The 72089-nt window shown below is 43.5% G+C and overlaps 2 protein-coding genes across 2 annotated transcripts; both read right to left on the bottom strand.

The window, feature by feature from the left end:
- Nucleotides 1-30032: 30032 nt before the first annotated feature.
- IL26 (interleukin 26) lies at nucleotides 30033-42361 on the bottom strand. The gene is made up of 5 exons (XM_062202461.1): nucleotides 42191-42361; nucleotides 42049-42105; nucleotides 41737-41871; nucleotides 30233-30298; nucleotides 30033-30146 (listed from the first exon to the last, which is right to left on the bottom strand). The coding sequence occupies exons 1-5, from the start codon at nucleotides 42359-42361 to the stop codon at nucleotides 30033-30035; spliced, it is 543 nt and encodes a 180-aa protein (XP_062058445.1).
- A 21470-nt stretch (nucleotides 42362-63831) lies between these two features.
- IL22 (interleukin 22) lies at nucleotides 63832-69455 on the bottom strand. The gene is made up of 5 exons (XM_062202460.1): nucleotides 69276-69455; nucleotides 68800-68865; nucleotides 68533-68676; nucleotides 67152-67217; nucleotides 63832-63936 (listed from the first exon to the last, which is right to left on the bottom strand). The coding sequence occupies exons 1-5, from the start codon at nucleotides 69453-69455 to the stop codon at nucleotides 63832-63834; spliced, it is 561 nt and encodes a 186-aa protein (XP_062058444.1).
- Nucleotides 69456-72089: the final 2634 nt, after the last annotated feature.

Below are 72089 nucleotides of genomic sequence, written 5' to 3'. Positions count from 1 at the left end.
GACTCCTTCATTGGTTTCATCCATATATTCAATAGCATCTGAATATATATTCATTCATATATATTCAATAGCATCTGAGGTCTTTGGGCCTAGATTCTTGCCTAGAAACCTCTGGGCAAAATGACAACATTGGGGGCAATGGTCACCTGATAAAAACAATATTTCCCACCAGGGATTAAAAGCCTCAACAGAGAGGATTTCATTTTTTTCTCTTCACACTATTTGCTGAAGTCCTTTACTTAGAGTAGGGCTAACCATCTGATCATTAAGTATACTGAAAATAGATCATTGTAAAAATTAATAGCAGGAACCTGAGAGGGAGAGGGAGGAAGGGTTGGAATGTGAGTGAGAGAGAGGATGAGGGGGAAGTCCCACTGTGTTCCTAAATTTGTATATATGAAATATATGAAACTTGTATAACTTAAATAAAAAATTTTAAAGCCTCAACAATAGTCAAACCTGTTAACAAAGGAACCCTGTGGCTCACTAAATAGACCCAAGGACCCTGTGACGCTCTGCAAAATAATTTAATGCATATTGGAACACATCAGGGAAATAGAGGCAAGAGGCCATTCAGGAGACAAGAGCTCCAAGACTGGGAGTCAGAGTAGAGGGGCTAGCACTTTTCACAACTCATTTAGGCTAAATTCTCCACCCTCTGGCTTGTAACCAGGCCAGGCGGTGGTATAGAAAAAGATGAGGCATTTTTCTGTAAGTTCAGGGGTCAAAGGAGCCCCAGGTCTAAGGATGCATTCCCCAGGGAATTCATACTATAATGAGTATAAAAACAGAAGCACCTCCAATTCTTATCTCTCCTGAGTTTGAGACGTCACTCAAAACTCACTGCCTGTGGCATCCAAACGTGCTGAAGCCCCCAGGGAAGGGAGGAAGGTGAGAGTGAGAGTAGCTTATATTACCCACACTTACTCAGCCTTCCACCTTGTGTATATATATATATATATATATATATATATATATATATACAAGGTTAAATATATATATATGTATATTTGTCAGAAGAGCACATGCAAGGAGTGATCAGTTCCTTTCATCAGCAGTGTGCTAGACTGGGCCTCTGCCTGGTCAAATATATGCCATTGCTTTGTTCCCCTCAATGAAGAAAAATAGTTGTTCTATGCGTCTTAACCTTGAGTCTTATTTGATGGGCCTGATTTTGACAGTGAGCCTTCATGGTGAGGGTCTTAGCATACAAAGGTGTTTCAAACTAGTTTGGGAGAGGGTGCCAGTCCTAGTTACCACTTAGGGTGGTGACTAGGCAGATGAAGAGGTAAAGAATCAGAGTAGGGGAATAAAATTCTCTGAGATACATGGAAAGGACTGGGCAGAAGGGACCCAAAAGAGGGGACTTAAGGAGGAATGTAAGGGATACCAGAGACACGCTGAGGCTTGTCTACACACATTCAGGTGTAGCAGGGAGCTATACTTAATGGGAGTCTAGATCCAAAAACTGCCTGTCTGCAAAAAGAGATAATTAAACTTTAACCCAGAACTAACGAATGAAATATCTAGGAAATACCCACTACTGGGACCAGGAAACCAGGTTTGTAGGAATTGAGGAGACCTGGTTAGGTACAGAAAGCGTTTAGAGGAGCAGAGATGGAGATCTTGTCAGGACCTGGAATAAAGGAAAAACTCATTGAGGATGGAGCCTGGAGCCCATGGCCTCCATCCAAGCTGCACTCAGTCTCATCAACAAATTGATCTCCCAGGAGAAGAATAGAGTGCAGTTTTTAGCCCAACACCCTAACAGGCTGTCAGAGTCTGGTGTCTGGTCCTGGAGCCTTTGAAAAACACCAGAGAGTGGCCCTGGCCTGAATTTCAAGGTAACTCCAAGCCCTTCTCCCAGTCCCATGTGACAGGCCAATCCCCAGGAAAGGAAGCTGAGTCAGACCAGCCCAACATTCTCAGAACTGAGATCAGAAGTTTGAATAGTGGAGCCTCTGACTTTACACTTTCCTGCAGGAAAGTGCTTCTCCTGGCCCAACACCATTCCAGCTGTTGGGGGCTGGAAGCACTGGAGTGTAGCCCCAGCCAGAATCTGCTAGTTGTCTCAAGGCCTTCTCCCAGTCTCACGCAAAGGACCAATCCATGCAAGAGGGAAGGGAAGTGTTTCACAGCCCAATGCCCACACGGGTTTGTTAGGGACTAGGGTCTGGCTAAGAGATTTTCAGAAAACACCAGAGAATGCCCCAGACAGAGCCCTTCAGTCATCTCAAGGCCTTTTCCCAGTTCTTTCACAAAGGACTGATCCACACCAGTGAAGAGGGGTTAGAATAGCGTCTCAGCTCTAAGGGATTGCTCTGGCTAATCAGCAAGCCGAGCCCCGGAGTCTTAAGGCCAGCTTTTAACTGGCTGACAGGGACCTGGTGTTTTTGAAAAAAATGAGAGAGTTGCTATGGAGGAGAGTAAGACTCTCTGAAATACAGAAGTGAGAGAAGTCCACATGCTCACCTGTCCGGCAAGATGATAGGACGCTGGCTGGAGTTGGACTCAAGGAGGATCTGCGTTATGTTGGAGTTGCTCTCCAACTCATGGCACCAAAATGTTAAGGGTGAAATAGCAGTGGAGAAAAAATTATTACCTTAGTTCTTTGTCTCACATGGAAGAAGAATTTCCAAGTGGACAAGGCAAAGAGAAAAGCATTTAAAGGTATTAAAAAGCAAGATTTATTTAAGTCAGAAACCTCTGGGCAGAGTGACCAGGAGGGGCTCCAAGAGAGGAAAAACCAGAAGGGGCTGATGGTAGTGGGGTTTTTAAGCACAATTTTAGGAAAGAAAAAAAAAAAACTTGCTAATCAGGTTGACATTCAGTTACAAGGCAAGGACAAAACCTATCAAAGACCTGATCTGTAATCTTATTTGCCGAGGGATGGGGTAGGTAACTTGTTTTTATAGTATACTGTGAGATCAGAAGGATGGAATCGCCACTCTCTTGCTATTTTCATGGCGAAATTGGAAATTCCTAAGAATTGGGGCAGGCACTTTTGATCATGCTAAAGATAACTGTTGAGGAAAGCAAGCATTTTGCACCCTAAATTTCCATTGGAACAAACCTGTCCGCCTATTAACCCATCTGATTCCTCATGGAATCTTGTTTTTCACAGAGAAGCTAACAGCAATGCTCTCATAGAGTTACTGTGAAGGATGAACTTGCTGATGTATATAGAGCATTTGGATCCCTGCCAGGCATAGAGTGAGCTAGGATGTTGCTGGTGGTGATGGTGGTCATCATCATCATTATCAGCACTGCCAAGGCTTTATACCATTAGTTTGCAATGCAAACCCTATAAAAATGTTTTCCCTGTCATTTGAGATTCTGTCACCAGGTGCAGAGCCCAGGAGAGACAGCAGAGCACTAGATGTGGCCATGACTGGGGTTTTACCAGGAGAATATGAGAGAGATAAAAAAGGAAAATGGCAGACCTTGGCATTTAAGCTAAATAACAAGAGAAGTAAAGGCATAAAGGGGGCAAGGGACCACAGTGAAAAGACACTGTTGATCTCATTGGGGATGAATGAGAATGTGTTCCAGAGGAACAAGCTGGAAAGTCACAGACCAGGGTTCATGAGCTTGAGATAGTTTGGGGAATGGAGATGTTGTTAATATAATTCAAGTTTTAGGATCTGCCCATGGCTACAGTAAGATCAAGTTGGAAATCCAAGTGGGGAAAAGATCATGAAAGATCAGTGTGTGTGAAAAACCCCTGTATGGATACTGCAGTTTTGTGATTGGAGTGGTGCTGGAGAGACTAACAGTGAGCCAGTAGGCAAAAGTCTTTCTAGAATGAGGAGGAGTGACTGAGGGACCAGCAGATGATGACTACCAGGGACTAGTGGTGATGCAGTCTGAGGGTGTGACATTTAAAGCAGGAAGAGGCTAAGGAGTTTTCGTAAGAGAGGGACAATGCTGCAAACTCCTAAATAATGAGGAGGACACTTAAAACTGCTTCCACTCCCATAATCAGGGAGGCAAGAGAAAAGGGAAAAAAAAATCGCTGTAGATAGAGTTGCAAGGGAGTCACCGCACCAGGGAGAGTCACAGCAGGAAGGCAAAGTCCAGGGGAAGATGGGAAGATGAGAGGTTTTACAGGCAACTGATGTTGAGTTCAGAGGACACCATGAGTTTCAGAAGTTGAAGACTTCTGAAGAGATGGGGTCCAGGCAAAGAAAGTGCAGAGCCATTTTGGGAATGAAAGGCTGGACTGAGGGTTTCTTGGGGCATCTGTCTTAAAAAGGAATGAAAACATCATGAGATTATCCCAGCTGGTCTCAGAGTCAAGAGTCGTGGGGAAGCTGTGAGTGTTGAAGATCCTGCCAGGAGCACACAGAGTTATGGCTCCTCTCTTCACTTCCGCAGTGGTTACCAGGGATCTTAGTGCTCAGAGGGATAAGTACTCTGGGCTCCTGCTGCACCATCTGAGGATGTGCACTTCTACATAAATGTTTTTTAAAGATTTATTTATTTATTTGAAAGGCAGAGTTACACAGAGGCAGAGGCAGAGAGAGACAGAGAGAGAGGAGAGAGAGAGAGAGAGAGAGGTCTTCCATCCACTGGTTCACTCCCCAGATGGCAGCAATGGGTGGAGCTACGCCAATCGAAAGCCAGGAGCTTCTTCTGGGTCTCCCACGTGGGTGCAGGGGTCCAAGGACTTGGGCCATTTTCTACTGCTTTCCCAAGGCATAGCAGAGAGCAGGATTGGAAGTGGAGCAGCCAGGACTCAAACCAGCGCCCATATGGGAAGCTGGCACCTCAGGCTGCAACTTTACCTGCTGCACCACACTGTGGGCCCCTCTGCATGAATACTAATAGATGGACTGTAGGAGGCAGGGCTCCTAAGAAAGAGAACACACAGGAAGGAGGAAGTGAGTGTGACCCAGGACACAGACCAGCATTCCTAGAGCCAGCAGGACACCGCAGAGTTATGAGGGAGCTACAGAATCTCTGGATTGAACGTGCTCATTTCAGTGAGGAAGAAACCAAAGTTTGGAGCCCATTATAAGGAGGAGCCTATGTAACATAACTCAGACAGCTGTCTATACTCCACGTAAAGGAGTGTAGCTATATTTTTTGGGAGATTTGCTGATAGGAATTGGGCCAAACATCCTTTAAAATATTTACCACAATCTGGCCAAAATTTCTATTGACAGCATTTTTATCAGTAGCTGCTTCAGTAGTGTTACTAACAAATCCACATTACAGAAGAGTAGTAATTGGGTTTTCTTTCACATTCGGCATCATGGTCACCAATTATGGGTATAAAAGAAGATGTTGTCCTAAATGACAAATTAAAAATTATCAATTTTAGGACTTATCATTGTAACACTCTCAGAGAAGTTTCTTTAGATTCTTTGAAAAACTATTAAAGATTAAAAATCCAGCTGAATTGTATGCCTAAAAGCTGACTTTTTAGTGATGTTTGGGGGGGGGATGTTATCCTGAGATTTTTAGAAATTATACATTACTAGTGTAGAAATAGTTACAGAAAACACATCATTCTTAAACATATTTTATTTCAATTATATTTGGGAAATTTGACAAACTATTTGGTAAATCAAATTTTTCTGAGGTGCTTGACTATTTTCATGACCATAACCCTCTAACATGGGATTTGGGGTTCTGAATTGATAGTGTGAGACTCAAAATTATTCCCACCATAATTTAGAGTATTGCTTACAATAATATTTAGAAAGCGCACATTCCATACCTAGGATTCCATACCTAGGGTCTCTTTTAGTTATACATCTATATGTACATAGCACTTTATGCTGATATCTTTCATTTCTAACCAAACGTGTCTTACAAAAAGGCAGTATATTTAAAGTGTAATATGTAATTAGATCATAGAATTTTTGCCACAACTCTTATCCCTTGATTTGGAAACCACATTCAAGATAATCCCCTCTACCAAGAATTCGCCCTGTGATGTAGCTGTGAGGTGCCATTAACTATCATTTCCACCAGCAGCTGGGGTTGTGGTTTTACATACAGAACTTTTTCCTCATGTGGAGTATAGAACAAAAGATGTTACTAATGTAAAAATATGTGAGTAATCAACCAAACCTGCGGTTACTGCTGCCTTGAAAAGTCTTCTTTCTCAGTAGGAAAGTGTCATTGGCCATTCCCAAGTTGTTACGCATGAACAGAAAAAAAAAAAGTGAATACTGTTGGGTCTTACATTTTGTCTAGGAAATAAAGCTTAGTTATTCACTTGTGGTTAAAGGCTTTCTGCGGTGACACTCACCAGTTGTTCACTGGGAGATGAGCTAAGCAGGAAGCAGAAGCCTGAAACATGTTATCAGTGAATTTTACACTTAGGATATGTACTTTGTTTTAATCAATACAAACAGCTAACATCAAAATTAATGCCTACAAAAAATTTTCAAGCAAGTGTGTGAGAAATATGTATGATGAAAAAACTCTGCCTCATTTTCAAAAATTTTTGCACCGAAAACACCTCTTTCCACTCCATTTTCTATAAACTTTGAGGAGTATCCTCATATATACATACTAAATTTTCTCAAAACAGTACCTCATGCCATTGTTTTACATCCTTAAATGTTTTCTTTTTCTTTTAAAAGAAATCTAATTGTTTTTTTTCTCTTCCTCAATAGTACTCTTATTCTTCTCTTCTTCCCCTGTGTTGGCAAATCACAGAGACTATGAGAACACCTTTGTTTCTAGAATCAGGCTTCATTCTAGGGCCATGATGGGAGAACCTGGTAAAAAATGATTTGGAGTAGAGATCAAATCAGGAGTCCCTTAACTGGAGCTTAAACGACAGCTCCAGTTTAGATAACTCCCATCCTAGTCACTCCTGGAGCTTTCCAAGGCTTCCTGAACCCAACATTGTCCCATCTCTACTACCTTCTCCCTGGTCCGGGCTGCTATCATCTCTCATATGCAACATTGCAAGTGTCTTTTAATTGCCTTCCAAGGATCTGCTCCTAGAGCCAGAGCAGGGATTCAGTGGGTAGGTCTTCAGTTCTCTATGGCTGCTCAGAGCTCATGCCACTCAGGTTGTAAAATATTTTTATCACCATCCTTGCCTTTCACCACATAGCCAGCAGGTTTTTTTCAGCATAAATCATGACTTGCCAATTCCCTGGCTGTAACGGTTTTATCTGACAACACCTGAAACCGCTAAGCCATCTTAACACCAAGAAAGGAGGAGCAAACAAGCTTTCCAGCACCTTCTGAGCGACACAGCAGGGAGTTTAGAGCACCATCTTGAAGTACTCTTGCCCAAAATTAGAAGCTGAATATAATCATGTCCCTATATCTAATCACCAGTTTATAGGAAATTCTAGGGGAGAAAGACATGCTCAGTGTCACCATGGTGTGACAGGCATTGCAGAGCAGTGGGTTACGCCACTGGTCTGGACACTCACATCCCATATCACAGTGCCGGTTCAAGTGCCAGCTAACTCTGCTTCTGATCCAACATCCTTGCTATGCATCGTGGGAAGCAGCAGATGATGGCTCAAAGTGTACAGGTCCTTGCCCCCCACAGGGGAGACCCAGGTGGAGTTCTGGATCCATGGCTTCAACCCAGTCCAGCCCTGGCTGTTGTGGGCATTTGGAGAGTGCATTTGAAGGTGAATGATCTCTCTCACTCTTTCACTTTCTTGCCTCTCTTTCTCTCTGTTTCCCTCTCTGACTTTCAAATAGATGAAAAATAAACAAACATTGTATTAATGTTTATTAATTTTCTTTTAATTAATTTTTTTAAATTAAAACCCAGAAGACAAGAAATTCCATTGGACAAATGATCTGGTTTCTTCAACCAATAAATGTTGAGAGACAGAGAGAGAGGTGGGAACTGTTATAGATTTAAGAAGCACTCATGTATCTGAACATTTATTTTGAATTCCAATTCAATTGAACCAATTATTTTAAATTTTATTAGATGTTATTTTGCTGACATTATTGTGTGATTAATTTTTATATGTGATAGATATTTTTTAAAAAGTCCTTATTTCTTAGACTTATTGAAGTATTTATGAACAAACTATATCTGGAACTTTCTTTAAAATAATCTAGGGTGGGGGGAGAGATTGGTGAATCAAGATTGCCAAATATTAAGAACTTTTAAAATGAGAGCTAACTGCTTAGGGTTTGTTGTTGGGAGTTGATTGTGTTTACTATTCACAGTATTTTCTCAATCTCTGTCTAAGTTTCCAGATTTGATAACAGAGTTGAAAACATTAATAAAAAGAAAACCCCTCAAAGACGTCCCTTTATTATCAGCACTCAAACTCTGTACAACCCATTGCTCCATTCTCCCTGGGGCCACCCTGACCCCTTTCCTATTTCTTGAACACACCCAGGTCTTTCCCACTTCAAGGCAAAAGTGGGGATCTAAGTGCCTGGAAGGACTGAGGCAAGAGCATAACCTCAGAGTACTCAGAGGTGTCCCTCTCAGCCAGGAAAGGAATGACCATTCTCCAGGGAAGGCCAGAATTTCCAGAGTAGTGGGGTCATCACGTGGCTAGAACCGAACAGCTGCCAATATCAAAATACACGAATACCTCCCCTATCACACCACCAGTCCAAAAAAAGATGCAGGGGGCAGGGCCCAACTGATGTATTTCCCTACTGATTTTTCAAATGGAAAAGATTACTTTGGTTTTTTTCTTTTATTTAATAAATTTAAATTTTGGCCAGCGCCGCGGCTCAACAGGCTAATCCTCCACCTGCGGCGCCGGCACACCAGGTTCTAGTCCCGGTCGGGGCGCCGGATTCTGTCCTGGTCGCTCCTCTCCCTGTCCAGCTCTCTGCTATGAACCAGGAGTACAGTGGAGGATGGCCCAAGTCCTTGGGCCCTGCACCCGCATGGGAGACCAGGAGAAGCACCTGGCTCCTGGCTTCGCACGCCGGCCGCAGCGGCTATTGGGGAGTGAACCAATGGAAAAGGAAGACCTTTCTCTCCGTCTCTCTCTCACTGTCCACTTTGCCTGTCAAAAATAAATAAATAAATAAATTTAAATTTTGAAAGTACAACTTTTGGATTATTGCAGCTTTCCCCCCATAACCTCCCTCCCACCTGCAAACTATCCCATCTCCTACTCCCTCTCTCATCCCATTCTTCATTAAGATTCTTTTTTTTTTTTTTTTGACAGACAGAGTTAGACAGTTAGAGAGACGACAGAGAGAAAGGTCTTCCCTCCGTTGGTTCACCCCCCCCCCCCCAAATCGCCACGAAGCCAGGATCCAGGTGCTTCTCCTGGTCTCCCATGCGGGTGCAGGGCCCAAGCACCTGGGCCATCCTCCACTGCCTTCCCGGGCCAGGGGAGAAAGCTGAACTGGAAGAGGAGCAACCAGGACAGAATCTGGCGCCCCAACCAGGACTAGAACCTGGAGTGCCAGCGCCACAGGCGGAGGATTAGCCTAGTGAGCCGATTCATTTTTAATTATATACAGAAGGTCAACTTAGTATATACAAATAAAGATTTCAACAGCTTGCACCTACACAGACACACAAAGTATAAAGTACTGTTTGAATACTAGTTTTACCATTAATTCGCCTAGTACAACACATTAAGGACAGAGATCCTACATGCAGAGTAAGTGCACACCTCCTAAGGTGCATATTATCAGGAAGCTAGAATCAGGAGAGAGAGAGAGAAAGAGAGCGAGGAGAGAGAGAGCTTCCATCCACTTATTCACTCCCCAAATACATTTATTCCCTTTTACATTCATTTTAAAAATTATTTGAAATATAGTTTTCTAAGTTTTTGACTAAATAAGACCCCTTGATCTAACCTATTACGATATTTCCTACTATTTTGGTATTTATGACATTGATTCTCAATCATTCAGTTAGAGCTAATTCATCAGGTAGCTCTTCAGTTTTAGTTTGCCTGGAACACAGTATTTATATATTCAATTCTTTTGCTCCACTCTTTTCTACAGCTATGCTTTCATGTATTGCTGCTGTTGCTCTTTGACAATAGCTATATTTCTTAGGTTTTGTATTTGAGGACATGAAAATAGAACTCACATGTCACAGTCTATCTGGCGAAGATATTAACAGAGCACAAGATTGGGAGCTGGAAATTTTGAACTAGGAGTCCGAAGAACAAATCAGAACTGTCCAGTTGGTTGCAAGGTTACAAGAAGATTTGCCTTTTTCTTCCTTCATGTTCTGCTTGGGTTTTTCCACTAACACAGCTTCCTAAAGGACCGAGACCTAAGCTGGAAGCCTAATATTCTGATCTATGCTTCCTCCCTCCTGCCACCGTCTAAGGGAGAAGTTGCCCAGAAAGCTGCTATAGTAGACACCACATATCATGGGCAAAGGAGAATTTATTATTAACAAGATCATTTCTGAAGGAGTAAGATACTTTTTAGAATTTTTGATCTTTAATTGGCACCATCATAACTGTACATACTCATGGGTTCAGTGTGATATTCTGAACATATACACATGTAGTGATCAAAGCAGAGTAATTAGAATACCCAGCATCTGTATTCTTTGTGAGGGGAATCTTCAAATCTTCAGAATCCTCTCTCCTAGCTATGTTGCAGTAGGCAGTAAATTATTGCTATTTATGTTCACTCCACCATGCTACAGAACACCAGGAATTAATCCTCTTGTCCAGCTGCATCTTTGCCCCCATTCTCCAGCCATTCTCTATTCCTCCCACACCCCCACCACCTCCTGCCCATCATTTGAAAGCCTCTCTTCTAGGCTCTGTTTCTAGCAGGTCAACTTTTTCAGGGAAGAGTGTATTTTTGTCAAGAATGTGCTCAAATTGCCAACTCTAGCGTAAGCACCAATCACAATCTCAGGGACAAGTTTATTCTTTAAGATATTTGTTTGACTTTTACATCTTCTAAGATCCCAGAAGGCACTTGATCTCCTAAAGTGATGACAGAGGAGTCCCATTCTAGAAAATCTACCATCTTTAAAAAAATGTTATTTAAGCCAAAAAAAAAAAAAAAAGAGTCTACAACATCCCAGGTACCGTATTCAGACTGAGGATGAAACTATGAGTAAAGATCCTGTTGTCAGGGAGCTTATAGTCTGGGGAGGATGAAGATAAATAGTAATCAAATAAGCCAGTGAACATAACTCTGTAGATATTTGATTAGTAATTGTAGAATGCCTCCCACTTGCCTGGACCACTTTTAATGCTGAAAGTGCAGAAGTAAGCAATTCAGCAGAATATCTATAGCTTAATCCTGAGGAGGAGGAGACAGATGACGGCTAGATAGACAGATACGTGAAATTTTAAGAAGGAACAGAAAACTGTTATTTGAGAGCACATAACAAACAAACTTGCTGAAATTGGGAGTGGTTCCAAAAGGTTCGGTGAGGTCATTAAAAGTATGAACACTGGAGCCAGAAAGCCAGGACCAGCCACTGTCCAGGTACTGGATGACTTTGGGCACTCTGAACTCTCTGTCCTGGAGCAAGTGTTTGACATAGCAGCTAAGACACCCATTAAGACACTCATATCCTGCTGTGTATCCCGCTTCCCATGTTGGATCGTTTTTTTCCCTTTTTGATTCTATCAGTTAGTATTAGCAGACACTAGTCTTGTTTCTGTGATCCCTTTGACTCTTAGACCTATCAGAGTGATCAATTGTGAACTGAAATTGATCACTTGGACTAGTGAGATGGCATTGGTATATGCCACCTTGATGGGATTGTATTAGAATGCCCTGGCACGTTTTTAACTCCACCATTTGGGGCAAGTCCGATTGAGCATGTCCCAAATTGTACATCTCCTCCCTCTCTTTTTCCCACTCTTATATTTAACAGGGATCACTTTTCAGCAGACTCATAGAATGGCAGATGCCCTAAACAACACACTGGCCTCAGAATCAGCCCTTAAGGCATTTGGATCTGGCTCAAGAGCCCATGAGAGTATTTTAGGCATGGAAAGCCAAGACACTCTGGCAAAAAAAAACAAACATCTAAATGAAAGATCTCTGTGAGTGAGATCCCAGTGGAAAGAACGGGGCCATCAAGGTAGGAGGTACCTTTCTCTGAAGGGAGGAGAGAACTTCCACTTTGACTATGACCCTATCAGAATAAGATTAAAGTCGGCGAACCCTTCCATAGCCTTGGCAACTCATGACTAGAGCCTAGGGAGATTACTGACGCCATAAACAGGAGTGTCAAATTGTTAAATCAACAACAGGTGTCACTGTGTACCTACACCCCATGTGGGATCTGTCCTTAATGTGTTGTCCAATGTGAAGTGATGCTATAACTAGTACTGCAACAGTATTTTTATACTTTGTGTTTCTGTGTGGGTGCAAACTGATGAAATCTTTACTTAGTATATACTGAATCAATCTTCTGTATATAAAGATAATTGAAAATGAAAAAAAAACCTGGTGTTAAATTGGAAATTGCATAGAAAATTAATTTTTATAAAAATATCATGTAGGATCTCTGTCCCTAATGTGCTGTACATTGTGATTTAATGCTATAACTAGTACTCCAACAGTATTTTTTCACTTTGTGTTGCTATGTGGGGGCAAACTGTTGAAATCTTTACTTAATATATACTAAACTGATCTTCTGTACATAAAGAGAATTGAAAATGAATCTTGATGTGAATGGAAGGGGAGAAGGAGTGGGAAAGGGGAGGGTTGCGGGTGGGAGGGAAGTAATGGGGGGGGGGAGCCATTGTAATCCATAAGCTGTACTTTGGAAATTTATATTCATTAAATAAAAGTTAAAAAAAAAAAAAGATACCCATATCCTGGCCAGCGCCGTGGCTCACTAGGCTAATCCTCTGCCTGCGGTGCCGGTACTCTGGGTTCTAGTCCCGGTTGGAGTGCCGGTTCTGTCCCAGTTGCTCCTCTTCCAGTCCAGCTCTCTGCTGTGGCCAGGGAAGGCAGTGGAGGATGGCCCAAGTGCTTGGGCCCTGCACCCACATGGGAGACCAGGAGGAAGCAGGAGGAAGCACCTGGCTCCTGGCTTCAGATCGGCGCAGTGCACCGGCCATAGTGACCATTTGGGGGGTGAACCAATGGAAGGAAGACCTTTCTCTCTGTCTCTCTCTCTCTCACTGTCTAACCCTGCCTGTCAAAAAAAAATACCCATATCCAACACTGGAGTGCCTGCTCCTGGCTCCTGACTCCAGCTTCCTGCTACTGTACACCCTAGGAGGCAGTGGGTGATGATGACACGAAGGTGTGGTATAGCAAATACACAACCCAGTAGCATAGCTGCATATTATCATCATCAAGTAATATGCACTGTACATTGGTGTATGTTTTATATGTATATGCTGTACTTTTACACAACTGGCAGCTCAGTGGATGTGTTTACACCAGTACCACCACACACGCCCACACGCACACATACTACCACAGCTACTATTCCACTAGATGAGGACTTGTACAACTCTATTATATTCTAGTGGGACCTCTGCTGTACATACAATCAGTTGTTAACCAAAACGCCCTTATGTGGCACATGACCTTCTTGTTCACTGGGTGCTGACTTCTGTTACTTTTGTGTCCTCTTTGTACTTCAGAACTTTTGACAGTTGTTGCTCAATTTTTTATTCAGGAAGTGTATATGGGGCAGGCGTTTGGCCTCGCAGGTAAGCTGCTGCTTGGGACACCTTGAGCGCCTGGGTCCGAGTCCTGGCTCTGCTCCCAATTTCAGCTTCCTACTAATATGCATCCTGGGAGGCAGTAGGTGAAGAGTGCCAAGGTTGGGTCCCTGCTACCTGCATGAGCATCCTGGATTGAGTTCCAATGTCCTGTGGCTTATTCCTGGCGCTCAGCCTTCACTTTTGCAGGCATTTGGGGAGTGAGCCAGAGGATGGAAGTTCCTCTCTCTCTCTATCTCTCTCTCTCTCTACCTTTCAAATAAATAAAATATTTTTAAAAGGAAAATCATATTTGCAACCTAAATGGAGAAATACTTTGGCGAATGAAGAGAACATAGTTTTGCCTAGCTAAGAAATTGTTTCTGCCCTTTATTAAAAGTCACCACAGGCAACTGAGATCTCACCTGAGGCAAGGTAAGGTACAATGGGCAGCTCAGAGAAGTACAGCGTCTTCTAGGTTATGCTTTGGGTTTACTTCATAATAATTAAGTGATGAAAATACTTTACCACTTACCACTCAAGCCTCCATTTCTACATCCACAAAATTTATAAAAGCACACAAAATTGATAAAAAAAAAAAACACCTGGTTGTCATCTTCTTAGTCGTGGTGAGGGTTCCTCAGATCTGCAGGGCAATGTCATCTCCTTGGTGACCCTTTTCCTGACCACACTCTAGAGAATAAAGCAACCCCTGTTTGACGCCCCCATCCCCACCTCCCTCCCAGCTTGTGTGTTCTTGACTAACTTTCAAGTGACTTCTTCACTGGCATGTTGCATGTGTCCCCACAACTAGAGTGATATGTTCACACCTTTGCTTCCAAAACAGAGCCTGACACAGAAAAAGAAAAACAAACCTTTCTTGGTCAATGAACAGAAAAGGCAACAGCAACAGATCTGTAAGAACACTTGGAAAGCTATGTCAGAATAAATCCCCAGGTTGGAAGTGTTATTAATAAAATCAGGTACAAAAAGCTCAATATATTTTCACAGCCTATCTATGATAATATAGGAAATTAACTGAAAGGAAATACTTGTTGTGGGCTACAGTAGACCAGGGAAGACCATGCAGAAAATACAGAATTTGGCTTCAGGTAGAGAAATGAAAAGGACCCAGCAAATGGACAAAACAGCATGGACAAGGCCATGAAAACAGATGCAAGTTTATCTCATTTAGGGTTTTTTAATGTTCTAAAAACACAAAAATATAACTATCTTGACATGGGCATTTGGCCTGATGGTTGATGTCCATGTCCCACATTTGAGTACCTGGGTTTGATTCCTGACTCCAGCTTCTAATTCCAGTTTCTCGATGACATAGACCCTGGGAGACAGCAGTGATGGCTCAACTACTTGAGTTCCTGCTTCCCACATGGGAGACCTGGATGGAGTCTGCAGTTCCCAAGATTATGGACATTTGGAGATTGAACCAGCAGATAGATTTTTCTCCCTCTATCTCTCAAATAAATAAATACACATTTCTAAAGTGAACTGGTCTTGAGAGGAATGCACATGTCAAGGGTAATGAGAGATGGACTTGTAAACCCATCCAGTCACTTACCAACACACTCTTGTTGAGCATTCACAATGTGCTCAGTTTCTGGCTAGGAATAATCAGAACAAAGGGCTGATGGAAGACTCTAAATAACTGATATGTTAACAAGTGGAAAATACTTATGGCTGCTTCATGCAGTTACATTAAGGATTGACAAAGCAATGTACCAAAAAGCACTCAGTACATCATTTTGCTCCATGATAATGTGTCTCTGTGTCATTGTCCAGCTTGGGATGGGTCTAGTGAAAGGTGCAGGCTAGACCATGCATTAAGCCAGTTGCTACAATCAGTCCATCTCTCAAGAACATACAATGTGTCAGAAATTAGAAAGCACCATTGCAGGGAAAGTGGTAAAACCATAAAATAGATTAACCACCATCAAGAAACTGACTTGATTCATACCTGAAGAACAGAAACTTCAAGAAATATTGCATAAAGTCAATCTTTCCAACATTAGACCATACTCAAACAAAAAAAAAAAAGTCTATTCTGAAACTAATAAAAGGTTCTTCTCTTACCTCATTTAGCAGTTACTAAATGGAAAATTACAAGAGACTAAAAGAAACAAGCAGTTATCTACACAAGATCCAACATCTGCCTGAAATAGACAGAAAAAGAAAATCTATGCTATGTTCCCCAAAGCACTCTTCTACTACTGATTAGCCAGTTTAATAGCAAGGATCATTTTCCTCAAAACATTTCTTAATATGAGAATTATTACTTTTATGCTCAAAGAACTAATAATGTCTCTTTTCATTCTGACAAACTTGTCAAACCCTTTAGTGTGCCTAATAATTCATCTCTTTGACTGTTATGGGCCCCTACTCTATTCTAGGCTTTTGTTTCAATGTTGGCAAAACAAAAATCAACAGGACATAATCCCTACTCTCATGGAGCTCTGGATTTGGTGTAAGACTCAAGGAATTCAAAGGTTTAATATGAGGGACAAGTGGCGTATCCCAAGTATGCAGCCACTTCAAAAAGTTTATGGAAAATAGAATTAAAAGATAAGCATATTTAAGTGAAAAAAATATTTTAAGTCCTTGCACAGATTTTTCATAATACATATTTTCCATGAACTTTTGGAAATCCCCAGTGTTTAGCAGATACTGTGACAAGAAGAATCCAAAGACGAAATCTAACTGAGCCAGTAAAAGAGTTGAAAGATGAGAAGTGGCATCAATGAATATAAGATGAGCTTGTCAGCATGGTACACAAAATTCCTGTTCTCATGAAGCTTACATTTTGATAGTGTCAGAGGTAGCAAGATAGCAAGCAATAAAATCAACAAATGAACATGATAATCTCACGGGATTAATAATGGATAATGTGAAGGCAATAAGCAAGCTGATTCTATTAGAAGTTGATATATATATATATATATATATATATATATATATACACACACATATATATATATATATCCCATAATCTCTTTATTCAATCTTCAATTGACAACCATGTGGGTTGGTTCCATTTCTTAGCTATTGTGAATTGAGCTGCAATAAACATGGGGGTACAGATAACTCTTTCATATGCTGATTTCATTTCCCTTGGGTAAATACCCAGGTGTGAAATAGGTGGGTCATATAATACATCTATATTCAGATTTCTGAGGTATCTCCATACTGTCTTCTATAGTCACTGTGCACTAACTTCCCATGCAGGACCTCAGTCCTCAGAGAGTTGTAATATGGGACTTAATTGTAAAATTTGATCTCAAAGAATAACTTCATGTTAGTGTATTAACTGGAGGATATTCTTATGTCTCATAAGTGATAATTAAGTCTAAGTGCTCGCAAAAGATGTATCATTCTTGGGTCTTCTTTATGTTCCTAATGTTGTATTCATAAGATGTATGCAAATACATTTTATTTTTTTAAACTTTTATTTAATAAATATAAATTTCCAAAGTACAGCTTATGGATTACAGTGGTTCCCCCCCCATAACTTCCTTCCCACCCGCAACCCTACCATCTCCCGCTCCCTCTCCCATTCCATTCACATCAAGATTCATTTTCAATTCTCTTCATATACAGAAGATCAATTTAGTATATATTAAGTAAAGATTTCAACAGTTTGCACCCACATAGAAACACAAAGTGTTAAGTACTGTTTGAGTACTAGTTATAGCATTAATTTACATTGTACAACACATTAAGGACAGAGATCCTACATGGGGAGCAAGTGCACAGTGAATCCTGTTGTTGATTTCACAACTGACACTTGTGTTTATGGCATCGGTAATCACCCAAGGCTCTTGTCATGAGTTGCCAAGGCTATGGAAGCCTTTTGAGTTCACCAACTCCAATCTTATTTAGACAAGGTCATAGTCAAAGTGGAAGTTCTCTCCTCCCTTCAGAGAAAGGTACCTCCTTCTTTGATGACCTGTTCTTTCCACTGGGATCTCACTCACAGAGATCTTTCATTTAGGGTTTTTCGTTTGTTTGTTTTGTTTTTCTGTTTTGTTTTTGTTTTTTTGTTTTGTTTTTTTTTTTTTGCCAGAGTGTCTTGGCTTTCCATGCATAAAATACTCTCATGGGCTCTTCAGCCAGATCTGAATGCCTTAAAGGCTGATTCTGAGGCCAGTGTGCTGTTTAGGACATTTGCCATTCTATGAGTCTGCTGTGTATCCCACTTCTCATGTTGGATTGTTCTCTCTTTTTTAATTCTATCAGTTAGTATTAGCAGTCTTGATTATGTGATTCCTTTGACTCTTAATCCTTTCATTATGATCAATTGTGAACTGAAACTGATCACTTTTATTAGTGAGATGGCATTGGTACATCCCACCTTGATGGGATTGAATTGGAATCCCCTGGCACATTTCTAACTCTACTGTTTGGGGCAAGTCCTATTGAGCATGTCCCAAACTGTACATCTCCTCCCTCTCTTATTCCCACTCTTAAATTTAACAGGGATCACTTTTCAGTTAAATTTTAAAAAAGAAGTTGCTGGGGATGAATGGGAAGCTTTGTTGAACTGGGTCAGGGGTGTCATCTGGAAGGAAGGAACATGTGAGAGGAAACCTGAACGGAAAGAGCAGACCATGTGAAGACCTGGGGGAAGGTATTCTAGGAAGTGAAAGGGGCAAGCACGAAAGCCCAATACAGGACTGAATCTGCACTTTTCAGCAGAGCGATTAGGACAGTGAAGATGGCCAGGAAGGCCAGGCAGTCCCTCTTGGTCAGATAATAAGGTTTATTCTCAGTGCAAGGGAAGCTGTTAAAGGTCTCAAACAGGAAGGAATATGCTTTGTTTGCTTTGCTTTTCAATTTTTTTTCTTTTTTTTTAACTTTTATTTAATTAATATAAATTTCCAAAGTACAGCTTATGGATTACAATGGCTTCCCCCTCCCATAATTTCCCTCCCACCCGCAACCCTACCATCTCCCGCTCCCTCTCCCATTCCATTCACATCAAGATTCATTTTCAATTCTCTTTATATACAGAAGATCAATTAATATATATTAAGTAAAGATTTCAACAGTTTGCACCCACATAGAAACACAAAGTGAAACATACTGTTTGAGTACTAGTTATAGCATTAAATCAAAATGTACAGCACATTAAGGACAGAGATCCCACATGAGGAGCAAGTGCACAGTGACTCCTGTTGTTGACCCAACATATTGACACTCTAGTTTATGGTGCCAGTAACCACCCTAGGCTGTTGTCATGAGTTGCCAAGGCAATGGAAGCCTTCCAAGTTCGCCAACTTTGATCATATTTAGACAAGGTCATAAAAGACAGGGTGAGGATAGTAACCAATGATCCTAAGAGTGGCATTAACCAGGTCTGAACAATTATACAGCATTAAGTGGGGAAGAGGACCATCAGTACACACAGGTTGGGAGTAGAGCCATTAGTGGTAGAGTAGAGATTATGATTATGAAGGAATGAGGCCCAAGTGCGCTTTGCTTTTCAATTTTTAAAACATGTTTTGAGAGAAGCAGAGCAATAGAGAAGGAAAGACAGAGTTCCCAACTCTTGGATTCTTCCCCCCCATCCCCCACCAAAAGCCCACATCATGTTGCACTGAGCCAGGTTGGAGCCGGGAACTCAATTCAGGTTTCCCATATGGGTAGGACGAATCCAATCACTTGAGCTGACTGCTGCTTCCCAGGGTCTGCATTGGCAAGAAGCTGGAGTCAGGAGCCAAAGCCAGGCATCAAACTCAGGCACTTTCATGCAGGACATGGCCATCTTAACAGACATCTTAACCTCCAGGCCAAACACCTGCCATGATCTACACACTTTTAGATCTCTCTGGAAGCTGTGATGAAGCTGGACTCGGGATAGGAGTAAGCAGAGACAATGAGATCCATTAGAGGGAGAGACTTTTCAGTGTCCAAGTAAAAAGTGGCAGTGAAATGGGCCAGGCTATAATGGGGTAGGAGAATCAGGACTTGAGGTATACTTGGGACGCAGAGCTGAAAGGATGTGAGGATAAATTTGGTTTGTGATATGAGGAAAAAGAAGAAGTCAAGACCCTATCAGTGGAGTAGGTTGCATTAATCAGGTATGACCAATAATTCGTGGTCTAACCACCTTGAATATATTTCCCCCATGTAATCTCCCAACAACCCTATAAGACACATACTGTTGTCATCGCCCCTGCCACACGGATAAGGGAAGACAGAGACTGACTCACTCGCCTGCTAAGTTACGCCTTGTGTTTGAACCCAGGCTTTATTGTTTCAGAGTCTGTGTGCTTACACACGATATCATTCTGCTTTGTCGTTCCAAGTGTCTGAAGACTAATGCATAAGCTAATTTTAAAAGGAGAAGCAGAGTTCCTGTTTTTGAGAAGTTTTGTGGAAATATCAAGCACACAGTGTAATGTAAGACAAAATTCAAGAGATATGCCATGCTGGGGTACATGAGTATAGCAATAGTGTTTAAGGTCATGGGATTGAATTAGATACAGGGCACCAGAGTACACAGAGATTAGAAGAGGCCACAGACCTGTGCCTGTGTCCTGGGTCCTACGATTTGTAGTGTTCAGATAAAAAAGAAATTCATTCACAAGACCAAGAGGCAACATCCAAGAGAAGCAGAAAGCATCACAGGAATGGGGCGGGTATTTGGCACAATGGGTACTATGTCACTTGGAACACCTGTGCCCCATACATAAGTGTCTGGGTTTGAGTCCCATCCCCACTTCTGAGTCCAGCTTTCTGCCAATGCAGACTCTGAGAGGTAACAGCTGATGGCTCAATTACTTGAGCCCCTGTCACCCACATAGCAGACCTGGATTGTTTCCAACTCCCAGTTTCAGCCTAGCCCAGACCTGGCTATTGCAAGCATTTGGAAGATGAGCTAGCAGATGGATACTCTCTCTGTCTGACCTTCTTGTCTCTTTGTCTCTCTACTTTTCAAATATATTTTTAAATAATTTTTTACAAAAGGTTTTCCAGAAAGAGAGATTGAGAGAGAGAGAGAAAAGAAAGAAAAAAAGAAAAAGAAAGAATGAAAGAAAGAGAGAGAGAGAGATTTGGATTTCCAGAAACTGAGAGATGAAAATGTTGGCTTGATTCTCAGCCAAGTTCTGTCTTCCTGGTGGAAAAATGGCTACAAGAGTTCCAGCCTATATCCTTTCAAATCTAAGGGTCATAGAAAAATAAAGGGGGATGAGATATTCTTTTTTTCCAGGGCTCATTTACTGGTCTACAAATTCACTCTGATTGGGCCTTCATGGAGCACAACCCCTTCCTGAATTCTGCACCAATCACTGTGACTAGGAATCCCCAGGGTAGGATCCTATCCACAACATTTGGATGGAAATCTGGGATTTTTCATCCACTATACATTTTACCTTGCCAAAAAAAAAGTCACCAAATTTATGAAAATTAGCAGAGATGCCTGAGTTTCATGCAGAGAATGCCTTCTCACCTGTTCTAAAAAGTCTCACAAGATAACCTTACAGAGTGAGCATTTGGCCTAGCGGTTAAGATTGCAGTTGAAATGCCTTCATCCCACAGTGGAGTACCTGAGTTCGAGTCCTGGCTCTGCTCCCAACTCTAGCTTCCTGGTAATGTACTCCCTGAAGGCAGGTGATGGCTCAAGTGACTGTGTCCCTGCCAAACATGGGACATGTGCATTAGGATCCTGTCTCCTTACTTCAGCTTGGCCCAGCCCCCGCTGTTACAGGCACTTGGCATTTGGTGGGTGAACTAATAAATGGGAAATAGCTCTCTCATTCTCTCGCTCTCTCACTCTCTCCTCTCCTCTCTCAAATAAATTCAGTTAACTATTTTAAATCATCTTAGCATGCAAAAATTAGTGACACTTGTGGCTGTCCATCTCTATCTCCAAATACGTCTTTGTGAGCCAGGCCACCCTAAGTCTAGTCTTAAAGGAGTCAACCATAAGTGATGGGGGAAATGGAAAATAGAAAAATCATCAGCCCTCATGTTGAATCAACTACTTTGAAAGCACTTCTGTTTAAAGGAAATGCAACCACAAGGTTGGGAAGTCGTTTCACCCACTCCTTGTGAGAGTTTCTGTCCCGTCACAGAGGGCGAGGCTAGGAACCAGCCATGGCTAAGATTTTTTTGCATCCTTGGCAACAGTGCTCTGTTGATTTTTTCTTCTCCTTGCCTCTGAACACATCAAGCACCTGCTCAACAGAAGTATACAGAGCGCCTTTTTGGGGAAGACACTATTTAGATATAGATACAATAGTGAACAAAATACATGAAAATCCATCTCATCAAAAAGCTTATTTTCTAGCAAGGAAAAATGGATGATACTAAATGAAAATACTACTTACGTGATTTTCATCGTGTTTTTGAAGGTAATATGTGTTCAGGAAAGGAAAAGCAACCCCATGCAATGTCACGGTAGGAAGTTTGCCCTTTGACAAACAATGGCCACCTCTCTTTGACACTGCTTTCTAACTTTATCTGTGAAGAATTCTTTTCCCAATTGCTTAAAGACACAAAGCCAGTGAAACATGAAGATATTTAATGCAAGGGATGAGTGGGGCTCCAGGTGACACCAATGCACCAGCCCTGGTCCTTATAAGCTTCTGGGTGTTAATGGATCAGAGTTCATTTGTGGGAAAGTGGAGCAAGCATCCATTCTCTTGGGGAGGTAAGGAATAGAGGGAGCTGGGAGAGTCTCTGAACAGGACCAGAATAGGCAAATAATAAAGGGTTTCTTGAGGATTCTCAGTCTCCACCTACACCTCCCACAGCAGGTGCCAATGCTTCCCGTTAGGGATGGGTCTCTGCCTCCACATTGAACACCCAGAGCAGCATAGTGGGAAAGCTGGTGTGGACTCCCCAACCCCATCTGGCTTGGAGCTTCAGGGAGAAGCCAACCGCAGAATCTCTTACAGGAAGCTACTAATCTTACAGGGATGGCATCGAGGCATGAGTGTGTCTTCAGGGTGCTTCTCTCTGTTAAGTTGTTTGAAATGTTAGAACTGTTTAAAATGCATCATTGTCACCAGATTTCAAAATCATAAATAAATGGCACATAGGACATTGTGAGGTCAATCTCAGAAAAAAAAGAATGTCAATGGAGTAGACCTGAGAAAGGTGATCAAATTAACCAGTATTAAGCAGAAACGCAAACTGAAACAGTAAGATATCATTTTCAGCCACCAGACCAGACCGAGAAAAAACTTCAAATATTGATAATATGCAAGAATGCAGTGAAATTGGCAATAAGATGGTTATGAAAAGGAACTTCGCAGTGTTTAGCATAACTTACAGCCCCACAATCCTGCTTCTAGAAGACATTCCTGTAAAATAAAAGCACAGATCAGGATATTCAATATGGATTCTCATTATAGCTCATCTTGTATATAAAAAAACTGAACAAACTGGAATATTTCAATAAATTGTATTGCCTTTTTCCATGGAATATTTTTTAGCTATTGAAATGAATTATGTGTGTAAAATATATTACTGGGCTGGCACTGTGGCGTAGCGGGTAAAGCCGCCTCCTGCAGTGCCAGCATCCCATATGGGTGCCGGTTCGAGTCCCGGCTGCTCCACTTCTGATCCAGCTCTCTGCTATGGCAGAGAGCAGTGGAAAGCAGTGGAAGATGGCCCAAGCCCCTGGGCCCCTGCACCCACATGAGAGACCTGGAAGAAGCTCCTGGTTCCTGGCTTCAGATCAGCACAGCTCTGGCCGTCACAGCCAACTGGAGAGTGAACCGGGAGATGGAAGAACCCCCCCCCTCTCTCTCTCTGCCTCTCCTTCTCTCTCTGTGTAACTCTGACTTCCAAGTAAATAAAATTTTAAAAAATAAATAAAATATATTACTTATCCGCATATACATAAATACAAAAAAAAAAAAAAACTATGGATGGATTTCAAAATCTTCTTGCACCAAACTAAAGTTTCCTCCATAGGTGTGTGTGGGCTGGGGGTAGGAGTACAAACACAGACGCTTATATACTTGGAGAGATGTCCTTGGTATGCTCAGAAAAGGCAGGTAAAGGAAGTGGTGCGATACCAGTTTTGTTTCTGAAACAGGGAGAGAAATTTTATATGCAACAGAGGTTTTTATTGTGGAGGGTTAAAACAGAAAAATTATGGAAAGAGCTCCAGCCAGCTGACAGCCTTGACCTACTGGGGAAAGTAGAAATGGAAAGGCAGACAGATATAATTATTTTTTGTTGATATGCCTTGGTGTTATTTCAGTTTTACAACAGTACATATTATTTTTATCATTTGTGAACATCTTAATAAATTATAAAAGAGAAAATCAAAAGCACTGACTGTGGGAAATGAATTAACCCTTGTTGGTTCATTGAGGACGATGGGAATGCCTTTGGAAGAGGAGAAAACTGTCGGTGTGGAAAGCCCCCCTCCCCCACCCCCCAGCCCTGGAAACGCATCCCCACACATTGGAGAGCAGGTGGAAAGAACTGGAGCGACGCAGCCTGGAGAGGGGACATTTAGGTGGGATGCGGTGATGAACCTGGGGGGAAACAAGGGGAAAGGATGGCTGTCCACAAACTTTTCTTAAGATTATTTATTGGGGCTAGAGCTGTGGCACAGCCAGTAAACCCGCTGCCTGCAGTGCCAGCATCCCATATGGGCACCGGTTTGAGTCCCAAGTGTTTCTGATCCAGCTCTCTGCTATGGCCTGGGAAAGCAGTAGAAAATGGCCCAAGTACTTGGACCTCTGCACCCACATGGGAGACCCAGAAGAAGCTCCTGGCTCCTAACTTCGGATCTGCGCAGCTCCGGCTATTGAGGCCAACTGGGAAGTGAACCAGCAGATGGAAGACCTCTCTCTCTGTCTCTTACCTCTCTCTGTAACTCTGTCTTTCAAATAAATAAATAAATCCTTTAAAAAAGAATATTCTGATACAAGAATTAGACAATATGGTTTCACTGGTTCTTTCAAAATACGAGATCCGCTCTTCTGTGAAGTCCAAATTTTAAAGCATTTCTGTGTTTGGCTGCAAAGAGATACCAAACTCTCATTGCATTGCATTGTTTAAGTCCTCACTTGCTGTAAGTCAGTAGAAAATGCAAGACCCGAGAGTCACCCTAGGTTACTCCTTTCACACTGGTCCCCTCTCAAACAGTTGGTCACCATGTCCTGCCTCTTTTACCTCCTAAATATTTCCCAAATACTTTTCACCCTTTCTGACCTTGCAGTCAGGTTTTTTTTTTTTAAGATTTATTTTATTTATTTGAAAGTCAGAGTTATAGAGAGAGGTAAAGAGAGAGGTCCTTCATCCGCTGGTTCACTCCTCAATTGGCCACAACGGCCGGAGCTGTGCCAATCCGAAGCCAGGAGCCAGGAGCTTCTTCCAGGTCTCCCATGTGGATTCAGGGGCCCAAGGAGTTGAGCCATCTTCTACTGCTTTCCCAGGCCATAGCAGAGAGCTGGATCAGAAGAGGGGCCCCGGTTACCCCTCTTCCAGGCCAGCTCTCTGCTGTGGCCTGGGAGTGCAGTGGAGGATGGCCCAAGCACCGCATGGGAGACCAGGAGAAGCACCTGGCTCCTGCCTTCACTGGCCACAGCACGCCAGCCATGGCGCCAATGGAGGGTGAACCAACGGCAAAAAGGAAGACCTTTCTCTCTGTCTCTCTCTCTCACTGTCTACTCTGCCTGTCAAAAAAAAGAAGAAGAAGGGCAGCTGGGTCTTGAACCAGCACCCATATGGGGTGCCGGCGCTTCAGGCCAAGGCTTTAACCCATTGTGCCACAGCACCGGCCCTGCAGCCAGTGTTTTATTCCATTATTTAATTTGAAAAAAAAAAAAAAAAGATTTCCTGGATGCCTGCTGTGCAAAAAATGCTCTGCTGGGCACCAAAGATACAACCCTGCGAATGACTCAATCTGTGCCTTCGTAAAAAAGAGGCAAGGAAACTAAACGACCTTCCAGTATGATAAAGGCTATTCTGCAAATCCACTGTGCAAGAGGCAGCTACCCAGCCCGGCCCGGCAGAGGCGGAGAGCACAAGGCAGAAAGGATCCAGGGAGGCGTGCTGGCGGAGGTGAGCCGCGCCTTCCAGGATGAGTCATCGCAAAGCTCACCTCCGCCCACCACGCCTTGTACCTCTCTCCACCACTGCTGCCAAGGCATCTGATGGTGTCTTCCTAGCTGTCTTGCTTCCTAGGTTCCAAACTGCTAGAGAGAAAGGCTGAGCTTCATGTGGGGACTTCAGAAAGTTCACGGACAATGGAATTAACAGGTAAGTTTACTATGGCGCAAAGACTTTTGAAACTCATATATACAGGAGGTCTTCCAAAAGTTCACTGAAAACATGCGTTATGGAAAAACTAGGCATGGATTTCAAAAACGTTTGCACCTAAATAAACTTAGCTTTTGATCCATTTTCCATCCACGTTGTGAAGTACCATCATAATTATCATTATTACTTCCTCCGTGGCTGTGTAACAGACAAACATGCATTAAATGTAGACAGGATCAATTGGCTTTCATTTCAGTGGGTAACACGCAGCCACACAAAGGTCATTATTAGTTCCTGCGAGTTCCTAGAATGCATCATAATTCACAATGCCGTGGATTTCAGATTTTTCTGATCAGCCTAACTCAGCTTTCACTTTTGTTCCTACCACTGTGCGGAACAACCCCAAATCCTCACCAACAGAAAGGCAGGGACTCCTACGGCGTCCCTGCTTGGATCTGCATCCACCATGGCTACCTCCTCAGGGCTGCGGGGGAGGACGAGGGCCGCGCGATCAGCCCAGCGTCCTCTGCGGAGAGCCACAGTCACCCGAACCATGGAATGACTGACTAGGTGCCGGTGCTCGCATCCCGCCACCTCCGGAAAAAGTGACAGGAGTTCTGACACCACTTTGAAACCTGAACATCATGGCTTGACTTTTTCTGAGCAGATATCTGTGGGTAGGTTAAAATAATCTGGTTCTAATTTTTGCGTATTTCTAAACTGGACCAGAATGAGACAGTGGAAACTCATTATAATGCAGTGTTTCCCAATGTGTGAGACACAACCTACCCCGTGCCTTGCAAGATGGTTCCCCAGGGTACACGTGGCACCTGGAATGTATTTAAGAATGCATTGATGCTCAAGACACCTGTTCTTAGAGTCATATGCTTATTGAACTTTTTATCAGGTGTAAGTAAAAAATGAATTTATTCAAATTAATGCTACACATGTTATAGGATAGGTGCTTTTCAGTTAAGTTGGGAAGTATTTTATATGCCATTCCTCCAGGTTTACAACAGCCAGTGAAATGATGGCCACAGGGACAGGGCATTTGATACAGCAGTAAAGACCCTGCTTGGGACACCTACATCCCATATCGAGAGTGTCTGGGTTTGAGTCCCAGCCCTAGGCCTGAATGCAGTTTCCCACCAATAGGCACCATGATAAGCAGTAGTAGATGTGAGTTCAAGTGCTTGGCCCTTGCCACACACATGGGAGACAGGAATGGAGTTCATGGTTCCTAGTTTCAGCCAGGCCCATCACTGGCCAGGCAGTGTGCAATGTAGGGAGTTGGCCAGCAGAAGGGAGATACCCCTTTATCTCTCTCTCTCTCTCTCTCTCTCTCTCTCTCTCTGCCTTTCAAGTAAATTTTTAAAAATTAATTTTTTTAATTTTTAAAAGAAATTATTGGGCCAGCACTGTGGCGTAATGGGTAAAGCTGCTGCCTGCAGTGCCGACATCCCTTATGGGCACCGGTTCGAGTCTTGGCTGCTCCACTTCCGATCCAGCTCTCTGCTGCTCCACTTCTGATCCAGCTCTCTGCTGTGGCCTGGGAAAGCAGTAGAAGATGGCCCAAGTCCTTGGGCCCCTACACTCATGTGAGAGATCCAGAAGAAGCTCCTGGCTCCTGGCTTTGGATTGGCACCGCTCTGGCAGTTACGGCCAGTTGGGGAGTAAGCCAGCAGACGAAAGACCTCTCTCTCTCTCTCTCTCTGCCTCTCCTCTCTCTGTGTAACTCTGACTTTCAAATAAATAAATAAATCTTAACAAAAAAGAAATTATGACAGCAGATAATGCTAGAGCTGGAAGAAACTTTGGAGACTGTCTAATCCAATTCACTATTTCATTCCATTCAACAAATATTTGCTGTGCACTTACTATGCATAAACTTCTAGGATGAACTGCAGTGAATCACAGAGTGACAGTCCAGTGGGTGAGGCAGACGTTAAACATAAACCCAGTAAAGGAATTCTGATAAGGTCTACGAGGACACATAGCACACATGAAACCATTAAGAGCAAGATGATGTTTGAATGAAATCTTTAAAAGATCAGGAAAATTAACCAGGCAAAACAAGGCTTGGGTTGGTACTGGAGTCAGGTGGTGCATGAGACCCCGAGAGGGCCGGGGCAGCTGAGAACACAAGGCCTGAGTCCCTCATCGTGCAGATGTCTGGATACAACCACCGGGGTAGCTCACATCAGTCAGGACCAGTCCAGAAACAGAGACCCAGGAAGTGACATGACCTGACACTGGCCACACTTCCTGTCCACAGTCAAGCCAACGTCCACTCATTCTCTCGTGGATTTGCACACTCACATCATGCTTTCACAGTGCCTTGTGCTAAGGCTGTGTTCTAGGTGCTGGAGATGCTGCAGAAAAGAGCCAACATTCCTGCCCCATGGAGCCAATATTCTGATATGGTAGAGACCCCAATAATTAAAGAAACAAGCCAGGGGTGGGGGAGGGTGGAGAAGTGAAGCAGGGCTGAGGGGTTAGCTTGCCGGGAGGACCAGTGTTTCACGGGAGTGACCTTGAGGATGCAGCTGGGGCTGGCTCCATCTCTCAACTCCACTGATGTCCCTTCCAATACCCCATTGTGCTCCCTGGTGCTTGGGCTCCTCCTGTTCCACCCGGAACTAGGATTTGTTCAATGCTGACAAGCAAAGCATTCAAATTTACTTTCCTAGGAATGATCCAAGAGGGGTCTCCCCAGAGGGAGCTCCTGTTATAAATGCTAAATGGATTGGGGGTTTACACAGTGTCTTATGGGCACCTCAACCATTTTCTGAGGTGTGATAACTTCTGGCTCCAACAAAGCCCAGGATGGGGTATGTACCACAGACTGCCTCACCACTGGGTCCACACTCATTCCGCTGAGACAGTCCCCTCTCGACTTCTCCCTCTTCAATACACCAGTCTACCCAAACACAAAAAATTGTGCTTTCCCCCAACCCTGAACTCCAATAAAAGCTTGTTTACGAATAGGCACCCATAGGTGGATATTGCTGTTTTACTCAGCAATGACTTTTTAATTCCTATTTTACTCCTGATGGAGTCTAGCCACCTTTTGACTGTCCTACACAAAGGAAAGAATTTTAAAACAATCCATCATGCAAACCCACTGAATTCAATCATCCCAAGCATTAGGACAGCAGGTGAAATGCTACCCATAAAGACCAAAAGTTCACACCATAAATACTTCTTTGCTGACTGTCAAATGAATGGTTCCCAGTCTCTTTGATGTCTGGAGACCCTGAGCAAAGGGGTGGCTTAAGGATGATTTGTAACCAAGACTGACACAGCAGGGGTGTGATGAACGCCCGTGGAAGTGAACTTGCTGGCTACCAAGGACGCTCTGTCAGAAACTGCCTGTGTCTCCTATGCCAGTAGCAATGAAGCAAATCTCCTTTAGCAAAAAATGATAACCAGGACATAGTACTCATTTAACTGAAGGGCTGATTATGCAAATGAGGCTTTAGAATTATGAGGACTTGACTTGCAGTCTCAGCTGAGTTTGATTTGGCCTCTTGTCAACTTGCTTAATCGTACAGTCCCCAGGAGGGGACTGCCGCGTGTTCATGGCGTTTCAGTTTGCTGACCTATGAACTTAGTGGCCAGGGTTGGCTGCCAGAAGCATTCCTGGGAGATCGGGCCAGGCAGTTAGTTGACGCGTGTGTCTTCATTGGTCTGATCTCATCGTCACCCATTGTACTCAATGAAATCCTAGCATGCTGGCATAGGTAGGGCGTCCAGGGAAACAAACAGCCTATTTGATTGAAATCAAAGTCTGTTAAGAGCTAACTTCATTCTCAGCTCAATTAAAATTCATCAAACCCCTGAGTAGGTAATAATCATAGACATGGCATTTACTTGTCTTAATAACATTATATGCTATCCCAAAAGTCTATCATTTTTTGCCACTGCTATGATGAGAGTTAATTCAGGTTAAATATATTTAAATTAAATGCATACAATGCACTTGTGAATAACAAAACATGAGCAGGACAAAAACATTCTTTGAAAACACAGAAAAATATATAAATTTGTGAAGTTATTTATTTCCAAAGCTTTAATACATTAAATCTCTCTAACCTAGTCTAAATCCTTTAACTTGCACTCAGCAATATATATTGAAAGAAAGCTACTTTTTAAAAAGCATGTCATCAATCAATTTCTATTGGTTCTCATATTTTGAAATGACTATCAAATCTCTATGCTTGGCTTCTTGATTTCTGGAATGCTTTCCAAGAACTTTTTAATCCAGGACAGAAGAATATCCAGTTCACCAATCGCTTTGTAGATTCCTTTGTTTCCAATCTGCAGATAAAGCACAGATATAAAAGCAGAAATATTTCATAGTTTTAAAAAACAAAGTATTCAAAACAAGGATTTGGAACACTTACCCCATAAAACGTTCTTTTCATCCTGGTAATGGATTTCATCTCTCTGACTGAGGAAGCACAGGCAATCTACAAAATCCACAGGAAGAATAGATGATATTGCTGAAAGAGGCACTGAGGATACTTTTCCATCTGTTCAATAAATATTTATTGAGCAGATACTATGTTCTGGACACTGGATATGCACTGGTTCCAACCAAAAAATAATAATAATAATAACACCTGACCACAGAGCTCATAGTTGCAAGCGAGAGGCTGATGATAAAGTATGGTGGAATGAGAAGGCCATGCCAAGATGGCGGCTGGCAAGCAAACATCAGTTACTCAGGAATGCCTTTGAAACCCACCTGGCAATGGAGCCTGCATGGCAACAGGCTGTGATTGGATGGCTTTGGAAACCACATGGCAACGGAGCCTGCCTGGCAACAGGCTGTGATTGGTTAGGGCATTAAACCACCCCTTGACCGGATTGGCTGCCTTGGCTATTTAAGCTGCTGTACCAACTGAAATAAATGAGTCTGCGGGCTGCTCGCCTCTGGTCTGCTCTCACCCAACTCTGGGATCTGCATGATGACTCCATCTCTTGCCCCCACCATGCTCCTCCTCTCAGAATGAATCCACCACAACAATAAAGAAAAGAAAACAAAAAATAAGAATTTACACATTACAACTAAAGTTATGCTTGTAGTGCACAAGGCTCTATGACAGAGTGGAGGAAAGATGTACCTTCAATTGGGTGGCCAAAGAGGGCACCCTGGAAAAACCCGCACTGGAATTGAGATCAGGAGAACGCGAAGAAGCCAGGTGTGTGGGGAAGTGTGGAAAGGAGAGAGGAGCAGGGGAGGAAACCCAGGGAGGAGTAACACACGCAGAAGGAAGGGTGTGGCGAAGTCCCTGAGGCTGGAAGAACTCTGTGCTTTCCAGAAACAGGAAGAGCGAGTGCAGGGCTGTTGGAGTGAAGCTGGAGAGCGGAGGGGCGGCACGTGGAGACACGAGAAGGAAGGGAGGAGTGCAGGAGCACCACGGCTGCCACAGACGTGCGTGGCACCGTGTAAGGCGCAGGCTGCCTGAGAAAGCGCCCGGAACGTTCGCATTCATCACTCAGCGGAAGGAGCAGGCTGAACCCTGGGGAAACCAGTCTCCTCCGTGCAGGTGCATTTCCAAGCCCTGGCTGAACACAGGAATTGCTTAGGGAGCAAAGGGGAGGAAATGAACGTCCTCCTCTATTGTCCCACGAATTTCTCTCGAGTTAACTAAAGAAAAAGGGAGGGTTAACCAAAAGTGAGGGGCCCGTGCTGTGGCGCAGCACGTTTTAACGCCCTGGCCTGAAGCGCCGGCTCATCTCATATGAGTGCTGGTTCGAGTCTCCGCTGCTCCACTTCCAATGTGGCTCCCTGTTAATGCAGCTGGGAAAGCAGCAGAAGATGGCCCAAGGCTTGGGCCCCTGCACCCACGTCAGAGACCTGGATGAAGGTACTGGCCCCTGCCTTCAGTCTAGCCCTGGCCGTTGCAGCCATTGGGGAGTGAACCAGTATATAAAGAAGTGTTCTCTTGCTCTCTCTCACTCTGTCACTCTCTCTTTGCCTTCCAAGTAATAAATAAAATAAATCTTAAAAAAAAAAAAAACTTTAACATTGAAGGTGGAAAAAGAAGTCGACCGAATCTGGACATTGCAAAAGTGAATAACATCAAGTTACATAACATCAAGGCATTCCTACAGAGGATGCCCTCTGCCTAGAGGACCTAAACGTGCAAGGCATCCCATAGCAGGGAGGGAAATGCCAGAAAGACTTCTGACCAGGCTACCCCAGGAAGAGGAAAGAAAGTGGAAAAGGAGAAAAGTGGTGAAAGGAAAAACTAAATGGCAGTGTTGCCATTTATGTGATGTTTCCTGGTGCCTTGAGCTCCATTTACTATAAATAACCTCCAGTAAAGATCATGCCCAGTGGATTCTTCTTAACTGCTGTGACTGTGTCCACAGGTCCAGCAGAAAACCTGGGTTTTGCTGCATCCTTCAGAGTGCTTTGGTTGGAGAAGGAGTTTATAAAAAGGACTTTCTATTTCTATTTTTCTATTTCAGTGTGTAGTTGGAGTCACTGAAATTGGACCGCATGACAAAAGGACCAGCAGTTTTATTGAAAGAATGACTGAGTGATGTGACAAATCCGACGGAAGCAGATGTGATGTGAATGAAGTCAGAGCAGTTAGAGACAGCTCAGAGGAAAGTGTGGGAGAGTCGTGCAAGAAGAAGCACGCAGACAGCAGTCCACGTGGGTGTCTGACACAGCAGTGGCGTCACTGCTTGGGATGCCTTCTTCCGTGGGCAGAGGGCCTGGGCACTCTCTGCTCCGGACCCAGCTTCCTGCTAATATGCACCCTTGGAGACAGCACATCGTGGTTCTAGAAGTGGGGTCCCTGCCACCCACATGGGAGACCTGGATTGAGTTGTCAGCTCCTGGCTTTGGCCTAGCTAAGCCCTGGCTGTGGCAGGCATAGGGAGAGTGAACCAGAAGATGGAAGATATATCTGTCTCTCTCTCTCTCTCTCTCTCTCTCTCTCTGCCTGTCAACTAAAATACATAAATAAATTATTTTAAATGGAAAGTCCCTCTCCTCTGAGGACTAGAGTAATTGAGAGATGTGGACGATGAGTGGACAGCAACACAAGGCACAGCCCCTCCCTTCCCGTGACTCAAGAAGAATGGCCTCGAGGCCTTCCTACAAAAGGAATTTCACTGTAGGATTCTCATGTTGTACCACACTATAAACACATCATCACTGGGAAAGTGAAAAGCCATACAGAATGTCTTCAATTTTCTTAGTTCCCACAATTCCATATAGGTTCATAACAACTTTATTTTGTTGATGTTCAAGTTCATTTGTTCATGTGTTTCAGGAGGTTTTTTTGGTTGACTGTAATGGCTAAGACAGGACTTATTCTGGCCATGCCCGTGGTTTCCTGAATTGTCCCTCCCAAAGAAAATTACTACATAAGAAAGCAAAGACCAATTTAGTGGGCTGGCATTGTGGTATAATGGGTAAAGCTGCTGCCTGTGACGCCAGAATCCCATATAGGTGTGGTTTGAGTCCCAGTTGCTCCATTTACAATCCAGCTCCCTGCTAATGTGCCTGGGAAAGCAGCAGAAGATGGCCCAAATGCTTGGGCCCCTGAACCCACTTGGGAGACAAGAATGGAATTTTTGGCTCCTGTTTTGGTCTAGCCCAGCCCTGGCCATTCTGGCCATTTGGGGAATAAACCAGTGGATGGAACATCTCTCTGCTTGCCTCCCCTGCTCTCTCTCTGTAGCTCTGCCTTTCAAATAATTAAAATAAATATTTTAAGCAAAGACAAATTGCCTTAGTTTTATGGTATGATAGCAGATGTAGAGTTTTAAGCAAATATTATTCACTGAATTTGTGCACACCTTTTCATAAGTTTTTGTTTTTTAAAGATTTTATTTATTTGAAAGGTGGAGCTACAGAGAGAGGGAGAGACAGAGAGAAAGGTCTTCCATCCACTGGATCACTCCCCAAATGGCCGCATCAGCTGGAGTTGGACCAAACTGAAGCCAGGAGCCAGGAGATTTTTCCGGGTCTCCCACGTGGGTGCAGGAGCCCAAGCACTTGGGCCATCCTCTACTGCTTTCCCAGGCCATAGCAGAGAGCTGGATCCAAAGGGGAGAGCTGGAACAGGAACCAGCGCCCATATGAGATGCTGGCTCCGCAGATGGAGGCTTAGCCTACTACACCACAGTTCTGGCCCCCACAAGAGTTCTTAACAAATGTAATCTGAGGTGCATTTAAAACAATAATGGATAAAATTGTATCCACGTAGCTTGTTCTGAAAATAAATAAAACAATTTTCAGTTTGGCAAAAAGAGTGGTTAAAGACCCCAACATAAAACAACTGAGGCCAGAAAAGGTTTTAGGAAACATAGGAAGAAAATAATAAAACTAGTATTATTTGAATAAAACATGATTATATTTAAAACCAAGTTTTCATGAAAAGAGGGGAGATTAAACTCTTAGCCAAGTGTCTCTAACCAGAAATAATTTCATCATCATATATTTAATTTTAATAAAACAAATGACAAATATCTAACAACTAAGTAAATATATAATGGAAAAGCATATAAAACATTATCCAATTTTTATATTCCCTAGAACTACAGGAAGCATTTGATATAGATAATGCATGGATAATCTCACTTACTGGGAATAATTTTAGATCCTCATAAACCATTCCTCCATATTCCAACCATAACAAAGTAGAGTTTTTTAAATCCCTTAAACATAAATGTATCCTAGGGTAGGGTAACTTTATTTATTTTTCAAATGTTCAGTATAATTGTCATTCATGTTCATCTCAGAATAAATCCATATAATTTAGCAAATGAAGAAAATCCCTAACTCAGTAATAGAGTGTGTCCCATAATTTTGATGAAGAAGTTATATCTCATTAGCCAAGGAATGATTTGTCAGCAACAAGACGCCACAACATAATTAGGAAATATATTTACCAAGATTAAGAGCAATTACTCATAAATGATCTCTTCATCTTCAAATTAAAGCCCCACTGCAAGTTTTACATTTATACATTGTGACACTAGCCTTAGGCATTAAAAAAGTGTTCGGGTGGTTGCAGAAACCACACCTATGGAAATTGTTGAGAAAATGTAATTAGAAGAAAATTAATGTTCTGTGTATGGAACACAGTAAGGAAAGACATCAACAGTTTACAGACCTACTATATGCTGGCCACTTTAACATATTTCATTTAATTGTCCCACTGACTTCAAGATGAGTTTATTGCTATTGTTAAGGACATAACTTTTAGGCTTTACACTTAATGAAGGAAGAAGACAGGATTGGTCTCACTTTCTGCTTCTTGCTTTATCACTTCAACCAACTGCTATTTTAAAAATTGAAATTACAAGGATTAGTAATTGACGATGTTTCTTAAGATGATAAGCTAGTTGCAGTTGATGATAAAAATGACTTATCAAACTGCTTACAAGAAAAGGAGACATAAATATTCTATTTGCCAAGACTTATTACACTCTAAAATTAATTATACATAATCAGTATGAAGAAATGTGTCTCTCTAATTACCAATTACTGTTCAGGCTCTCAAAATGTTAATTAAAGTGGATGATGAAATCTTGAAAACTAATGGAATTTTTTGGGGGGTTTCAACTTTGATCACTAGCAATTAAGCAAATTATTTTATGAATCCAAGGAGGCAACTGTTAAATTCTCGTTCAAGTCTATGAGTATTTGAGTGCTGTAAGAATCTCTGAATTGTCTTCTAACACCTAAGGTCAACTTTCAAAACACCATGACTGGAAAGGATTATAAAACTAAAGAAGTTTATATTATCTATTACTTTTATATTTGAGTAATCACACCCTCTGAATTAACCTAACCAAAGTGATTATAAAATATATTCTTATTAAGCACTGTGAAATGTTTAGAATGCTACCAAAAATAATGAGACAATTTTCAAATACAGTCCCACTGGGCATTCCAGACCCTGGGGTCTACCATGAACATTGTCATAGCTCTGTATCTTAAGAGTGTTATTTTCTTTATAATTTTAGTTGACTTGCAAAGAAGCCCAAAAATTCATGCTTACAGAAACCAGACAATTTTACAAATTTTTTTAAAAATTTAAATCCATGAGTTAAACTGGCAGAAGATGAAAACAAAATTAACAATTAATTATTTATCAGAGGAGAATATTAGAAAAGAGAATAATTTCATAGAAACTGAGAAATAAAGAAAAAGAATTGGCCGGTGCTGTGGCTCAACAGGCTAATCCGCCTTGCGGCGCCAGCACACCAGGTTCTAGTCCCGGTTGGGGCGCCGGATTCTATCCCGGTTGCCCCTCTTCCAAGCCAGCTCTCTGCTATGGGCCGGGAAGGCAGTGGAGGATGGCCCAAGTCCTTGGGCCCTGCACCCGCATGGGAGACCAGGAGAAGCTCCTGGCTCCTGGCTTCGGATCAGCAAGATGCGCCGGCTGCAGCGGCCATTGGAGGGTGAACCAACGGCAAAAAGGAACACCTTTCTCTCTGTCTCTCTCTCACTATCCACTCTGCCTGTCAAAAAAGAAAAACAAAAAGAATTAAGTATTTACCCTGCCTTTATTATATGATAAATTTCTCAGGACAGCCAAATGTTTAGTGAGAGGAATATTCTATTTATAGAATTTTATTTGTTATTCTATTTATAGAATTGTCCTGGCTTAAGATGGTGGTATAATAGAATTCAAAAATCATTAGTTGTAGTTCCTTTTGAATTGATGGATCTAGGCAGTAATTATACATGACTGCTAACATCGTAAAAACAGAGAACATAAGTTATGTGCTCCAGTGAAAGCATACAAAACTACCTAGAATGGGATCTAACCAACACATCAAGTCTTGGTCTGATGATGCCTCTCCTTGCATTATCAGTCCACAGCAAATACTAGAAAAGAGAAGAATGTATGCAATCAGAAAATACAGACTATGAAAAACTATTGAACAATTGACCCAATTTCTTTAACAAATAAATTGCAAACATAAGAAAGAGGAGAAGAAACCAAACAAGGGAAGTAGAAATCACAAGAACTTCTCAGTTTACAGAAATGCACTGCCTAAGAGACAAAACTAGCACTAAAAAGATAAATCTGTTTGCAAGTAACTGTGTCCAAGAACAAAACTCAAGAATTATTTACAGAAATAAAATAAATGAGGATCCAATGAGGCAAAATTCATGATGTCTGACACTTGATCAAAAATTACCAGTCATGCAAAGTAGCAGGAAAATATAATCTACGAGGAGGCAAAAAAACCATTGGTACAATTGTTAAAACTAACAAGAAAGGATATTAAGAGAATTATAATAACTGTGTCATATATTCTACAATTTAGAGGAAAGATTGATCATGTCAAGTAGAGAAGTGGAAAATAAAAATTATAAAGGCTGCATATGACAAATCAACAGCCAATATCATACCAAATGGGGAAAAGCTGAAAGCATTTCCCCTCAGACCTGGAACAACAAACACATTCACCAACAAGCACATTCACCACTTGTATTCAATGCAGTACTAGAAGTCTTAGCCAGAGCAATTAGGGGGGAGAATGAAATAAAGGGCATCAAAACTGGAAGAGAAAGTCAGATTACCCACGTGTGCAGATGACATGGCGTCACACATGGGGAAACCTGAACATCAAAAAGCTGTTGGAACTGATAAAGCAATTCAGTAAAGTCGCAGGTTACAAAATAAACGTACAAAAAACAGTATTTTATTTAATACCTTAATGATGAACTCACTGAAAATCAAGAAAGATATCCCATTCATAATAGCCACAAAAAATCCAATATTTAGAAATAAGTTTAACCAAAGTGAAAGACCTCTACAATGAAAATTATCAAACATTGATGAAAGAAATCATCAAGATATTCCTTGCTTATGGTTTGGAAGAATTGATACCATTAAAATCTCTATTCAACCCAAAGCAATCTACAGATTCAATGCAATCCCTATCAAAATGTCAGTGGCATTGTTTACAGAATTATAAAAAATAATCCTAAAATTCATATGGAATCACAAAGGACCCTGAATAGCCATGGTAATCCTGAGAAAGAAAAATGGAGAGCATCACAACACCTGACTTCAAAACATGCTACAAACCCATAGTAATTAAAAACAGCACGGTGGGGTCAACTCTGTGGCACATCAGGTTAAAGCCCTGGTCTGCAGTGCCAGCATCCTATATGGGCGCCTGTTCAAGTCCTGGCTGCTTCACTTCCAGTCCAGCTCTCTGCTAGGGCCTGGGAAAGCAATAGAAGATGGCCCTAGTCCTTGGGCCCCTGCACACACGTGGGAGAACTGGAAGAAGCTCCTGGCTCCTGGCTATGGATCGGCCCAGCTCCAACCATTACAGCCAACTGTTAGTGAACCAGTGAATGGAAGCGCTCGCTCTCTCTCTCTCTCTCTCTCTCTCCCTATAACTGTTTCAAATAAATAAATAAATCTTTTTGAAAAATCAGAGTAGTACTGGCATAAAAACTGACATATAGATCAGTGGAATAGAACATAGAGCCCAGAAATTTACCCACATACATACAGCCAATTGATTTTTGACAAAAGTGCTCAGACCACACAGTGGAGTAATGATACTCTTTTCAACAAATGGTGCTGGCAAAATGGATGTATATATGCAGAAGAATGAAATTAGATCCATATCTCTAACCATACAAGAAATCAACTTAAGACGGATCAAAGGCCTAAATTTAAGACCTGAGTCTATGAATTTGCTGGAACAAGATGTCAGGGAAACATTCCAAGACATTGGTTAAGACCCAAAACACCAAAAACAAATTCTTGGATAGGACTCCCAAAGTTGAAGCCCAGAGCCAGGAACTCCATCCAGGTCTCCTACTTGGGTGGCAGAGACCCAAGCACTTGAATTATCACCTACTGCCTCCAAGGGGATGCATTAGCAGGAAGCTAGATCAGAAGAGCCAGGACTCAAACCATGGATTCCAGTATGAAACGTAGGTATCAAGCAGTGACAGCTACTGCACCAAGCACCTGTCCCTTGTTTGCTTTTCATTTGTTTCAAAATACACAGTATGTTCTAGTCCTGGCTGCTCCTCTTCCAGTCCAGCTCTCTGCTGTGGCCCGGGAAGGCAGTGGAGGATGGCCCAAATGCTTGGGCACCTGTACTCACGTGGGAGACCAGGAGGAAGCACCCAGCTCCTGGCTTCAGATTGGCACAGCGCCGGCTGTAGTTGCCATTTGGGGAGTGAACCAATGGAAGGAAGACCTTTCTCTCTGTCTCTCTCTCTCTCACTGTCTAACTCTACCTGCCAAATAAGTATATATATATACACACACATATATACACATATATATGTATATATATACAGTATGTTTTCATTATCTAGAGTCCCCCTACTGTGCAGCAAGATATCAGAATGTTCTCCTACCAAATGTAACTTAGTACCTTTCCCCATCCTCCTTCTCCCCTACTCACCCCACTCTCTGGTAAGAAGGTTCTACTCTCAGCCACCTTCAGATCAGCTTTGTTGGATTCTGCCCATGAACAAGATCATGGGGACTCGTCTTTCTGTGCCACGCTTATTTCACCTGACATAATGACCCCAGTTCCACCCACATTGTATAACTTCTCCCTGCTAAGCCCTGTCCTGACCGCTAGTTCAGAATTCCTCATGGCCGGCGCCACGGCTGACTAGGCTAATCCTCTACCTGTGGCACCAGCACCCCAGGTTCTAGTCCCGGTTGGGTCACCGGTCGGTTCTGTCCCAGTTGCTCCTTTTCCCGTCCAGCTCTCTGCTGTGGCCCGGGAGGGCAGTGGAGGATGGCCCAAGTGCTTGGGCCCTGCACCCGCATGGGAGACCAGGAAGAAGCACCTGGCTCCCGGTTTTGGATCAGCGCAGCGCTGGCCGTGGTGGCCATTTTGGGGGTGAACCAATGGAAGGAAGACCTTTCTCTCTGTCTCTCTCTCTCACTGTCTAACTCTGCCTGTCAAAAGAAAAGAATTCCTCACACAGCAGAATCTCAGTAAGTTTACAGGAAACAAATATCAGCTTCTTTTGCCATGTATATAAAATTATGACTGGCCGAATAATTAAACACAAGATCAGTACCTATTTCCCTAAAGCAATGCGTGGAGAGGCTTTCTGAATCTCAGGCTAATCTTATCGCTTTCTGTATCACTGAGGTGCTTGGTTTATCCTAGGGCATGAGCTCCATAGTTTGCAAAACAGGTTAACTCTGGCTCGCTATGAGTCTATATAGGGAGACCCTGAGTCAGGTAGCCCTGGGGGAGCCGATAGGATGATGTGACTGTATTCAGCCACAAGAGGGAGCCAGCCCCTTAGGTAAGCGACACAACTAAGCGAGGTGTGACATGCTCCTGGCTACCAGGAGTCAAGTCTCTCAAAGCATCTGTGGGAATAGATGGAGATTCCTTTGGGAAAAATTTATCCGAAAGCAGATCACATCTAAGTGTTCATCTAGCATACTGCTGAGTTTGGGCGATCACTATCAGTAGGAGCTCTCTAGCTGTTTGAGCCAAAGAAACCAAATCAGTCATAAGAACAGACATGCATTTTGGAATTCCAGTTGTCCGGATACACAGTACTGAGCCAGGCAAGGACTTTTTGTAGGGCCCAACCATCATTAACAACTTCAGTTAGAATAACATCAAATGAAATCGAATGGCTAGTGCAATGGGAAGCACCAACACAGAAGAACCAAGAATTCTAGCAAAATAAAGGGAAAATGTACAGCTTTAAAATCTCAGATAAAAAAGCCTGCAGAGGGTCCCTGTCTTCCAGATACTGAAATGGGCAAATCTGTCTTCTCTCCTCGGAAGATTCCATTCCATCCTACACTGATGGCCATAAGCTTTGGCATTGCCCCAGTATCAAGTCTTTTCAGTATTATTTATTCATGCACTTACTTGAGAGGCTGAGAGAGAGACATACAGAGAGACAGAAGTCACTCCCATCCACTAGTTCATTCCCAAATGCCAGCTGAGCCAGGCCAAAGCTGGGAGCCAAGATCCCCATCTAGGTCTCCTACATGGGCAGCAGACTACCTGAGCCATCCCCACTGCCTCCCAGGGTCTCAACTGTCAGGAGCCAGAGCCTGGGACTGAACGCAGGTACTCTGATAGGGGACCCAGGCATCTTAACCAGCATCTTAATCCCTAGGCCAAATACCAGCCCCTTGTCAAGTCTTGCAATGGCAAAAATTCTCTTACTTGGGGAGGGGGCGTGTTGGGAGGGAGGGACTGATAATCACAAGCAGATTGGAGAAAATGAAATATAAACAAATTTATGCAATGGGGGCAGTATTGTGGCGTGGGGGGCATCCTGCAACACCAAAATTCCATATGAACACCAGTTCATGTCCCAGCTGCTCTGCTTCCAGTCCAGCTCCCTCTAATGGCTTGGAAAAGCAGTGTAGGAAGGCCCAAGTGTTCAGATCCCTGCCACCCACATGGGAAACCAGGATGAAGCTTCTGGCTCCTGGCTTCAGTCTGGCCCAGCCCTGGCCATTGCAGCCAACTGAGGAGTGAACCAGTGAATAGAAGATCTCATTCTGTATGTCTCTCCCTTTCTCTCTGTAACTCCAACATTCAAATAAAATAAAATAAATATTTATAAAAAATGAATGAATGAATTACTTGGGAATCATATAACAAGAGAATGATTTTAAAATACATATTGATTTGAGGACCATTCCATGTTAGTTTAGCTCACCCCAATATACCATATGTGCTATTCTTTAAGAAATAACAAATGGTGGCATTGCGAGTTATGTGTGGCTCTTTGATGTTCTTTTCCCAGGGATGGACTGTCCACGTGGACAGCCAGCCGACAGTCAGGAAGTTTTCCTACTCCCCACTGTAGGGAGACAGCTTCCTAGGCTGTTTTCTAGATACATTTCTAGGACCACACTCACCACATTTGCTGCATACTTACACAACGGCTCCATTTCTGCCTAAAACTATGAAAGTCTTCCACAAAGTCAGTATCCTTGAGAGCTTGTAATTGGAGTTGACCAAAAACATCGTCCATGAAGAAGGACAGAAGCTGTTCTTGGAATCTGCAATTTGTCTGCAAATAAGATACAATAAATTGCAAAAGGTAAACCGTGAGTCTTGGAATTATCCTAATGTCATGGATACACCCCTCTGATTCTTACTTAATTATTACTAGCTGGAAAAATTAAAACACAGGAGAAAAAAGTCAAACAAGTAGAAACACAAAAAGAAAAAAGGCTTTCATGCTTACCAAAAACAGCTCTTTTGTTTCCTTTTTTAATAATCGTATATTTTTAATGCTGTCTTCCTACAATAAAAGAAAGAAAGTTAAGTTGTATCCTGGATTAGAAACATCCTTGGGGCCCTCACTCTCAGCAGAGCTTAGTACTTACTGGGACTGTCGCTTTGAGCTGTGCTGCCCTGACATACAGGGAATCGACGGCTTGGGACAGAGAATCCCAGGAGTAACAGTTTTCGGTGATGAAAGATGGCTTGTGTGAAGCAATGGCAAGAGACAGAGTGACCAGCAGCCATCCCAACCCCACAGTGCAGTTCACCCACATTTCCCTGTGCTGCACTCTGGGCTTGTGTCGTTCACAGAAGCCAGAAAGCCACTCAGGTTGGTTAGATGAGAGGATATCTTACTTGCTTCAGCCCTCAAAACTGCCTCTCTAGTGAGATGCTTTGAGGGATGACGTACAGTTGATATAGAGGAGGACCTCTTTGGTTGCTCAATTTTTTTTTTAGAGCTTTCATCCTAATCAAAAAATGTTGACCACACCATCTGTGACATTATGAGAAAGCTTAAGTTACTGCTAACATGGGGTCCCCATGTCCCCAAAACTTCAGAACTGAAGTTGCATATTACAGCAGGTGTCATAGTTTATGAAAGTCCTGCCATGGCAATAAGAAAGCATGATCTCTAGGAGGCTGTGTACTGATATTTTCTTCACTTGTTTATTTATCTGAAAAGCAGAGAGAAAGAGCATCTCTTTGCTGGTTCACTCCTCAAACGCCTGCAATAGCCCGAAAGCCAGGAACTCAATCCAGGTCTCCCACATTGTGGCAGGAACCTAATTACCTGAGCCAACACCACTGCCTCTCAGGATCTGCATTAGCCGGAAGCTGGAGTCAGCTGGGAATTGATCCCAGGCACTCTGATATGGGGCACAGGTGCCTTAACCACGAGGCCATATGCCCAACCCTGTATGCTCGTTTTTAAAACCCCTTTGAAGAATCTCCTTTTCTAACAAGCATCCCTGACAATTTTAGCAAAGGAGAGAGGAGCAGGGTGAAACCTGCTCCTGACCCCAGATGGATTTTCTGTTTATTCTTTGCAAGATTCCTCTTCTTTCCGTGGAAGCCATCACTCTGCGGCTCACAGCAACACATTTTCTAGCCCAGAAACTTCCCAACACACTCAAGATATGCTTGGAAATGGACCTGGGATTAAGGCCCACAGATGAATAGTTGTTCTAGTAACTCTGTCCAACTTCAGCGCCAGATTGCCCTGTGCCTGGACTTCCAACAGAGTGAGAATTCCTTGTGGAAAACCAGCCAATCTAATCATCTTGGGATTCTCCCCAGTGCCGCATCTGAAGAAGCACATCCAACATTGATGGAATGAATATTTCCTTTGCTCCTCATGAGGTGCTGCCTCAGCTGCTTGCTTTTCAATATACCCAATTCACAATTTTTTACTAGGGTCCTGCATCCACAACCATCAGGGCAGAACATTAAATGGTTCATTTAGGATAAAGCCCCAACATACAAGGGGCCTCAAAAAGTTCATTCAAATGCATTATTACAGAGGCCGATGCTGTGGCATAGTAGGCTAAGCCTCTGCCTGTGGCGCCAGCATCCCTTATGGGTGCCGGTTTATGTCCTGGCTGCTCCATTCCCAATCCAGCTCTCTGCTGATGGCCTGGGAAAGCAGTAGAAGATGGCCCACGTGCATGGGCCCCTGCACCCACGTGGGAGACTCAGAAGAAGCTCCTGGCTTCTGGCTTCAGATTGGTACAGCTCCATTGGGGCCATTTGGGGAGTGAGCCTGCTGATGGAAGACCTTTCTCTCTGTCTCTCCCTCTCTCTGTTTGTAAGGCTACCTCTTAAATAAATAAATACAATAGTTTTAATGTGTATTACAAAAAGACTAAGCATGGATTTCAAGTTCTGTTGCACCAAAACAAACATCATTTAATGACACTTCTCCATGAACATGAACATTTCAAAATCCCCTCCTAAGAGGTGGGCATCCCCCAAGGTGCTATACTGAGGATCAGAGATAAGTCAGTGAGATCTAGCATGCCTGGGGTTGACTTGCTGAAAGGGGAAAGGCAGCACCAGGAATCCGGCTGTGTATAAGAGTTACTAGACCTAGGCTGGCGCCGCGGCTCACTAGGCTAATCCTCCGCCTTGCGGCGCCAGCACACCGGGTTCTAGTCCCGGTCGGGGCACCGATCCTGTCCCGGTTGCCCCTCTTCCAGGCCAGCTCTCTGCTGTGGCCAGGGAGTGCAGTGGAGGATAGCCCAAGTGCTTGGGCCCTGCACCCCATGGGAGACCAGGAGAAGCACCTGGCTCCTGCCATCGGATCGGCACGGTGCGCCGGCCGCAGCGCGCTACCACGGCGGCCATTGGAGGGTGAACCAACGGCAAAAAGGAAGACCTTTCTCTCTGTCTCTCTCTCACTGTCCACTCTGCCTGTCAAAAAAAAAAAAAAAGAGTTACTAGACCTAGTCAGAGGCAATAATATGTATCACAATCCCAAATTAAATTGTCATTCCAATCGAGTGGGCTGGCAAAGGAGCAAGGAGAAAGAAAAGAAACTCAAGGTGAGAAGTCTAAAGACTTGGAGGTATTTTTGGCTGTTTGAAAAGAGAGCAGATCCCTTTGAAGAGCTCTAGCCTCACTCCCCCGCTCCCCAGCACCTGTGTCAGCTAAGGGCAGGCTCTGCTCCATGAGGCAAGAACAACTCACCAAGAGCCACCACAGGCGACAGCTGATCTGAGCACCAAGGCAGGCTCACTAGAATTTTATTCAAATGCGGGAAAAGGATGAATTATTTTTAGCTGGCAGTGACTGAAAGTGTTTGAACTTGAACATGAAATACCTGATGGTTTTTTGTTTTTTTTTTTTTGTTTTTTTGTTTTTTTTTTAGCAAAGGATTGTTTAGTATTCAAAGCGCCTTTGTAAAAAGGAACCTGAACACCAGGGATCAAAAGCTCACATGCCTTCAGATGGCATGGAATTAACACAAATGCCTGGAGTAGGACACTTGGGGTTAAATTGCTTCTAAAATCTTCCAGATTCCATAGCCTATTAGCATTCTGTGTGAATATAATAAAATACACACACACACAATTTTTGCAGGAGCCATATACTCCTTGAGTGGTTGATTTGGTAACCCTAATGTGCCCCAACAAAACTTAGGTGCAACTCCAATTGTGAGTACTGGTCATGGAAGCTGCTGTGTGTGAGTTATGGTTATTTTGTAAACCCTGGTAGCTGCATTGCTGCTGTCCAATGAATGCCTTTGCTTGGCTTTGCAACCTTCTCAGGAAAATGGGAACCATTTCTCTGTGACTGACAACTGTGCCATCCTGCAGCTCGCTGTCGTCATCCTTTTTTTTTTTTTTTGACAGGCAGAGTGGACAGTGAGAGAGAGAGACAGAGAGAAAGGTCTTCCTTTTGCCGTTGGTTCACTCTCCAATGGCCGCTGCGGCCGGCGCATCTTGCTGATCTGAAGCCAGGAGCCAGGTGCTTCTCCTGGTCTCCCAAGCGGGTGCAGGGCCCAAGTACTTGGGCCATCCTCCACTGCCTTCCCTGACTATAGCAGAGAGCTGGCCTGGAAGAGGGGCAACCGGGATAGAATCCGGCACCCCAACCGGGACTAGAACCCGGTGTGCCGGCGCCGCAAGGCGGAGGATTAACCTGTTAAGCCACGGCACCGGCTTCACTGTCATCCTTATGTGGTCTGCAGACCTGCCAAATCTGACCTCGCAGGATGAACAGTCCCCACCACAAACAACACTCACAATGCAGGTCCTGAAGGCAATCCCAAGAGGAGCTCCTACAGCATCCTAAGTAACAGGGACATCAATTTGAAAGACGCCTCTCAGCTCATCAGTGTTTTTTCACTTTCTCAACGTTTGCATACAAAAATGTATTAAAATCGCTGTTGATTACAAGGAATTTAGTTCTGAACTCTGATTAACCACTCACAGGTTGCATGGCCCTGGGAAAGTCACAAATCCTCTCTAAACTTCCGTTTTGCTCATCACTAAAATACTTAGACCTACTTTGGAGAGCCATAATGAACAAAACACACAGGAATGTCGCTAGAATGCTTCTTACAATGACAGCCAGAGAAGCACTCTAGAAGTAGTGGCTGTTGCCCTCTTTTTATGAATTAATAAATGACAAATGCACGTGTTATGCTCTGGATAATTTTCAGGTTCATCACGAGCCTTAGGAAGCTTTGAGAAGTAGTTGGATAAAATTAGAAAAATGAAGCAACAGACACCATTTCGTGTGGGCACGAGGCATCTGATGCATCTCACACACATCCAGAGGCAGACTGGGCCCACAGCGTGGATATTTTAAGGAAGTCGCTCCCCTGAACGTACAGAACATTCGAACCACTGGTCTGCCCCAAAACTTAACCGACCGCACCATTCCCAAAAGCCGCATGCCACTCATTTCTCTTAAAATCTAAGTCCTCTCTCACCATAAGAACGCCAGCAGCCCCCTCTGCTGGCCTAGCAGACTCAGTGAGCAAAACTCATTCACCAGCTCCCGCAATCACAGCTCACTCCCAGTCCTCAGCCACACAACTTTTTATCTGCTTCCCTTTCTGTGGGAGAAAGAACAGCAAATGGGATTCCTGAATTGCTAATCCAGGTAGTCGACTCTAAAACACACATTCCTTCCCATTTCAAACTTTCTGAAATCACATTGTGTCTTGTAATCCACAGAGCCTTACGCGCATCACCCAGCTGGCATCCGTGCGCAATTGTCCCTTCCTGTGCAGTCTTGAACTTGCTCATAACCATGAGTCATGGCATCTCTTCCATAGACTGTGGGCATGGTTGTTACTACAGCTGTGGAGTGCTGTTAAAATGTGTGTCAGAAACAAAAGTCAATGCATTTGCAGAACGGCACAAGACGGCAGTGGAGTGCAATTTGATATTCCAGAAGCAAGTATTTCCCTTTAGAGGCATGACCAAAATTGCACATAAACTTGAAATGCAACAACCAAGTACTAAAGGTTAAGAGAGTATTACATCATAGTTTAATCAGCAATGCTTTTTTCCCCCTCCCTTAGTACTGGAAAAAAAATAATGGTGCAATTTATAGCATATGGCATCTTTAATTTGTTGAAACAATGTTTAGGGGCCGGTGTTGTGGCATAGTGGGTAAAGCCACCGCCTGCAGTGCAAGCATCCCATATGGGCGCTGGTTCAAGACTTACCTGCTTTACTTCCAATTCAGCTCTCTGCTGAGGCCTGGGAAAGCAGTAGTCCTTGGGCCCCTGCACCCACGTGGGAGACCTGGAAGAAGCTCCTGACTCCTGGCTTCGGATAGGCGCAGCTCCTGCCATTGTGACCAACTGGAGAGTGAAACAGAGGATGGAAGACCTCTCTCTCTCTCTTCCTCTCTTTCTCTCTCTGTGTAACTCTGACTTTCAAATAAATAAGTAAATCTTTTAAAAAAAAATACAATGTTTAATAACCTCAGTGATTGGCATAATACCTTAGAGTCATAAATCCCAATATCAGTACAGCTAGTCATACATAAGAAGTAGGTGAATTTGCTTTAAATCAATTATCCTTTATTGAAAAAGGAAACTGAAAGCCAATACAGGTTAAATACACTTTATCCAAGATTCTTGGGACCAGATGTACTTGGATGTCAGAACTTTAGGATTTTAGAGTATTTGCATATACATAATGAGATATCTTGGGGATAAGATCCTCTATCCATGAAATTCATTTACATTTCAAATGCATCTTACATAGCCTGAAGGTAATTCCATGCAACATTTTTGGCGCACTTGTGTTTTGACTGTGACCTGTCCTGTGGGGTCAGGAGTGGAATTTTCCACTGTGGCGACATATCAGTGTTCCCAGGGCAGACTCTGGAGCACTCCAGATTTCAGATTTTTGGATTAGGGACGTCCAGCAGGTATGTTTTTTCCAGCAGAAACACAGAGGATATAGATAATAAAAAGTTGTCAAGAGAGGTAAATACATTCAGGACAATGATACCCTCGTTTTGTTGCTCTAGAAAAGGCAGATCCTGGGGCTGGCATAGAAGGTTCAGCCTCTGCTTGCAGTGCTGGCATCCCATGTAGCTGACAGTTCGAGTCCTGGCTACTCTGCCTCCTAGCCAGTTCCCGGCTAATGTGCCTGGGAAATCAGCAGAAGATGATCCAAGTGCTCAGGCTCCTGCACCCACGTGGGAGACCCAAAAGAAGCTCCTGGCTCCTGGCTTCAGCCTGGCCCAGCCCTGCTGGTTATGTCCATTTGGGGAGTGGACCACTGGATGGAAGACCTTTCTTTCTGTATTTTCTGTCTCACCTTCTCTCTCTATATATATATATATTTCTTCCTTTCAAAAAAGAAAAAGAAAAAAGAAAAGAAAGAAGGAAGGAAGGAAGGAAGGAAGGAAGGAAAGAAGGAAGGAAGGAAAGAAGGAAGGAAGGAAAGAAAAGGTAGATTCCGCTCTACTGGACAATTCCACTTGGAAACCTGTCCATCTTACATTCATGTTACCAGAAAAACAGAAGAGAAGAGGTCAGAGAAGGAATGAAGGTTGCTGCAGATGGCCTGCACGCCTGCACAGGGAGGGAAGAAGGTGTGGAACCAGGAGAGAGGCAGTGAACAAAAATTCTCCAAAACCCTTGGCCTGCGTGTCCTGGCTCTTGTACCCTGTACGTTTTATGTCTTCATTGTTCATGCATTCATTCACCAAATTCTCACTGAATGCCTGCATCTTCCAGGCTCTCCTAGGGCTTGGGGGATCCATCGGAAAACAGATCAGACAACATCCATGACTTCACAGCTGTTCTAGTGCTTAGGAGTGTGAGCAAGAAGAGGCAGACAGTGACTACATACAGCTGATATATGCTATGAGTAAGTTAGGAGGAGCTGGGAAATAACAGGTGTTTGGGGAAGAGTAGAATAGAGCAAGGAGACAGAGGTGCTGAGACGGGGATGGAGAGGATCACAAACAGGAAGCCTGTGAGAGGCTTGGATGCAAAGGTAACATCTAAGCCACAGTTTGCATGGACTATGGCTCAGAAACGAGGGAGTGAACTGACACAGGCTACCACGCGGGCAAACTTCTCAAACAGACTGGGTGCTAAGTGAAGCACGCCAGACAAGCAAGGGCTCATCCTGTATGACTGTGTTTATATGAAACATCCGGGATGAGTGGTAAGGACAGAAAACCGACGGACAGTTGCCCGGGACTAAGAGTGGGGAATGGAGGGGAATGGCTCCACAGTATGGGGTTTCCTTCTGGGGTAATGAAGATGGTTTGGAACTTGCTAGAAGTGGGGGTTGTACAGCATCATGAAGGTGCTGAATGTATCCAATTGTTCACTTTCAGATGGTTAATTTGATGTTATATGAGGTCCATCTCAATGAAAACAAATAGAATAGGAAGAGGGAAGGAAAGAGAAGGGGAGGGATGGAGAGAGAGAGAGAGAGAGAGAGCGAGAGAGAGAAGCAAGGAGAGCCCAGCTGCAGATGCAGGAAAGGAGGAAGAAACCACATCACAGTTGACTGCACAGTGAGCTGCTCGCGGTCCTGACACTTCTCTTGTACCATAGATAAAGAACATTTTCATCAGTGTTGTAAATGTAAGCTTTGTAGTATCTGTAGAAAAAAGAAACATTTTTAAGAAGAGAATCCAACCTCGTGTCGTTTTTAAAAACATTCAGATGTTTCAATGCTCTTTAAAGACGTGAAATCATGACGCAGCTATTTCTGTGTCTGTTGAATCAGAAATGAGTGAAGTTCAGAGAGGCCTTAAGTTTCATGTGGGACAGCTTAATGTTCCACAGGTGGAGGAACAATTTTTCTATCCTGAAATGCAAGGTGTGGGTGAATGCTTCTTTATATCTACAAATGCTGTTAGCCCTCGGAGCGGTCGGTGTTGCTCTGTTTTACCGAGACGGAGTCCCAGCCCCAGGGAAGACCAGCAGCACAGAGCTCTGGGAGACAGAGACTAATCTGTGTCCATCCGGCTACAAAGCCCATGTGTCTCCCACCTCCCACGTGGCCCCGCTGCACTGGAGAGCAGGTGACAGGGCAGATCCAAGATTGTGGCTGACACTACACTACCCCCTCCCTCCCTCCTGCAAATAAAGTAAGAAGCGTTAGCCCCTACAATGATGGATGGTGTGAATTATTAGGCCTCCACTGCTCTCCCCATCACTCTTAGCCCAGCAAAAGGGAAAAGAGGGAAAATGGGCACAAAACACCAATCCGAGAATCCTGCAGGGTTTTATCAAAAGGTGGATACTTTGAAAATAGCCTTTCCTCTTCAATTTCTAAGTGCACCAAGAAGAAGGGCCGCAGTGGTAACAGCAAAGATTGAGCGACAGTTAGTGGTCAGACTCTCAGAAAGAGATGCACGAGGGGGCCCCAAAAACTCTGGAAAAACAGAATTCAAAGGCGGCACATGTTTCCCACGAACTTGTGAAAGACCCCTGGGATCTTTTCTGTGAAAAGGTTGTGGCTGGTGCTCCTTTTCTTCCTGTGCCTGCGCAGCAACCAGCGTTGGCATCTGCTGGACTCTGCACAGGGTGAACAGTGCACATGAGCCTGAACTTGTGAGTCGCTAGCAACACGATCCCTCCCCCTAAGGGCTCCTCTTCGCACTCAGAGGAAAAGCCAAAGCCCTCTCTGGGGCCCAGCACCCGCTCTCCTTACTTTCTGGAGTTTTGCTCTGCTCCTCCCTCTTGCTCACCCACTGCAGCCACAAGAGCCCTCCCCTCCCCAAGCAGGTCTGTATCTGAGGGCCTTTGCACTTGCTGTTCCTTCTGCTGGAATGCTTATCCCCTAGGTATTTGCATAACTACCTCTTTCAACTCTCTCAGGTCTTGGCTCAAATCCTACCTTCCCACCGGGACTTTCCCTGGATGTCAGTCATGGGCCAAAGTGCATCCCCCACCTCAAGTTCATTGGTTGATGTCCTGACCCCTCCCCCCAGTACCTCAGAATGCAATTGCATTTGGAGAGGAGACACTTAAAGAGATGATTAAGATTAAATGAGATCATTAAGGCAGTCCAGTGCAATATGACTGACAACCTTCAGAGAAGAGCTCAGGACATAGACACAGAGGGAGGACCATGGAAGACCATCTGCAAGCCAGGGAGAGAGGCCTCAGAAGACACCAAACCTGCTGACACCTTGTTTTTGGACTTCCAGCCTCCAGAACCATGAGAGAATAAATTTCTGCTGCTGAAGTTTCCGGTCCCTGGTGCTTAATGACAGCAGTTTTGGCAATTGAGTCCAGCGCCCTTATTAGAATGAGCCCCACTCCCAGCGATGGCTGGGTATGGTCTGAGTGTGTGGCCCAGGGTTCAGGTGCTGGAAGCTTGGCCCCAGTGCAGCAGAGTTCAGGTGGTGGAACCTTTAACAGGTGGGTGGGGCTCCTGGAAGGTCATCAGGTCATGGGGGCTTCCCCTGCAGGAGGATCAGTGTGGTTCTCACAGGCATGAATTACTCATCATTCTTCAGAGAGCAGCTTGCTATAAAATGAGGCCACCCAGCCCACGTGGCCATTTCCAAGTCTGCTGCTTCTCTCTGCTGTGACAAAGCCAGGCAGGCCCTCACCAGAAGCTGGACAGAGGGGACGGCCCAATCTTGGACTTTCAGACCCTACAACTGTGAGCTAAACAAACCTCCTTATTTTGTGAAATACCCATCTCCATGTATTTTGTTATAGCAATAGACAATAGACTAAGATAGCCTCTCTCTGTTTTTCTTTTATTTTTCCCCAAGCCTTTATTATTATCTCACATGTGATGTATCTTAATTATGCATTTTGTTTACTATCTCTCTGACATCACTCTCAGCACAGAGATTTTCACCTACTTAATCCTTGCTGCTACCAGTTCCAGTGACCAGAGTGTGGTATGTGTTCAGTAGACACAGTAGAATCCCTGGGTACCCACTCACCCCAGAATACCCAGAAAGGACCAAAGGAAGTCAGGACTCTGATGAGGAGGGAGGAATGCGTGAGCATTTGACATGCAGGCAAGAACCACTGTTGTGGGAGGGCCTTTCTAGAGGTTTCTTCTTGACTCATTGCTGAGCTAGCTTCGGCAGCCACAAGCAGCTCTTTATCTTCTAATTTTGCAAAAGACAGAGAGAAAGAGAGAGGGAGAGGGCGAGAGAGAATGAAAGAGAGAGAGAGAGATCTATTGAGCCCACAGCGGGCATTCTTCCTCTGTGCTCATCACTGGTTCCTGTCTGGACTCTGCATGTCTAGAAATCAGACGTGTACGGAGGTCAGAGCAGCCGAGCAGCTGGGTGACATAGGAGCCTCAAGCAAAGCTCCACCCTGGCTCATGTTCACTACTTCTTTTTGTTCTGGGTCTGAAGTCTCATAACTTCCTGCATACCAGCTCTTCCCCTCACTGCAGTTAAACGCGTCTCTATTTCCTGATACTGCAGGCCTGAATAGTCTCTGCAGGGGAAAACCAACACTAAGAGGTCTGCTTTCTTTCCTGAAAACTTGTTTCAGGGCTAGTGTCTTTCAGTATTTCTGCACTGAAATGATGCATTTATTAATTCTTTCACAATATAGGGGCCAACACCGTGGCATGGTAACTTAAGCCTGTGCCTGGGGTGCTGGTATCCCGTATGGGCACCAGTTCGAGATCTGGCTGCTCCACTTCCTATCCAGCTCCCTGTTAATGCATCTGGGAAAGCATCAGAGGATGGCCCAAGTGCCTCGGCCACTGCCCCCACGTGGGAGACCCAGAAGAAGCTCCTGGCTCCGGATCAGCTCAGCTCAGCTCCAGCCATTGCAGCCATTTGGGGAGTGAAGCAGCAGGTGGAAGCTCTCTCTGTCTTGTCTCTCCTCTCTGACTGTAACTCTGCCTCGCAAATAAATAAATAAATAAATCTTTAAAAATGCAAATATGTGTGTATTTACTTATTGAGCACCTGTTCGGTGCCAGGCAATGTCCTATTGCACTGAGCAAAATAGAACACAACTCAGCACCTCTTGGAGTTTAGATTCATGGAGGAAACCGGCTCAGCCCAGATTCCCCTTGAGAATAGAAATCCAAGATGGCCTGTGGACTGATGCTCTAGCAGGGAACAGTGGGGGTGACAGGAAAGAGAAATGGGCCCGATAAGATGGGAAGCTAATTGGTGACCGTGCATGAGAGAACTGGTCATGCTTTATAGAGGGTGGCAGCTGTCTTTGGCCAGGTAGGATGTCTCCAGACAGGCCGTACACAAACACCACGCCTTGGTTCAAACCGGGGGGAAAAGAGAAGAGCATGAAAGTTACATGCCAGGGGCTGGTATTGTGGTGCACTGGGTAAAGCCACCACCTGAGTTGCTAGCGTCCCATGTGGAGGCCAGTTCGAGTTCCAGCTTCTCCACCTCCAGTCCATCTCCCTGCTAATGCACTTGGAAAAGCAGCAGAAGATGGCCCAAGTGTTTGAACCCCTACACCTACTACACCCACCTGAGAGACCTGGAAGAATCTCCTGACTCCTGACTTAGCCTGGCCCAGTCCTGGCTTTTGCAGACAATTGGGGATGAACCAGCATATGGAACATTTCTCTCTTCTCTCTCTCTCTCTCTGCAACTCTTTCAAATAAAATAACAACTTTTTTTTTAAAAAAAGGAAAGTGACATGCTAGCTTCCTCCCCTGCAGGCTGCCCCAGGGTGTGTTCACATCTTGCATCGCCATGACATTGGTCCCATCAGCAGCCAAAGGGAAGACAGAGTCTACAATCTGGTCCGTGGATGGCAATTTACAGAGTCCAGAGTGGCAGGAGGAACCAGAAATGATTATCACAGTGGCAGCTGAGAAGAAAAGCCAAGGGGCTTCAGAGGGTTCATATTATGACCAGAGATTTACTTTCTATTATTAAAAAAAAAATCATGGTCACCGAAACATAGGTAGCAGCAATGTAGGCTCATCCCTCGTAACTAATTCCTCTCTCTGCTGGGGATGTTGATGATGGGTGTCTGTGCGTGGGTAGGGCAGGGGAACTATGGGAACTCTCTGTGCCTTGTGCTCAATTTTACTGTGAACCTAAAACTCTACTAAAAATACAAATCTATTTTTTAAATGGCTAACAAGAAGAAATGGTACTGAACTTGTGGTTATAGTTCACTGTTCTGCAAGAGTAATTTGTGGCTGATAGGGAAATTTAATACAATTTTTGTTAACTCTGGAGTACACTCAAAGCCAGATACACTTGTCAATCTGCCATTCATTGCAGATCTTCTTAGTTCCCCACAAAACAATTCCTTTTGAATCTTCTTCAGAGTTTTGTTAGGTGTCAGTATGACTGGTGCCTAGCTCCATTATGGGAAAGGTTTTACTCTATTTTGCTCAGTGCACAGGATATTACCGGGCATCTAATAGGTGCTCAATAAATGAATACAGCCACACACACACACACACACACAAATTTGCACAGAAAATTAACTGTGAATGATTTAAGCTAGAAGTCAGAAAGCCATAACCCAAATATGGTTCACAGTGTGTTTTTGTAAGGTCTATGAGCAAAAACAAGGGTGGGGGGTGGGCATGGGTTTACACCTTCAAAATGTTGAGAAGGAGGAGGAGAGGGAGGAAAAAGAGAGGGAGACATATACAACAGAGACAACATGTGTGCCTAACAGATTTACTGTTTTCCTGTCCCCCAATAGTTTGCCCCAATCAGCCCATAAGTGCCATGAGCACATGAGCAGTATTTTTTAACTTATGTATTTCAAAGACAGAGTAACAGAGATAAACAGAGATAGAGATAGAGATAAATGGAGATGAAGAGAGAGAGAGTGAGAGATCTTCCATCCACTGGTTCACTCCCCCAAATGCCTGCAACAGCCAGGCCTGGGCCAGTCTGAAGCCAGGAACCAGGAACTCCACCCAGATCTCTGATGTGAGTGGCAGGGACTCAAGTACGTGGGTTATCATTCACTGCTTTCCCAGGTATATTAAAAGGGAGCTGGATCAGAAGCGGAATAACCAGAACTCAAATAGGCAGTCAACTATGGCATGCCAGTGTCCCAAGCAGAGGCTTAACCCACTGCACCACAACACCAGCCCACATGAGCAGTTTTTGGCCAAAAAGATGTGAGAAGTCTGCCAGGGGTGGGTCCATTTTGGGGGTGGAGCAAATAGGGAGAGGAGTGCACTTCATTTCTCTCTTATGAACATCCAGAAAGTTAGAGAATTCCACTTCCAGCCAAGATGGAATAACATAATTCTTCCACAAGGGTATGTGTCACACTCCTCATTTTCAGGACAAGGAATCTTCTGAATGAAGATTATGAAACAGTGAAGACTTACGTACAAGCCACCAGACACTGGAATCACTTTCTAAAGACAAAAGCATAGCAAGTTGGACAAAACCGAGGGAAGAAAGTACAAATGATGCTTCCATTGCTTTAGTCCAGGGACTCCCAGAAGCCTTCACACTTCACTGATTATCAGAAGTGGTCCAAGTAGGCTGGTCCCTGACAGTTAGAATGTCCCCTGGAGGTAACATCTCTTGTACGACTATATCAGAAGTGACTTAACTGCTTTCTATTTAGATTTCGAATTAATTTCATTCTATACCATCAGCAACATCAGCTTTCTGCTAATTCTTATGGGGCATTTGGTGATGGAAGTGTTTGTGGGTGTCAGAAAAGAAAGAGAAGATTACAGAATATTGGTGCCATGGAAAATCATCCCAGAGTGGATTAGGGACTGAGGCATTGTGGGAGCCAAATTCCTGATGGTCTACTCAACTCCATATTCCTTAGTCCCATCTGTAACTGAGACACTAGAAATAGAAAGCTGTACGCAATTAATGTTACCATCTGCTGGTCATTCCCTACTGTGTCAGCCCACACAACTGTGCCTCAGCCACAGTGAAACCCTGTCCTTCCGCCTGAGCACTCTGAGCACTCTGTCCCTTTCAGGCCTCCAATCCTTGGCTTACCCAAGTCCTCGAATACCTCTGTCTCCCTCCCAGGCATTTAATGAGCACCTATAATGTGCCAGGTATTTTTAGACCCCAGGGACACAAATGTGAACAGTTTCTGTCTTGACAAAGCTCTCAAAACAGACCCAGAACAAGTGATTAAATTGCCATGTGACAAATGCTAGGAGGGAGGTGCAAATCATGCCTTGAGAGTTCTGAAGGTGGAGCGATCAGCTATGCTCAGATTGCACATGGAAAGATAAAGGAAAAACTTCACAGAGATGACATTTGAATCTGTAGAAATCCTTTTCATCCTCAAAAGATCAGTTCAAATACACTTTGGCATCTTCCCCAATGATGAGCATCATCTTGTCAGCGCTGTCCTATAGTATATTTCAGTTCACCTGTGCCTGTGCCTTCGTGTGCTGGTTTTTCTCACAAAGCACCCAAATCAAATCTAACCGTGCACTTTCATAGCCCCTTGCACAGAATCTTGCATACCTGCTGATCCAAATAGTTGTTTACCGAACAGCAGCAATACTAAGATTCATAAAGCTCCTGGGCAGGCATTATACCTAAAAATAGCATCTGTAGCAAAGCCAAGATGAAAATATCACAGATGAAACAGCAGCTTAGAAAAGCATCTCACAGCATGGGGACTTTGAAAGACACAGCACCGACTGCAAAGGATACAACTGGCTGATTTCCAGGTAGCATTGAAGTGGAACTGCGCACACAGTTAAGACACAGGATGCAGAGAGTGACCCCAGATAGCTCCATATCACAGAAGCGAGGAAGGATGTGATTGCTAGAAGCACGTAGGGTAACCCTGAATAATATCAGCACTGCAACAGGGATGAGGAGAAAGGAGAAAGAAGGACCACACATAAGAGAGCCAGACTGGCCAGCACTGCGGCTCAATAGGCTAATCCTCTGCCTTGCGGCACCGGCACACCAGGTTCTAGTCCCAGTCGGGGCGCCGGATTCTGTCCCGGTTGCCCCTCTTCCAGGCCAGCTCTCTGCTGTGGCCCGGGAGTGCAGTGGAGGATGGCCCAAGTGCTTGGGCCCTGCACCCGCATGGGAGACCAGGAGAAGCGCCTGGCTCCTGGCTTCGGATCAGCGCGGTGCGCTGGCCGCAGCGCACCAGCTGCCGGCAGCCATTGGAGGGTGAACCAACAGCAAAGGAAGATCTTTCTCTCTGTCTCTCTCTCTCACTGTCCACCCTGCCTGTCAAAAAAAAAAAAAAGAGAGAGAGAGAGAGGCAGACAAGACACAAGGTTGAGGAAAGTCAGAATTATTTGGGTGCCATAATTCTCTCTGTGGGGGCCAGCTGCACCAGTTGAACAGAACCCGAAGGAGGGAGTGGGAATGAAAAGAGCGACAAGGGCGCAGAGAATGGAGCCAAGACAAAGGGCTGATCCAGGCTCGTTTATTCCAGCGTCTCAGCGATGTTCATACACAAAACAGACGGCACATCAAGGAAGCACGAAAGGTCAACAGGCATCAACACTTGCAAGCGGGTTCTCTGCAATACCAGCCAATTTCCACAGAATGGTTTTGCCCACCATCCTCCCTTGGCCTTGACTTGTCCAAAGGCTGCCTACATCTCCCCCTTTTTTATTTTATTGAGAATGGCCTCTGTCTTAGGTTGCCCTCAGTCATCTCTGTCCTTACCCATCATTGGTAACTCTGGCAGCTCGGCCTAGAGCCCTGTCTTAGGTTGGTACAGTATGCTGAGTGTCTTACCCATCTCTGAGGATCATTCCAGCTAGGCATTAAGCAAAAATCTTGGATGGACGAAATGTATGACCAAATAACAATTATCTTGATTACAAGGGAGGTTTGGTATGGAGTTTTAAATGATGAATCTCGGTCCATACAGACTGTAATGCATTTAGCATAAGTTGCAAAACACACAGAAGGCATCCCAAACAAAGCAAGAAAAGCAGCAACAGTCCAACATAGAGTAGAAACAAAGGGAGGGTCTGTGCATAGCAGCAAGTCCTGAATGTCCTGTTTCTAAGTGAATCCATTTTGCTAATCCCGCATCACGGGCACATTCAACGTGTAGTGTGACTGCGTGTTCCCCCAGGATGGAACAGCAGCAGCAGAGGCTTGCTCCGGCTCCCTCCCAAAGCCCCCAAGGACAAAGGGGGCTCATTGCTAAGATTTTAGGCAAGCAGTGCATCCCGTCTCGGATCCTGGTCAGAGAGCCGAGACACAAAGTATGCCCACCTGTTTATCAGAAACATTCCTTTATCCTCCTCCCAGGGAACTGGCCAGGCTCCCAAGGAGCAGGAGAAGGTCTTCTGGCAGACAAGTTACTTGTTTACCAGAGCCGAACCTAGATACAAGCCTCTCCATCCTAAAAATCTGTCCTCACATTCGGCCCTAGGGTTGCATGGAGGTGTAGGTGCAATTAACATGGGCTCGTTGCATCATAAGAATATAATACAAATTTCTCATACAAGTATACATCCAGTAATCAAATACAAAAATAATTCAATGTGTTTCAAGGACAAATTGAGACATATCCTAGGGGTAATCAACCTCTTGGGCACCCATGTCAGGGACATAAAAAACATCACCATTCCAATACAACAACTCAAGCTGCTGCAGACAGCCTGCGAACAGGCTGGACAATCCCATGGCATGGAGATCTGAGGCATTGTTTCTTGCTAAACAGACATGTTGAGGGGCAACCTCATAGAGTACACTGAAATTATTTAAAGGAAAGATGCTAAAGGGGCATAGATTAACAGAATGTTGCAATAGGCATGGCTCCATTGCTTTAAGGATACTATAGCAAGACGGTCCTTGATTAGTATCTTCACATTGATCTAAAGAGTAAGTAATATTTCTATTATCTATATAGTATCCTTCTAAGTGTGGTTGCATAAACATAGTATCTTAGATAGAGTTTGCCATATTTTGGGGTGATTTTCCATTATTTGTCATTGAGTTTTTTTCTTTTGAGTTAGGATATATATTACTCTAAAATCAGTGATTTGGGTTTCATTAAATATTTGCAACATTTCTTTTTGATAAGACAATAGATTTTCCGGTGGATGGAACACGGTGGGCAACCATTTAGCCATAATAGTAGTAGCCTCTTATTATCTGTAATTGCTACATTTTGGCAGGTTTGTAGAATCCTAACTATTTGCAGAGTATTTTGATTTACATTCTTTTGTAAAGCAAACCAAGCATAATCTGCCCAAGCATTCCTATCAGTAACAGGGGTAGAGTTAGTACATAATACAGAACAGAATGGGTAATATTGAATTCAGTGATGGAAGAATTACGTTGTTGTACTGCAGTCCAGACACTTTGTCACCACAATTCCTCATTTCACATAGTAATATTAACTTTACAACAGGTAACATTTACTTCAGCTGAAATATTTAAATACAGGGTGGGAGGTGTCCAGTGTACACTGATTTATATTTTTTACTCCCAGTGTAAGTAGTTACATTTTATCCAATTACTGTCAAATTCATCATGTAACACGGCTGGTTTGCAGGACAGGAGAAGGTATCTTGCAGGCAAGATCTTGTGTGATTCTTCCATCCCCACCTGTGGGTAACCATTGTCCTGGTGCCAAAGAACTGCAGGGGAGTTCCAGGAGTCCAAGCACAAGTGGTCCATATTCTGAAGACTTTCTTTCTGAATTTGTCAGTTTTGGGGCACGGTCTCACAAGGGAGTGGTTCTCCTGCCTGCGACGCCTGACTGCGCACCTCCTCGATTGTTTCCTGGAGGCTCTGTGTGGCCCACCGAACACTAATCTTTCCTTTTTGTGCCGATAAGGCTTCTTTTATCAGAGACCATAAAGAAAATGTGATAACAGGGAGATCATCAGGACCAAAAGCCTGCAAATGGGCATTTAACTCTTTTCCTAATAAATCCCAATGTTCTTCATCCACAACACCCTCTTCAGCAAACCAAGGACTAATTTTTTCAACAAATTGCTTTGCGGTTTGTCTCTTTAACCCTATTCCCTGCATCTGGAGCAAATTTTTAACAGCCTTAATTACCTCTCTTTTTCCTCGTGTTTGTCCCACATGGCCCCATCTACTGCTTACCAAGGATCACAGGTAGCGGGTACGCACCTACTCCTCCGCAGTAGCGAGCGGCAGCTTCCTTCCTTTTTCGGGGTTCCTCACGCAGTTCCCTCTATTCAGGTCCCTGTACAGGCGCCACCTGTGGGGGCCAGCCGCACCAGTCAAACAGAACCCGAAGGAGGGAGTGGGAATGAAAAGAGGGACAAGGGCGCAGAGAATGGAGCCAAGACAAAGGGCTGATCCAGGCTCGTTTATTCCAGCATCTCAGCGATGTTCATACACAAAACAGACGGCACATCAAGGAAGCACGAAAGGTCAACAGGCATCAACACTTGCAAGCGGGTTCTCTGCAACACCAGCCAATTTCCACAGAATGGTTTTGCCCACCATCCTCCCTTGGCCTTGACTTGCTGCCTACATCTCTCATCGCCTAGTGGGATAGTAGCCTGATGTCAAGATTGCCAAGAGGGCTGGGATCAGCCACAGAAAGGGATACGGGAACTCCCAGGGCTAAAAGGGAGAAAAGGGTCTTCAGTACCCCTTGGGACACAGTGCACACTGCCTAAGCACCTCTGTTTTCCTGTGGCGAAACCTGTGGGAGAAACACAGAGAATAATGTATTCAACAAAGTGTTTTAATTTTAAAAGCCAAGAGACTGTCATTTCTGATTATTATAGGTTCAAAAGCTTCCATACAACCCAGATATGCCAAAAGCTGGCTGGGTTTATTGTCAATAAATGAACTCACCTGAACTTTCAGGCGCCATCCTGCTGCTCCCTGGGGTTGGGGAGGGGTAAGAGAAGAAGGGTAAATGATTCAGAGTCCCAGCAGGAAACATGGCACATGCCTATGGGATAATGGAGAGGAGTTTAATAAGGGATTGGCTTTTGTTAAGGTGTGGAGTTTAGGGAAACCAAAGAGAAGCGGTGCAGTGCCATGGGGTTAACAATAACTAGGAGCCTTTGGTGGCCAGGATTGAGAACAATTTATGGGAAAGGAGAAAGGGAGCTAAATGAAGAAGGGCTGTACCAGGAGCTGGGGCTTTTCAGAGAGGTATCCTCATGTTCTGGATGGCAGCCTGGCAGGAAGGCTCCCCAGAGAATCAATACCCTGACCCTTTAAACACTAACCCTTCAATCTCCTGCTAACTTCTCCTTTAGCCAGATGAAATCAAAAGCCAGAGAGAAATCATGCATGTCAGGCAATCCATCTATGTCAGCCTCTCTGGACACAAAGAAGCATGAAAAAAGAGCAGGAAACCAGATGACCAAATGGGCACAACTGGTTCTTTTTGTCCTCAACATCCACTCTTGTCTTTATCCTGGTGGTGATGGGGGGAAAAAAAAAAAAAGGTATGTTTCTTACTCAAGAAACACATAGAATCTCATCAGCTACCAATATATCATAAGAAGGTAATGTCGGTGTGGTCACATTCCCACTAAAATATTAGTCAACGAAAGTATTCTTCATGTAAGCTGGGATAGAGAAGAAAGATCAAGCAACTCCCTCAAAGAAAGCATATCAGCTCTGGCTTCTGCTTGCAATGCTGTCCGCGGACCAACATTTAATAACTGTGGACTTCACTCATTCCACTTCCCTTTTCCCTCTGTCTGCAACTCAGCAGGACGAAGACCTTCATCTGATAAAGTGACTTAACCCTTCATTCCTGTGGAAGTGAATTAGAAGAACCTAATGATCCTGTCTCTTTGGGGTTGATGCAGTTTTCCTTTGGTGAGACTCTTGAGCTAGGGGGTATTACAAGACATCCTAGTGACTCCCCATTGTCCAGTTACTGTCCACTTAGCCTTCATGGTGTAGCAGCAATGCAGTTTCCTCTTGGTGGTCAAGATCTCAGTCTTATCCACTTTTTTTTCCAACAGTGACCAGGACACTTGGGTTTGCTCTGGTCCCAATAGGACTCACTTGGAAGAAGAGAGGAAAAAGCTTAAAACCTTATTTTCTCTATAAATAACTACAATTTCATCATCCCTGAGGTCTAATGTTGATATTTCTCAGCATTTGGAGCTCAAACCTGAAAGTATAAACTCCTCATGTGAATGTGCAGTTTACATAAGTGCTCACCCCTCAACACCAGACATGACCAAATCCTGCAGGAATTAGGCAGGCAACTGGTGGGTGACCTGTGGAATAAACCCAAGGAAACTCTTCAGGCTGCTAACCCCTGACTTCTAACTTTCACTGATTCTGAGTTTCTACAAAAGCCCTATAGAGTCTCTAGAAGCCCTTCCCCCAAGAAATGGCTCCACACTGGCACCCTTTGTCTATCCTTCTGGGTAGGGTTAGCCCAACCTTTTTCTCTACCTCTGCTCTCTTCTCAGTACCACTGTACAAATGTTAAAGATACATAATTCACTCTCACTTCCTCTCTCTTTCTCTCTCTCCCTCTCTGCCCATCTTCCACCTCCAGGACTTCTCTATCAGTGTGAAACTTCACTGGTAGATACAGACAGCTTCCTTGTTATTGTATTGCCTTATTTACAGGAAAACCAGAGAACATCCTCCCCTAATAGCCTTGAAACAGAACTACAACTGGCCGGCGCCACGGCTCACTAGGCTAATCCTCCGCCTTGCGGCGCCAGCACACTGGGTTCTAGTCCCGGTCAGGGCACCGGATTCTGTCCCGGTTGCCCCTCTTCCAAGCCAGCTCTCTGCTATGGCCAGGAAGTGCAGTAGAGGATGGCCCAAGTGCTTGGGCCCTGCACCCCACGGGAGAAGCACCTGGCTCCTGGCTTCGGATCAGCGCGATGCGCCGGCCACAGCACACCAGCCATGGTGGCCATTGGAGGGTGAACCAACGGCAAAAAGGAAGACCTTTCTCTCTCTCTCTCTCTCTCTCTCACTGTCCACTCTGCCTGTCAAAAAAAAAAAATTAAAAAAAAAAAAGAGAAGAACTACAACTGGTCCTCTCCAACAAGAGGGGATGTATGTATTTCTCCCCAGCAACACCACTTCTTTCTCTTATCCACAAATTGCTGATAACACTGAGGGATTCCTTTTGATGCCCTGTTTTTCCTTATGTGCAGAATCAACACAAATATAGGCACTATAACAAGAAGTCTTGAATCACATAGACGGGGCTCAATGAGCTCAGCTACTTGGAGTTATAATATATTCATGCTTCCATTTTTCTTTTATTTGTAAAATGGGGATAATACCAAGAGTTACCTTATTTTGCTTAGAGTCAAGAATGAAATTATGAGAGTGATCACATGATGGTGATGATATTCAAGGAGAAAAATCACAAGCCACAATACTTAGGATGTCCACATGTTTATTAAGATCACATAATAGCTCCATAATTATTGTCAAAATATTAATATTAGACTTTTACTCAAGTGGTAATATGAAACATCATTTCTATAAATAAACCCACATAAATAAAATGCATATGTATAATAAATACATTTATAAATATAAAGTACTGATTATAGATACATGAAGTTATTTGAGATTTTTTTTCCTAAAGGAATGGGAAGTAATCTTTTTGGTGGAAATAGATAATTGCTTAAAAATAAGTTATTTTCTATGTATGAAACACTTGTTTCAAGAAAATGTCATTGATAAATCACTTTTTGCTTGGGAAAGCTACCTTCTGGTCTTATGGACAAAAGTGGCATCGATTTCCTTATGAAGTAAGGAGAGGTTTGTTTGGAATCTACCTATGAAGAGTTTCCAGTTTTCCTTTTAGTAAAAAAAAAAAAAAAAAAAAAAAAAAAAAAAAAAAAATCGCTCCAGAAACCTTATTGAGATTCTTAACAGGCACAAAGGTGAGTTAACTCATTTTCCAGGTTTGCTGTGATGAAACGCAGGCAGTTCTCAGGGCCATAAACAGCAGATCCAGTTCTCCAATTGCTTTGATCTCTCCACTCTCTCCAAGCTGGGAAAATAAGAATACAAAAGTATTTATATCAGATTTTCTAAAGAGAAACAAATTAGAGGCAAATGGTGTGCTTAGCTTGCTGGAGATAGCAAACAAGTTTTAGTGTACTGCAAAGGAACAATAATAATAATAATAATACCCTTTTAGCAGGAGCTTAATATGATTTGGCAAAGACCTTAAATTGCGGCTATGTGAGCTGAGAGGGCACGAATAGGCATCCATCTCCGTTGTACCTCACACTAATGAAGTTGTGGAAGGGTGTGCTAATTAGGTGGATTGACTCTTTCTGCAATGTCTACATATATTAAAATATCACATTGTGTGCCCTAAACATACACAACTGTTCTTTGCCAACTAAGAATAAATGAAAACACTTAATGGGGGGGAGGGGTATAGCAGAGGGTTGCCCACATCTTCCTAACCAGAATAAGCAGATGGAAGTTATGCTGAGATCAGTGGGTCCTGAGTACCACCCACTATGGCTTGCCCTGCCACGTGGCCCACAACAGTCTATGACCAAGTATTGACAACAATTCAGTTCAAACAGCCTTGAATCAAAAGTGCACATTTATCAATCCTTGGGCTTTTTCTGCTCCCATCTTCTTGACAAAGAAAAACAAATAGACTTTCACTTTTGTGGGGAAAACACCAAATATATCCATTCTGGTTGCTTTAATTAACTAAAGCCAGATGCAGGTTTTAATATTCCTTCTCTTCCCTTCCTTCCAAGCTGTATGCAGATAAGGCTCTTAAACTCAGTGGGAGAAAAAACCCAAATTCAAGGTCAAAGCATTGTCTTCTGAAAGTCTCCTGGTCTGTTACACCTACTCTGGATTATTTCAGGAAAAATCCCATCTGGCATCTCATATCAGAACACCTATTCCAATCCAAGCTGTTCTATTTTGCATCCAGCTCCTGGCTATTGTGCCTGGGAAAGCAGCAGATGGCCCAAGAACTTGGGCCCCTGCCACACATGTAGGCGACCTGAATGGAGTGCTGGCTCCTGACTTTGACCTGGACCAGTTCTGACTGTTGCAGCCATTTGAACCAGCGGATGGAATTATCTACCTCTCTCTCTCTCTCTCTCTCTCTCTGCTCTCCCACTCTCTGTGTCATTTTGCTTTTCAGGTAAATAAAATAAATCTTATTTTTAAAAAAGAAGGAAACACCCCATCACCATTGTCCTCTATATTTTGTTTTCTTGATCTCCACCATCCCACCTTTCCATCCCTTTGACTTATGCCAAAAGATTTCATATATATATATATATATATATATATATATATATATATCAAAGACTCCCAAGCCTATGAGGAATTGTCGAGCTCATTGGGCCTTATCATGTGTCCTGCATTCTACACTACTACTACTACTACTACGCCAGCCCCCTGCTTTGATCTCCATGGACTTTGATCATCCCAAGACTGCCCTCTTAATTCAGACAGCTCTGACCAGTTTTTCCACCCATTGAGTTCTCCCTTCGTAGCCTCTCTCTCTCTTGCCTGTACTTCCTGAAGCTACAGTGAAGGCAACACACAATCATCCTTCCATATGGCAAACCACTGCACTTGTCAATTGGGTGCTCTCAAGACACTCAAAATGGATTAAAGGCTTTTAAAAAAAAATCTCTTTTCCCACACAGACCACCATGAGATTTGTGCCTCTCACATTTTACTTTTCTGAAGACAACTAAGTAAGCTGACCTCAGGGATTTTTTTTTTTTTTAATGAGAAAAGCAAAGCCTGCCTTGGGCCTGCCAACATTCAACCCTTCATGTCTAGGGAAGAGTTCTCTAGCGAGAGGCCTAAGCATCACCATGAAAAACCACAAAGCCTGCAATTATCAAAGGAAGAAACAGTCATAGCCATCAACATGAGCTCAAGAAGAAACACTTTTTCAAAAAACCAAGATAGGAAAAAGGGCTTGAGATTAAGTAAGTGACTGAAAATTCTATCAACTCAGAGCCCTCCTGTTTCTGTGCATGTATTTGCACCTGCTTATAAAAGCGTCGCTTTGACTGCTGCAAATCATTCCTCTGGTCTGGGGGTGAGTGACAGCTGCTAGAGTGAGCCTTCCACAAATGGGCGACCTAGTGGGACCAATCGCCATCAAAATGTACACCAGCTCGTGGTAGAAAGATGGTAGCCAGGGGTTTGTTGAGAGGGAAGGAAGAAACCAGAAAGAAAGCAAAGGAAGAGTGGAAGAAAAGAATTTCAATTCAGACTTTCACTTCACTAGAATGAACCCATAACTAATATTTTCACTTTATTTGAAAAAATATAAAAGAAACCAGGGCCTCTAGTTTTGCTTTTAAATGAAAATCCATTTTGTTACAGGCTATTATGTCATGATAATTCAGTGAAAGTATCAATGATTCAGAAATTCTGCCTATATGCAAGTTCAGTTCTCTTGTTACTGTCATTCTGGGTTTCATTTCACCAAGTTTCAGAGCATCAGATTAATGGCTTCTAAAACTGTTTCAAATGAATTTGTCCCCAGGTACTTTTCTGCTTTTGAACAAGTGCTTCTTCAGATTCCATGAGTCCATAGGAACATGAAATTTTGCTAATAATCACTACTCTAAGTCTAATACTTAATACATATTCTCCCAGGCAAAGTGCAGGACTGGAAGCCAGGACACCTGCATTCTAACCATAGCTCTACCATGGCCTTCCCCAAGAAGATGGGATGGTAAAAGTAGATGACCCGGCCGGCACCACAGCTCACTAGGCTAATCCTCTGCCTGCAGTGAAGGATGGCCCAAGTGCTTGGGCCCTGCACCTGCATGGGAGACCAGGAGGAAGCACCTGGCTCCTGGATTCGGATCAGTGCTGTGCACCAGCCATAGCGGCCATTTGAGGGGTGAACCAATGGAAGGAAGACCTTTCTCTCTGTCTCTCTCTCTCTCACTGTCTAACTCTGCCTGTCGAAAAAAAAAAAAAAAAAAAAAGTAGATGACCCAACTTCCCAGGCATTTCTAGAATTCTATGACAGGTAAAATTTGGAAATGTATTTATAGATAGGTGATAGATCAGACAGAAGGATAGAAAGACGACAGAGGCACACATCTAAATATACATGCATCTAAGCAATCCACTTGATGTTAAAAGACTCAAGTTTTAAAAAAAATCACAAAGTGAGAGGAAAAAATAAGATAGAAAAGCATTGTCTCTCCCATTGGCTGACTTAGCAGTAACAGATATCAACATCACCTGGTTCACTGTGTCCTTCAGCTGCTGCACATTCCGCTGGATATGCTGGTCATCGCCTTCAATATGCTACGAATCGAAAACAAGAGTCACTATTTCAACGTTGCTGAAATGTTGTGAACCTCAACACGCATCTGAGGTACGTGACAATGCACCTGGATTTAAAGCTCTTAGTAATTTCGCCCACAATGACCTACATCTCCCCAGTGACCTAGATTTTTCTTCACTTTTCAATTCCCTTGGACACCCAAATCCTGTCACTTCTCTTACAGATGAAGAGAGTATCTCCTCATCTTTAGGAAAACCTACTGTGGTTTAAGTTGGTGGAAAGCGTGTAACGGAGTATGCAAAATCTGTCAGGAATAAAACCCTAGCAGGACCTCATCAAAACTGTGCTCAGTACAAGAAATATTGGTAAAAGCGCTATGCAAAAAAGGTGATTCCCCCTCAGTAAAGAGCAGGGCCCCCTCACCCTGCCCACTCTGCTCCAACCTGTTTCCATAGTTTTCAATGTCCAAGGGCACCAAGTTGACCCTCCTCTGATTTTGTCATTTCACATGACTTTTTTTTCTTTTTTCTTTTTTTCTTCTTCTTTTTTTTTTTTTTTTTTTTTTTTTGACAGGCAGAGTGGACAGTGAGAGAGAGAGACAGAGAGAAAGGTCTTCCTTTGCCGTTGGTTCACCCTCCAATGGCCGCCGCAGCCAGCGCACTGCGCCGATCCGAATCCAGGAGCCAGGTGCTTCCTCCTGGTCTCCCATGCGGGTGCAGGGCCCAAGCACTTGGGCCATCCTCCACTGCACTCCTGGCCCACAGCAGAGAGCTGGCCTGGAAGAGGGGAAACCAGAACAGAATCCAGCACCCTGACCGGGACTAGAACCCAGTGTGCCGGTGCCGCAGGCGGAGGATTAGCCTATTGAGCCGCAGCGCTGGCCATTTCACATGACTTTAAAAGGGGAGCAGTCTTCGCCCACCCACCACCACCGTTAAACTTTGCCACTTTCTCCTTCTTCTACTTTCTCCTGGCCATCCCTGCTCCGACAGCTTATACTCAATGAGGCCATTTTCACATCTAGACCTTTTCCTTACAGCTCTCAACACGGTTCTCATCCTACAGAACCTCAGTTGCTTCCCACCCAGGGACAAACAAATGAGCCTTCTCTACACTGGTCTCCCAGGCCCTCTCACCACCACAAAAGCCAAAATGTAAAGCAGGGAAAGCAAAAACAAAGCTTCCATGATTCCAAGTGACTCTGAGAACAGGGAGACACTTCACTGCCAGCCTAGGGGTAGGAGAAAGGGTGAGGACTGCGGGAAAGGAGCTGTATATGAAGGAGGAGGGAAAAAGGTGGTTACGAGTAGGCAGACACAGGCTGAGAAAACTTACACATTGGCTGAGATTGTTGCTAAGCTTGTCCAGGAAGGACAGCACCTGCTGCATGTAGGGCTGGAATCTATCAGACCTGGGGAACAGCACTTCTTTAAGGGTAAAGTTGAGCACGTGCTTCATCAGATAGCAGCGCTCTTCATCCTGCAGGTAGAAGCAAACAGCAAGGGTCACATCAGGGGACATCCAGAAGATACAATCCCTCAACCCCACTGATCCAAGTACTGTGGATGACCTGGAGCCCTGCTCATTACAACAACAGCTTACATTGACTCCATGAAACAGTTCTTTCCCAATAAGACGAACATCTGTGTTGTTATCTGCCGAATTGGCCTGGAAGAGAAGAAAAGGCGAAGTGTCCAGACATTGAAGAGACAGAAGAAATGTCTGTAAGTGAAAATACGCTCCATCCCCTTTCCCCTCCATAAAGACTAAAGACAGCATGCAGATGCGTGCTTGAGTTTCTATGAATACAGAGAGGAGTAAAGACAGAATCGGTTATCAGATGTTCTACTGAGTGCTCCTCATTGGGTAAAACTCAAGGTATGTCTCCTTAAGGCCAAAATGAAAGGAAAGAGTCCTGGTAAAAAATCGAATCCCTGGAGTTTTTGAAGAGCCATAAAAAAGTATCTCCTTGTGGGGATAAATGATGGCTTCTTAAAGATCTTCAAAATGTTCTGAAGAACATTTCGAGAACTACTTGGGTTCCAAGAAGATACAGTGAGAAAGACAGAGATGAGCACCTCCTTAGCCAGCATGAAGGTGAGGTTGGTGATATAGGATGTGAAGTTGGACTCGTCAAGCCTGCAGTGGGAGCTGATAGGCAGAGCAGCTCCTCCGTGTGCCATCAGGGCCATGAGCAGGAGGCCACTGGCTCCCAGCCCCATCGGGAAAGAGATCACAGACTTCTGCAGGGTAGCCATTGCAGACAACTCCAACTCGAACAATGGGCGAGCAGGCAAGGAGAACCTGGTACCAAGAGAACAAGAGCAGAGACAACATGACGGAACAAACTTAGCAGAGAGATCCCACACCGCAGAAAGCAGTCGCACCAAGTTTGCTCAGACACTCACCTGTCTGGGTGATTCTGCTTGTGATGGGGAAGGTAGAAGAGAGTGCTTTTATAGCCCCCCAGGACACCACATTTTTTTATTGTGAAAAATATGACATCAGCAATTATCTAATTTCCAGTACTGTCTTCTGAGAACTACATAACCACCCTCGGAGCCCACAAAATACCGCCTCCCAACCTTCCCAACGTGAGACGCATTTCCCTAAAACGTCACTAGTAAGGCCCAGAGGGTACTTTTACAGACAAATCCCAGAAATTTTCTCAACTCTATATATTTTTTCAAAGAAAAGAATTGCTTTGTCTTAGTAGATTCCAGATTTAGTATAGCATTCTTTGATCTCCGGTAGTAACTGAGTAAGCATTTTGGTCATGGACTGATCTTCCTATCAGCTTTGAAGATTCTTATCTTGTTAGAGGTGACCAGAAAAAGAAATGACCCATATGTTGTATAATTTGCTTTCAAATAAGCAGTTATAACAGATTGGAGATTATTCCATGTTTTAACATAGTTATGTCTTTTTTTTTTAACATGCTGAATCCTACACCAGACTTAATGTTTTGTAAAAAATAATAGCTAATCTCATTACTGGTTTTTTCCACCTTAGGGCTCTTGGAAAATAATCACAACAATTTTAGTAGATGTAAATATATAATAAAAATCTTATCACTGAATTATAATTGATATCAATTTAAGTTTTGAAATACAAAAGTACTGAAGAATATGATCACCATTTTTTAACATACAGATCATCTTTTAATACAATACCACGAATACAGTAATTCACCTTGATATTCTTCTTTTACTAGTTCTAAGCAATATGCAAACCTCAAAGTAATATTTTCAAACAATCTTAACAATTTTAATTGTACGTATGGCTGTCTGGAGAAGAGATTCTGAGATGTCTTAGTGGTTCCTTATTGACTTTCGATAGTTGAACTACATTGAGTCATAATATAAGATCAAAAAACGAGGCTGAAAACTCTCCCAGGGAGTGGGAGCAGGGAGAAGGCACAACTACTACCAAAATGCAAGTGTCTATTGCTAGGGGGAGGAATGTGAGTTAGTGAAAATTAGTTTCAGCAGGTTTTTCTCCTCAAAACTAGTACTTATAAGAGTGTTTGTGCTGGAAGAAGGGATAAAAATAATTATAAAATCTTGACCATTTTGTAAAATGGCACAGACCTAAGAGAGGGTCACAGAGAAGGATCAGAGCACTGTGTGGACACTGAGCATTTGGGAAGGCGGCCTTAGGGAACAGATGCAACAGGGGAGGTAGAGACAGAACATAAAACCACATGGTCTTGTTTATTTGTGGAATCTATACACAAGGAACTCACTAAGCAGAAGGTAAAAGGATGGTTGCCAGGGGCTGCATGTAGGGTGGTGGCAAACTGCTGACCAAAGGATATGAGAGTTCATTTAGACAGGAAGCATAAGCTCAACTCATCTATCGTACCTCGTGGTGATCACAGGTAACAGCAATATATTGCCTACCTGAAAATCTCTAACAGCATACATTCCAGAACAAGTTTCTGAGGTCCTTCACATGTTAGTTAGCCCTGCTTACCCATTCCACAATATATACATAGAGCCAAACAACATGCTGCATAGGAAATACATACCATTTTTATTTGTCAATTATAAACTCAAATAAAATATTTTTTCTCTAAATTAAAAGGAAAAATCTAGACCTGTTAAAATGTTTGCCTGGTTTTGTTCATAAGTTCATAAGAAAACATGAGGAAACTTTATCGGGTTTCCTATCATGTGAGATGCAGCCATTGTTGCCTGGAACACTATATAATTCTATCAGTACAAGATTTAAGCTATTCTGTGCGTAAAATAAGCTCTCATTGGCTTGCCTAGGAAACTGAAAATCATATATTATTTTGTTCCCAGGGAGAAGTAAGTTTTGGTATCATTGAATCACACACCTTTGGGGGAAGAATCCGTCTCTTTGAATTTTGTAACTCCAACACTTAGAACAGCGAATGGGAAGGAATCAATAACAGCATATTGAATGAATGGACAAAGAGATCTGTGAATTTAAATAATGCATTTGCTGTCTTTGCAAATGCACTTGGAGGTAGTTTGGGGACTTCTAAAATTTAGGTTTATCCAGTCCTCCTTACAAACTTCATTACCACTCCCAAATAAGGAATAAATGCTGTGAAACAAGAATAAAATGTCAGAAAATTACAAAGCAATCTTTAGTAACAAAAATGTCTCTTATTCATGTTGGGCTCCTGATGGAGCAATTTGTAGTTAGTGTAAATGGAGCCAGGATCTAAGGTTTTAGTGAACTTAACCAAACTCCATAAAGTAAAAATCTACTGTGGGGCTCTGTGTGGACCTCTGAGCAGTTATATCAGGGATCTCAAAAAAAATACTCAGAGAGATCGTAGATACACCATGGCAAACAAGTACATACATCCATGTGCTAAGTCCTCTCAAATCACAATGGCCCTTCTCTTCAGTTGTCTC

Source organism: Lepus europaeus, chromosome 10, assembly GCF_033115175.1.
Source record: "Lepus europaeus isolate LE1 chromosome 10, mLepTim1.pri, whole genome shotgun sequence".
Lineage (NCBI taxonomy): Eukaryota > Metazoa > Chordata > Mammalia > Lagomorpha > Leporidae > Lepus > Lepus europaeus.
Note: the sequence above shows the minus strand (reverse complement) of the source record. Positions and strands in the feature narration are given on the sequence as shown.

Bases quoted from the DNA above. Each gene is read 5' to 3' on its own strand.
- IL26 (XM_062202461.1), bottom strand. From the start codon at position 42,361: ATGTGGGTGAACTGCACTGTGGGGTTGGGATGGCTGCTGGTCACTCTG. The intron at 30,299-41,736 runs GTAAGTATGCAG...TGGATTTTGTAG, and splicing joins GGCAGAAATGGAGCCGTTGT to ATTGCCTGTGCTTCCTCAGT. The intron at 30,147-30,232 runs GTAAGTGTTCCA...CTTTATCTGCAG, and splicing joins TGAAAAGAACGTTTTATGGG to ATTGGAAACAAAGGAATCTA.
- IL22 (XM_062202460.1), bottom strand. From the start codon at position 69,455: ATGGCTACCCTGCAGAAGTCTGTGATCTCTTTCCCGATGGGGCTGGGA. The intron at 67,218-68,532 runs GTAAGTTTTCTC...TTCGATTCGTAG, and splicing joins GCAACAATCTCAGCCAATGT to CATATTGAAGGCGATGACCA. The intron at 63,937-67,151 runs GTGATGTTGATA...TTATTTTCCCAG, and splicing joins TGAAGGACACAGTGAACCAG to CTTGGAGAGAGTGGAGAGAT.